Source organism: Equus przewalskii, chromosome X (assembly GCF_037783145.1).
Source record: "Equus przewalskii isolate Varuska chromosome X, EquPr2, whole genome shotgun sequence".
NCBI lineage: Eukaryota > Metazoa > Chordata > Mammalia > Perissodactyla > Equidae > Equus > Equus przewalskii.
Genome location: NC_091863.1, coordinates 121175001 through 121244738, shown reverse-complemented (window position 1 = coordinate 121244738; position 69738 = coordinate 121175001). Strand labels below are relative to the sequence as shown.

The 69738-nt window shown below is 50.8% G+C and overlaps 3 protein-coding genes across 8 annotated transcripts; all 3 read right to left on the bottom strand.

Moving 5' to 3' along the window:
• Nucleotides 1-17279: 17279 nt before the first annotated feature.
• Nucleotides 17280-24874, bottom strand: CNGA2 (cyclic nucleotide gated channel subunit alpha 2). Its single transcript, XM_070606653.1, has 7 exons — nt 24686-24874; nt 24042-24177; nt 23733-23825; nt 22919-23089; nt 21761-21868; nt 19907-20013; nt 17280-19558 (listed from the first exon to the last, which is right to left on the bottom strand). The coding sequence occupies exons 1-7, from the start codon at nt 24705-24707 to the stop codon at nt 18153-18155; spliced, it is 2043 nt and encodes a 680-aa protein (XP_070462754.1). The 5' UTR covers nt 24708-24874; the 3' UTR covers nt 17280-18152.
• A 13845-nt stretch (nt 24875-38719) lies between these two features.
• FATE1 (fetal and adult testis expressed 1) lies at nt 38720-46159 on the bottom strand. Its single transcript, XM_008544126.2, has 5 exons — nt 45927-46159; nt 44775-44902; nt 40429-40535; nt 39936-40014; nt 38720-39156 (listed from the first exon to the last, which is right to left on the bottom strand). Exons 1-5 carry the CDS (start codon nt 46030-46032, stop codon nt 39025-39027), a joined length of 552 nt encoding a protein of 183 aa, XP_008542348.1. The 5' UTR covers nt 46033-46159; the 3' UTR covers nt 38720-39024.
• Nucleotides 46160-57363: 11204 nt separating this feature from the next.
• Nucleotides 57364-68360, bottom strand: PRRG3 (proline rich and Gla domain 3). 6 transcript variants are annotated; one of them, XM_070606656.1, is made up of 4 exons: nt 68098-68360; nt 64626-64663; nt 63298-63482; nt 57364-62917 (listed from the first exon to the last, which is right to left on the bottom strand). In XM_070606656.1, the coding sequence occupies exons 2-4, from the start codon at nt 64630-64632 to the stop codon at nt 62390-62392; spliced, it is 720 nt and encodes a 239-aa protein (XP_070462757.1). In that variant the 5' UTR covers nt 64633-64663; nt 68098-68360; the 3' UTR covers nt 57364-62389. The 6 variants fall into 6 exon arrangements, with proteins under 6 accessions (XP_070462757.1, XP_070462760.1, XP_070462759.1 ...); XM_070606659.1 differs by having other exon boundaries at nt 63298-63458; XM_070606658.1 differs by lacking the exon at nt 68098-68360 and adding an exon at nt 67565-67896 and having other exon boundaries at nt 63298-63458.
• Nucleotides 68361-69738: the final 1378 nt, after the last annotated feature.

Below are 69738 nucleotides of genomic sequence, written 5' to 3'. Positions count from 1 at the left end.
ACAGCTGCAGCACAGAAGTGTGTGATTTTGTATTTTATAAAACTATAGATTGTAACAAAATGGAGACTGAAAAACTAGTCCTTCCATCCCAGGTAGTGTGAGAAGCACTACTCTAAACTGCTGGTTCCCCAGGCTGGGGATAAGTCAGCAGGGTAATGACTGGCATCTGTGTTTTTAACCCACTCCCAAGGTGAATCCCAAGTCAACTTGGGAACCAGTGGACCAGTGGTGTAGAATGATCTACACCCCAAACACAAGCACAACTTCCACCTTCTTATGGCCATGCAACCACCCCTTGTACACCTCCAGGACCAAAGAGGGCCCCCGTTCTGAGGCAATGGTTCTGACCTTGAAAAAGTGCTTACTCAGAAGGAGTTGGCATGCTGAGTGGCAGCTGGACCCCTTTGAGACCCCACTGAGGCAGTGTCTATGGTCATAGGATGCCTGGATTAAGTCTTTCCGCTGATCTACTACTCAGGCTGACTTCATCTTTAGACTCCCAGTCTCTCTTCAAGATGGCTCAGGAACCCCTGCTGGGTGTACCATCTCTGCCTGCAGAGGTCCTGAAACAGATAGACCCAGCCGACTGCTGACTTCCTCAAGGCAGTTACTGGTACCACCACGTCCTTTTCTCCCTCCTCCCATGCTTGCCTGATGGAGTGTAGGAGGTCTTGATTTGTTAAGACCCATTCAACTCCTTCCATATACACCCCTGCAATATCACCCCATCTGGCTGCAGAACTGCTTCTACCATCTCTCAGATCTCCCTCTGCTTTGATGATAGCCTCCCAACTATGCTTGATGACCTCCCTTGAAATGCTTATTAGTCTTCAGCTTTTGCTTCTTCAAAGCAATTCTGGCCATGCTTTCCCTTTAACTTATTCATCCAGGTGAAGAGTAGGCGGGGGCAAGTATTTGTGCTTTGGAGCATGAGTTGTCTACTTTCTTTCAACACTGTGTGTTAGCATAGTGTGGTGACAAGCTAAGGACAGGGACTCAGGAAGCATGGGTTCAAGAACCACCACTACAACTAACTCGCTGTGCATATCTGGGGATCCCTGCCTCTCTGAGACTCAGTGTCCTCATCTGGAAAAGGGGGTTGCCTTCCTCAGGGGCTTCTTGTGGGTCCTGAAATAAAACAAGGGATCTGAAAGAAATGTGCAATGGCTGAAGCACTAGCTCCCATGAAGGAATAGCTCTGCCCAGGACCCAAGAGGAAGAAGGGCTTCCCATTCTGCTGCCAACTCAGTGTCAACGCCATGAGCTTATTTACACGGGAATTTAGAAAAGAAGAAAACATTACAGGAACAAAGGCCTTGAAATAGGTAAGTCAGTTTGTGTAGAAGAAAAGCAAAGAGGAAGACTTATCCCACCGGATATTAAGATATAATACAACGTTATAGCAATTTAAAAATGACAATAGGTATTGGTGCAGGTAAAAAACAGACCCCAAGGTAAATAACAGAGAGCTAATATATATGCTAAAGTTAGAATCACAAATCAATAAGGAAATCAAGGGTTTCTGAGTAACAGTGCTGAGAAAATGGGCTAGATCCCCACCTCACATCATGTATAAAAATTGATTTCTGGTGGATTAAAAATCAAAACAGAAAAGGTAAAAACATAAAGCTATTAGAAGAAAATGTAGAATATCTTTTGGCCCTGGAGGAGGCAAGGATCGGAGCTAAAATAAAACCTTTAAGACATACTGATTGATAGATTCAACTAAACAAAATTAAGGATTCCTGTTCACAAAATGATAACTTTAAAAAAAAGATAAATGACTGAGAAATGAATACATTTGCGATGTCTAAAACCAAACTGACAAGAAAGGATGATTCAACGAGAAGATAGGAATCCAAATTTTAAAAAAAAGCAGAAAGAATTTGAATAGGTAATTTACATAATGGCCAATAAATATGCGAAAAGATGCCCAAGTTCACTAGTAATCAAAGATATTCAAATTGAAACAACAGTAAGACTCACTGGGCTCCTATCAGTTTGGCAAGAATTAGAAAGTTGGAAAATACCAAGTGTCAGAAAGGACTAGGTGAAACTGGAGCCCCCATGCCTTCCTGGTGGCAGTGTAAACTGCTCCACTGTTTGGAGAGCAAGCCAGCAGGACTTAGAAGCATTAAGCATACGTGTACTCTGATTCACTGAGGTCCTATTGGGACATGTTCAAGGAGGCCACTGTGGCACTGCATGGAACTGGGGACAGGCCATTTTTCCATCTCAAGGAGAATGAATAGTCGAAATAGAAAACTAAGCAGCAGTTTGAAGTAACTAGATGTACGTGCAACATGGACTGATCTCAAAGTTATAGGGCTGATTTTTCTAAAAAAGTAAGAAACAGAATAAGATTTATAGCACAATAACATTTATGCAAATTAAGAACACATACACAAAACAACACTATATTTTACAAGAACGCATACATATTCAGAGACTCATCTCAAATGCATTAGTGTGGGTGCCCATGGAGGGGGGAAAGGGTGAGGGGATCTGGGATAAAAGGGAAAAAACATACGATGAGAGAGGGGCCTTGCACATTCTGTAGGTGATTCTGGTAGCCAGCCTCGAAATGAGCAGTGGATTTAATTCAACTCCTTGCACCAGAAATCCACAAATAAGTTTTAATGATAAGTTTTTTAAAGGGAGAAGAAGGAAGAAGGGAACGGGGAGTGGCCGCTTAATGGGTATGAGGTTTCCTTCTGGGGTGATAAAAATGTTCTGGAACTAGATGGGGACAATGGTGTACAACATTGTGAATGTACTAAATGCTATTGAATTGTACACTTTAAAATGGTTAAAATGGTGAATTTTATGTTTTGTGAATTTTATGTCAACGAACAAAAAGAAAAAAAAAAGGAGAAGAAGAAGGAAAGAGGAGCTGGCTGGCTATTCAAGGCTCCTCACAATGCAGCCTGCTACCCTCACCTCTCCTCATGGCAAGCACAGCTCCTGTCCACCGGCCACTGAGGCAGGTTCCCCACTGTAGCACAAGGTACCTCTTGGGCCTGGGCATGACCCTGAGCAAAAATGGCATTGACGGCTGTGCCCAGGGCTGGCATCTGCCCACGCCTCCCTGGGTAGCTAGTCCTGGTCCTGTTGACTGCACAGCCCATTGTGATGAACCAGTGGGCTGATGTATGGGAAAGAACTCAGCACCAGACCAAGCACCATGCTGATGTGAAGGATTACTGCAGATATATACGACCAAGCCAAATTGCTCACAAGGCAATTTTCTCTCCCTTATTCCTTCCTGACATGGCAGCCAATTTCCATTTCAGTGACTTGGGACTTTGAGAAGGCAGTATCACAATCCTTCCCCTCTTTCTCAGGGCTTGCCAAAAATTTAGTCATCCCTCCTGATGTTAAATTAAAACAAAAACTGAGAGGTACATGGTCAGTGGGGTGGGCAGGGGCAGGAGTTCAGAGCCCATCACTCAGACACAGGATGGCTCCTCAAACAAAAGTTGCTTGGCTCTAGTGCCCCAGGCCTAGAGCGTGCGTGTGCAGGTTTGAGTCCATGCACTCACCTCGCCACATGCCGGGGGGGGGGGGGCTTCATCCTCACCCTGTATGAAGATGTCCTCAGAGGGGCCAGCTCTAGCAAGAGTGAGACACTTCTAGGCTGCAGGGCAAGCTGGTAGGAGGCATCAGGACGTTTCCTTTCTTTAGAGGAGCTGCTGGCCACTCTTTCTTTGCTTGGAGGGCCCTGCAGTTACCTCATTGGTGCCACTGGGTCTCAGGATGCCTAGGAAGGCAGCCCTCCCCAAGTTCTTGGTGTTCAAGTCCACACCTTTGGTCAGGGAAGGTCAAGGCTGGAGCTGGTAATGCTAACATTCCAACAAGTGTGCCTTTTGTTCCTTTGCGAGCTGAGTTGCCACACACAGCCAACACGTACCTCCTTGTCTGATGGAGCCCTTGACATAGACTCTTCTTGCAGCAGGGAGACTGCTCACCTCTCCCCTTCTCTCTGTCCATGTTGCCGGCAAGCAGAGAAGCAGCATCAAAGCGAAGATGTGAATGTGTGTCTCCCCTGCTTTCAAACGTTGCAAATAGACAATCAGACAATCTAACAATGTGCAAATGCCTCTGCGTATCTTTCAAGGGTCTCTGTGATCAGGCCCTTGCCTGCCTTTCCTCCTTTATCTACTGTCTTCTCCCACACCCAGCCCTTCAGCCCTACAAAGCACTTCCTCATTCTTCCTACACACTAGGACTTTGTCCTATCTTAGATCTTGTACATATTGTTTTCCTTACTAGAAATGTCCTGTCCTGCTTCTCTGCCTAGAAAACTCCTACTCATCCTTCAGTACATTTCCTAATTCTCCCAAACAAGGTTAGTCACTGCTTGCCCTGGACTTTATAGCAAATATTCATTGAGCCCCTGCTGGATGCTAAGCACGGTACTAGGTCTTGCGGGTACAAAAGGGATCAAGACAAATGTGGTCTTATACTCATGGAGTTGGCAGTCTAGTCAGTGGAAAGAGAGAGACATTGAACAAAGAAAGACGTAAAGGAGGACAATATGAGTGAGCCATGGCGGCCAGAAAATTAAGATGGGATGACATGACAGAGAGTGACTGCATGGCCACTTTAGACTGGGTGGCCAAATATGGTGACATTTAAGTTGAGGACTGAATTTCCAGAAAGAGTCAGTAATGTAGAGACTGGAAGACAGAGGATGGAGGCAGTAGGAACAGCAAGTAATTATCCAAACATTATGAGCCTCTGCCACCATTGAAACAATGACTAAACACACGCCGCCTTGGGGGAGGCACTCTAATTCCCAGCTTCTAGCAGGAATGGAAGGAAAATAGCCGGCCAAAGGCAAGCAACTCCTTTGAGCAGTTTTAACGTTTGCCCTGATTGGATTCACCTTTCCACTGGACAAGTTGCTGCTACTGGGCAAGAGCTGAGTGTGCCCGAGCCCTGGACCGACTCCATCAGGAAAAGTCCCTGATACAGTGGGCCAAGGAGGTGCAGGGCCAACAGACCCATGTGCAAGCCCTGGCTCCTCCACTGACTCACTGTGCATCTGTGGCGGATCATTTAAACTTCTTGCACCTTGGTTATTATATGCGAAAAATGGGGAAACCCAGCCTCTCAAGTTATTGAGAAGCTTAAAAGAAACCACATATGCACAGTCCCTGGAGCAAACTGGGCCTTGAACCCAGTTCTTGGACTGCCTAAATGTAGGGCCCTAGTTGGCCCTCAGTGTCTCCTATACAAGAGGCTTAAGATGGTGTTTGTAGAGCCACCCCTACTCCCACTCCCTTGGCTACTCTGCGAGTCCCTAGAACACTGTTGCCACTGTCCTCTGGCAGGACTTGGTGCAACGATAGAAACGCACCCCATGGGCGATCTGTGTGCAGCGTCTCCAGGAGCTCCCCCGGGCCCAGTGGGCTGTCTTTGTGAAGGACAGAATCTTCATCTGCCTGGGGATGTGACTGTGGGGGATTGATGGTTTTTTCTCCTCTGACGCAGAGCTCATGATCGGGTTGTGCTGGTGTCCCTACCACCTTCAGGAATTGCCCCCCTTTATGATAAGCAGTCTCATTGGTTTCCCAAGGAGGCTTCCCCTGCTGCCCCACAGCCAGAAGGAAGCAGAGGGACAGGCAGCAAATTGGTCTGAGGCAGAGAACAAAGCAAGCTGAAAATGAAGAGCCAGGACCTGGGCCTTGGGCCTGAGAGACACAGCAGGGGCGATTGACAGCTGAGGGTGCATGCGATGGGCAGGGATGGCCAGGCCCTATAGGAAGAGGCTGGGATGGAGGGTCATCCAGCCAAGAGAGGTTCCAAGAGGGAGAGAAAAGGTCATCCTACATGAGATCTGCCTGGGGCTCAGCCAATGACCTTACTTCCTTATAGATGGCTCATCACTGGCCGTGCCCATCAGAAGCAACTCCCACTGATGGAGCACTGACTCGGAGCCACTAAAGCCTAGGAGCCTTCACACATCCCCCTTCATCATTTTCCAGGCAGGCATCACCAGCCTCATTGGCGTGTTAGCTCAGAGCTGGGACTCTACCCCAGCATGCCTGGCTCCCAGGGCTTGCTTTTTTCCCTGCATCTCACAATCTCCTAAGTCCTTGTTGCCTGACGCAGGGCTTAGGACAGTTAAGGGAGTGGAGCTAAAGCTGGGGGACAGGGTCCAGGCCCTCGGGGCCAGTGAAAAGCCTATCAAGGCAAAATCTTCACCAGCTCCAGAGGCTGCTCTCAGGATTCTGCTACTTGGGATGCTGCTGGAGGCGTTGGAGGGGAAAGGGCAGGCTAGGGGTCTGAGAAATGGGCAGAGAAAAGACTGAGAAAGAAAGGGAGAGAGGAAGGGCTGGAGAAGCAGCTTGAGGGGGAGAAGAAAGATGAAGAGAGTTGGATGGAGTAGGGAAGAGCTATGAGAAAGGAAAGAGGGACGTGAGAGGCAGAGAGAGAGACCAACATGCAGAAGCAGGGCCAAAGGCCAGCTGGAGAAGACAGAGTTACGGAGAAGTCAGAGAGAGGAGAATGGGAACAGAGGGCAGAGTGATAAGGAAAGAATGACCAAAGGACAGCAGAAGATAAAAATGATGCTGATGAAAAGGAAGGGGTGGGGGAAGGAAATGGAGAAAAGAATGAGGAGAGGAAAAATGATGGGAGAGAGAAAAGTAAGGAGAGGGGAAGCCTTGTAGGGGAGACAACTGGGGGAGGGAAAAGGGAAGTCAAAGGAGGAAGGAGGGGGAAGGCAAAAGAAGGAGCAGAAGAAAGGGCAGGAGGAGGGAAGACAGGTGAGGGAACTATTGAAGGAGAAGGAGGAGAGGAGGGACGAGCGGGGAGGAGACGGGAGGGAGAGAAACGGGAGGAAAAAGAGACAAAACTAAACCAAACAGGGAAGAGGGAGCGCGAGAAGAGAGAACAGTGAAGAAAGACCCAGAGGAAGGAAAGCAAAAAGGGTTCAAGGTACGAGAGGACCACTGTAGATGGCACCTGTGACCTGGGTGTGAGGGATGGCCAGCCAAGCCGAGGAAGACCCACTTCAAAGGGGACATGACAATGGCCTGCTGGCCAGGCTCCCAGGAGATGCTGGGCATTCCCCAGACAGAGTTAAGCCAGCACACTCGTATGACCTGCCATGATTCTTTCCACTCCGGGCTGGACCAGCCCCTCCAGGCAAGCCCTGCTACCCCGTGGGGCTGAGCAATAAGCTCTGGGCGTGAGGTGCTGGGTGTTGGGTGCTGGCCTGGCTTGAGAGGCAGCTAAGCATTTCCAGCTGTCAACACTCTGTGGCCATGAGTCACCAGGATAGCGGCCGAGAAGTGTCCCTCCCTTTCTTCCCTCCCCCCCGCCCTCCTCCCTTCCTTCCTCCCTCCTTCCCTTTTCCCCTTCCTCCTTTGCTCACTTCCTTCCTTCCCTCTCTCTCTCCTTCCTTCCTTCTTTCTTTCTCCACTTAAAGCTGGCCACAGGCTTACCTCTCCTCCAAGGCCCTCAATGCCCCAGTAAGGTGGGTGAAGGTCTGGCCCCGGCCCCAGGTCCAGATTGAAGCCCCACAGTGGAAGACAGGTAGAACCCAGGAGTGTGTGTACAGCAATATCTCACAGCTGGCCCCTCGCTGTGGCCTCCACGCCTTTGTGTAGCAGGGGAAAGGATGCCTCTAGCTCAAAGTTGTGGCTTTGCAGGGCCACTAGTCCAAACTACTAGGTCTCCCCAGTGACACAGATCTAGTTATGGTCCCTGGATGTGAAAAATAGGCTCTTAAAATAACCAGCAAATATGAACTAATGGATAGGATTTTTGTGCCATTCAAAAATGATTCAATACACAGCAAGATTTGAAAATAGACAAAAATCAAGTTCCAGCCAGCTACAACTCAGAATCCTTAAATGTCACCAATCAGTGCTTACTCCATCTGGCTGTGATGTTATTCCTGCACTTAGATAAACAAACCACCAGAAACCTAGGTTTTGGGCCCACAGTGGCTCAGTTGGGGACTGCTGTCAGCTTGGGGCTCAGGAGCAGCTTCGGGGTCGCATGCCCATGGCAGCCAGGCTTTGAACAGCCCACTCCACGGGATCTTTCTGCGGAGAGGGTCTGAAGCTGTCCCGTAGCAGGCACAGTTAGCTCTAGCACGTTCGGACACAGTCACTGACTGCCTTGCCTACTTTGTCCTTGGGCCAAGGAAAACTGCTTTCTGGTCCACATGGTCAGAACAGAAAAGGAAGAGCAAGATCGTGCCTGCAAAATGAACCACACCCCCAGGACTCTTTCCAGGTGGATTTCTTCTTTCCCAGACTCTGTTCCCCCACCTACTCCATGGCCCGCATCTGCACAGAACTGGTTGATTTCCTGAAACCACTGCTGTGCTATGGACACATTGAACATAAGCTTTTTTCCTAAACAGCTGTACTTTTATTTCATAGGTATAGAAGGAAACACAGACAAATCTAAACACATTAAAAAATAGAGAAATACACTGGTTTCCTCATTCTTTCAACATATATTTAATGGCATCTACCCTGGGCCAAGCATTGAACAGGGACAAGGAAATCAAGCCACAAGATGGCGGCTTGATCAAGTGGGGCTGGGAGGACCTCTGGAGACCCCCAAATCAGGATGGCTTTGGGAAAGCCCAGTTTCAACTTGAAACCTGGGAAACTGGTCCCAGCCCTTGCAAGAGGGACCAAGGAGGGGAAGATAAAAGGGCCGTGGCTTCTGGGGCTGGCATGAAGAGGCAATGCTCCTGGGCCACTGTGGTGCACCCCAAATTGTTCTATTGTTTTGAGGGAGGCCTCCAATCCAGCCTTTCCTTCTAAGCACATCGCGTATCCAAGCGCTCAGTGATGAAATCGGTCTGCAGAGGCAACTCACAGGCAGCCAGTCAGTGCAGTCACAGAGCTCTGTCTGCATTCCCAATTTGCCCGCTCAGGCTGTCACCTCGCTAATGTTACTTACCAAGCCTGATGCCCCCAAATGCCTGTCCCCAGCCCCTGCTAGAGCCCTCCAGCCATTGTCTTTATAGGCCTGTCACATCTTGTCACCGCCTCCTTGAATTCAACAGGTTTAGGCAGCCTGTCTACAGACTTCCTGCTCATTCTTGTGGCCCCAGGAGCCAGGAAGGTGGCCTAGTGGCCCCAGCCCCACTCCCTCTCAGAGCAGGTCCCAGAGGGGAATGTCCCACAGCTACATCCCTCCTGCCTTTCCTTGGTCAAGAAAGAGAAGGAGTTGCCAATGATGGCTCTCCAGCGTGGCACTGTGCTGCTGGCAGATGTGGTCAGGATTCCATGCAGTGAGAGGAGGGAGCAAGGGGCGAGGCTATGTGGAAGAGATAAGGGTGGGAAGACCTGGAGCAGGGGCCCAGAGAGCTTCCCCCTGCCATGCCCTGTGCCTGCGGCTGCACTTTTCACTGCGCACAAACCCTTTCTCGCCCGGGAGTCTTGGGGTGTTCCTGCTCCCTGGAGTCCAGGGCCCTTAAAAGGGCTCCCGCGACCTAAAAGCACTTTCTGGGAGGTGGGAAAGGGCTTGGAAAGCGCCTTGGTGTGCTGTACTCGTGGCGCGACAGCACCCCCACCCTGTTCTGCGGCCAAAGGTGGAACAGCAACTGGGTAGTGGTCTTGAGCCTGAGACAGCCTAGGCACAGGATGCTGCTCATCCCCATCCTCAGCTCCCTGCCCACCCCATCTCAGTTGGCCTCCAAGACCTGGGTCCCAAAGTCGGCATCCTCCTTCAGCACTGGACAGACCAGCTGTACCCTGGTGAGGCTGGAGCAGTTCCCACCTCCCCAAAGCCAGAGTGCCCCAAAATGTCAGAAGGGAAGAGTGTCCAGAGATCTTATCCATTATACAGATTGGAAGACAGGCTGAAAATTCAGGTCACACACTTGTTTGTGGACAACGCTAGGAATTTCTGATTATTATCATCTCACCACTGTTCCTATTCAACACTAGTCCTGAAGCCCCTCTAGGCACCCACCTTACCCTCTTAGACTGGCAAAGAAAGTTGGGCTATGCCCCAGGGACTCAGACCCTCAAGAACCAGAGGATCAATCTACAGATCTCAGGTATATCCACTGATTCCACCACTCCGGGAAGAAGTTGGAAGGACTTGGATGCGGTATAAGCCCAGGTTATGAAATCAAGTTGGCATTTAAATGACCTAACAACAAATTGCCGGATTTAATTAGCTTGCTCAATCAGATAAAGGAGAAACAAGAAAACCCATCTAATTAAACACATTGATCCATAAAAACTGGCAACTCTGAAAGTCTGCCTGGAAGTCAGAGGTTCGGCAAACTTGAGTGACTCAAGGATATGAATACAGATAAGACAAACCCATTCTCCTCCCATCCCCAGGTGGGCTGCAAAGGGCCCTGAGAAGCTCTTTCTTCAAAACAAGTGGTAAACTAGCCCCAAAGGGAAAGAAATGACAAGTTCAGCCAGTGAGGCCAAGTTAATTCCAGGGTCTGTGGAGCCCAAGAGAGTATTGGGTTCATGCTCCACTCCAGGCACAAACTGGAGCCCTTGGCCTCGCTGTTCAACATCTTTGCTCAATTGGCTCCCTGGACCTGGTACTTCACCCTGCTTCCCTAGACAGCTCCTCTGCATCCTTCAAGAACCTGGGCAAATGGGTTCTCAGGGACAAATCTGTCCATGAAGGGCAAAACAGAAGTTTTCTCAGACTGCCTTAGAGCACTGCCCAGTTTGAGTCACATAAGTACAACTAGGTGGAAAGCACTGGAAGAGAGCAAGGCCTCATCAAGCCTGGAGGAGCCAAGGAAGGATGCTTTGATTGGATGTAAAGATAATGCCTTCTTCCCCAACTCCCCCACTGTGCTAGGCCCCAGGTTTCCAAGGGTAGAAATTTCCAAGTCCCCAGCAAATATGGGTGGAACAGAAGCCAGCTTACATTCCTAGGTTGCCAGGCCAGTGCCCTATCAGGCCTTCCACAGGTATGGCCCTGGTACCAGCTACAACACTGAGCCCTTGTGGATCCGTACTTAGCAAAACTTTCAGCCAGAAATGCATCTTCATCACCCTCCTGATTGGGACTACCTGTAGCTGTCTTGGTGTTGGCCTTTAAATCAGGGCTGGATTGTCCTTCCAGGGAGACGTCTGCCTTGGAGAGTAACAAAATCACTTAGTATTTGGCAACTCAACTCATGCCAGGGGGAAGCTGACCTACAACTGAACCCACAGCCGGTACAGCAAGCCACTCCTCCCAGTAGGACCAGATGGCACCCCATGCCTGCATACCTCGGCTCCTAGTTATGTTTGTGGAGCTCTGCCTTCAGCAAGGCCCTCTAGGGACCAAGTCCCCACCCATGCTCCCAGCACCAAGTATCCTCAGCTGTGGAGGGGGCAATAAGAATCCTACACAGACCTCTCCCCAAGGAGCAAGGAAAATAAAAGATACAAATACAGATGAGCAGTGGGGACAGGGATGATACAACTACTTGTAAGGGATCAAAGAAAGCTTCAAGGAGGAGGTGGCATCAGGGCTGGCTTTGAAGGATGAGAAGGATGTTGCAGGCAGAGATTTGGGGGAAGAAGTACGTGTAAACTGAGTTCCCTATGGGACGGCTCCAGGTGGGTTATTAAATGCCAAGGAGTCTTGTGTGGCCACAGCACTACCAGGGCACATGAGGATGGGCAGAGAGAGAGAGGAGGCTGAGGATGTGAGATCTAATCCATTAGAAGAGAAAGAAGGGATCCAGTCCCGAAAAGAGTTCCTGGCATTTGGGTATTTGGCAGCCCCAGTGGTTGCTATAGGTGCCAGCCATCCAATGGGGAACCAGCAATGATGTTTACCTTAGGGTGTTGACAGTCACATGGCAAGCAAGATGACTAGAGAGAGGGATAGATACCACAAAGAAAGTCAAACAGTGTGATAAGACTGAGCGTGACAGAGGAGATGGAGGCTACTTTTGATGTGGATCTCTATGAGGGCCCCTTTAGAGCTCCGAAGCCAGGGAGCCAACCACAGCCACGACAAGGTTCAGAGGAAAAAGGGTCAAGGCAAAAGGACAGCCAGTACAAGATCACCAAGACAGGAAGAACCTTGGTGGGCATGTGTGAGGAATTAAAAGGAGACGGGAGGGCCTGGGGTGGAGAGAAGCAGGAGGAAAGTAAGAATGAGCGAGGTCAGAGACATGGGCAGGGGCCATCAGAGACGGTACCTGGAGGCCACGGTCATGAGTTTGGATTTTATTAAAAGAGTAATGGGGGCCTGATCCATGGCCTATTGGTTAAGTTTGCCACACTCCCCTTCAGCAGCCCAGGTTCAGTTCCTGGGCATGGAACCACATCACTCATTGGTGACCATGCTGTGGCAGCATCCCACATACAAAATAGGAAAAGATTGGCACAGATGTTAGCTCAGGGAGAATCTTCCTCAAGCAAAAAGAGGAAGATTGGCAACAGATGTTAGCTCAGGGAGAATCTTTGTCAGCAAATAAAAAAAGCAAAAACAAAAGAGTAATGGGAAACCACTGGGAGGTTTTAAGCAGAGGACTGAAGTGACAGGATTTTCATTTTTTAAAAACTCTGGTGGCTGGGTGGAGAAGATTGCAAGGAGGCAAAGTGGAAGCAAGGACACCAGTCTGGAGTTGACTGCAGCCATCCAGAAGAGAGATAGTGGTGGCCTGGACCAGAGTGGGACCAGTGGAGGTGGGAGAATTGTGTGGATTTTGATTTAACTTTGAAAGTTTTGTCGTTGTTACTGCCGTGTAGTGGATTCTGACTCCTAGTGCCGCTGTGGACAGCAGAACAGAGCCCTGCCTTGTCTTTTTGCGCCATCCTCTCATCTTCCAGCGCTATATCAGGCATTGCTCTGCTGCTATTCATAGGATTTTCATGGCCAACTTTTTTGGAAGTGGGTGGCCAGGTCCTTCTTCCTGGTCTGTCTTAGTCTGGAAGCTCTGCTGAAACCTGTCTGCCATGGGTGACCCCATTGGTTTTTGAAATACTGATGGCATAGCTTTCAGCATCACAGTGACACGCAGCTGCCACAGTGTGACAAGCAACAGACAGGTACTGTGGTTGTCCGACTGGAAACAGACCCAGGCTGTGGCAGTGAGAGCTCCAGATCTTAACCACTAGACCACCAGGGCTGGCTTTGAAAGTTAAGCAAGAGTATTTCCTGGCTGATTGGATATGGTGGATGAAGGAAAGAGAGGAGTCCAGGATGACTTCAAGGGTTTTGGCCTAAGCAACTAGAAGGGTGGACGTACCACTCCTGACATGGGGGGGATGGGAGAGAGGTGGTTTGGTAGAAAAGCAATCAAGAGGTGAATTATGACGGTCTTAATTTTGAAATGCCATGGTGGTGTCACATAGGCATTTGGATATTCACCATCATCTGTGTGCTACCTTTATGTGCCATTGGAACAATTATTTACATAACCTTTTTCTTTAAGTCAACTTTAAATCGGCTCACTTTCTTCCTTAGCTCCATGCTAAGCAGTAATATGCATGACACCGAGGACTTTGTGGACTATTGGTATTTTTTTCTCTGAAAACACATTGAAATAAATAGTGACAACCATAGTTCCCAGGTGCTCTTGCAGTTCAGCCCTGACGTTTCCTCCATACCCAATCTCCAGCAGAGTCTGGGCACCTAGCACACACAGATTTAATCTGGGCCGTTGCATTGGACACCCAGCAACCTCTGAGGGCATTCAGAGGGATCACGGTGGGACATTCAGGGAGAGAGACCTGACCCTACAACTTAACAAGGCCCTGAGGGCAGGCACCTAACTGCTTCAGTGGGCCCTGTTCAGCCCTCTGATTGGTGGGGGGTTCACAGAGCAGAACCCACCACCCTTTCCTTGGGTCCATGCGCCCTCTGGTGGCCGGGTTCCCTGTCTCTGTGCACTGGGGGCCTCTGAGCTCCTGTTTCCAGACTGCACAGAAGAGGAGGACCCTCTGCTTTGGCCTCCCCTTGGGGGAGGGGCAAGAGGTCAAGTTAGCTTTAGGCTCCAGACTGAGGGACAGTTAGGTGCTGCTGAAGCTGGGACTCAGGCTGGGCCGACGTAGGGATGGCAGTCTGCAAGCCAGGCAGGGGCCACCAAGGGTCAGATAGAAAGGGAGGGAGAGTGGTAGGTGGGAGCAAGGGCTTTTGTTTTCTATAGGAGATCATCAATGCAGAGAAAAGCAAGTTGATGCCCATATACAAGGAGGGCAATTTACCTTAGGTGGATATTTTCAGAGGAAAATGAAAAACATTCAAATTTAAACATTTTAAAATTAAGAGCAGAGAACAGTAGACAGTACTGAATAAATACAACACATAATGGAAATGTACTTCAGTTCTTATGTTACAGCCGGTTATGAGAGAAGCGGGGGCGGCGGCCAGTGACAGACAGGAGAGAGTCACGCTCTTGCAGACAGAGCAACCGAGGACAGGGCTGGGTGGTAGTGGGGGGAGCGGGGGCAGAGATAGATGTCTGCCTGAGCGAATGTCCAGGTGCTAACACAGGCGTCCATACTGCATCCACACAGGCACACGCATGCACACACACACACACACACACACACACTCACATCCTCACACGCCTCAAGCTGCGTGGATATTCCTTCTGTCACTCCTTCATCCTTTCCTTAATGAACAAACTGTATTTAGATGAGAAGAGATCAATTGCTAAACAGACACTTGAGGTCCAGTGTGCAAGAGAGTCTCACATAGAAAGTTACAATGGGGCTCAAGAGAAGGGGCTGTGAATCAAGTCTCGGAGGAAGAAAAGGCAGAGAAGAGTGATCCAGGCAGAAGGAACTACATGAGAAAAGTCCTAGAAGCCTAAAAGAACACCGACATTTGAAGCACTGCTAAAAGTCATGGGTGGTTGGACTCAAGGATGTCTGGGGAAAGGGAAGCTGTGGAGTGGGTGGGAGCTGAGCCCTTAAATCTATGTCTCAAACTGGTGGGGTCCCCAAGTGATCCAGATGAGTTATTTCCTTTTCCCTGGGAAAAACCAGATCCAAAATTTGATGTCCACTCAGTCGACATGGGTTGGAAATCGGGCACCCGTTGGAGCTGGACTGAGGTTGAAGCAGGCTCCAGGGAGAAATGCTGCAAATTTCTTACTGAAACCAAGGCAACATTTTTCAATGCCGTCATCCCCCTGCCTCTGGGCCCAGTGCCATCATAGGGCTGCAAAACTAACATCTATTTTAGGTTCCAGCACATGATGAAAACTGAGCTCCTTAGTGTAGCCTTAGCAATGAGTGTCTGGGCAAGCAGCTGGCTGACTCTCCAAGGACTCCACCTTCTCGTGGCTCAGCCTTTCTGGAAGTGAAGCCGCTTAGAGTCTTTTCTTCCAGCCAAACACCCAAAAGGAGAGCATACACAGAGTGCTGTCCCATTATGAACGCTGCCACCCTACCGCTGCCACTCGCCGAGACCAGGGCCTGGGTATGGGTAACGTTACAGATTCCAAGTGAGTTTGCCCCTGGTTAGGATTTACTACTGTAAGCTAGGGAAGAGGCCAAGAAATTACATTAAATTTAATAGAAGTCTGACTAGAAAAGTGAATTCTAGTAAAAATCAATGGTGACACCAAAACCCAGGCAACGAAAGTAAAAATAGACAAATTGGACTACATCAAAATTAAAAACTTTCTGTGTATCAAAGGACACAATCAACAGAGTGAAAAGGCAACCTATGGAAGGGGGGAGAATTGCAAATCGTATATCTGATATGTGTTAATATCCAGAGTATACAAAGAACTCCTATAGCTCAACAACAAAAAAGCAAACAGTCCAATTGAAAAATGAGCAAAGGACTAAACAGACATTTCTCCAAAGAAGATAAATGGCCAAGAAGCATATGAAGACATGCTCAACATCACTTAATCATCAGGGAAATGAATATCAAAACTACAATGAGATAACATCTCACATTCGTTAGGAGGGCTACTGCAAAAAAAAAAAAAAAAAAACCACAGCTCAAAACAGAAAACAACAAGTGTTGGCAAGGATGTGGAGAAATTGGAATCCTTATGCACTGTTAGTGGAAAGGTAAAATGGTGCAGCCACTATGAAAAACAGTATGGCGGTTCCTCAAAAAATTAAAAATAGAATTACTATATGATGCAGCAATTCCACTTCTGGTATATACTCAAAAGAAGTGAACGCAGGAACTTGAACAGATATTTGTACGCTCTTGTGCATAGCAGCATTATTCATAAAAGCCAAATGATGGAAACAAACCAAGTATCCATTGATGGATAAATGGCTAACCAAAATGTGGTCTATCCATAAACGTAATATTATTCAGCCTTAAAAAGGAAGGAAATTCTGACACATGCTACAACATGGATGAACTTTGAGAACACTGTACTAAGTGAAATGAGCCAGTCACAAAAGGATAAATACTGTATGAGGTCCCTAGCATGGTCAGATTCATAGAGACAGAAAGTAGGACGGTGGTTGCCAGGGGCTGGGGCCGGAAGGGGAAATGAGGAGTTGTTTAATGGGGACAGAGCTTCAGTTTGGGAAGAAGAAAAAGTTCTGTAGATTTGTTTCACAACAATATGAATATACTTAACACTGCCAAACTGTACACTCAAAAATAGTTAAGATAGTAAATCTTATGTGTGTGGTACCACAATTAATAGATAGGGAGATAGAGAGAGAGAGGAGGAGAGAGAGAGAACTGGTATACACAAAGGCATCCGAGTCTGCACCTAGATCTTCTTGCTCACTAATCAGCACTTGTCCTTTGGGTTCCTGATCATCCAATGGTGCCTACTCAAATATCTGCTCCTCCAGGAGATTTTCCCCAACTCCCCAGACGCAGCCAGTGTTTCTGTCAAGACATAGCTGCTGGCAAATGGAAGCACAGGAGTTTTGGTGTGTTTGCTCACTGCCCCAGTGAATAAACATTCTCTGAATGTCTCCTCAGTGCCAAGCACGCCACTGAGGCTGCAGACAGAGCAGTGAGTGGACCATCTTGACTCTGCCCTCAAACAGCCCACAATCTGGAGGAGAAACCAGATTCATCAAAACCGACCACACAGTGTGATGAGTCAGAACAAGAAGACTTGGGAGCACTGTGGGAGCCTAGAGGGGGGGTTATTGACTGCCTAGTATGGGAGTGGGTGCAGTCAAGGAGGCCTTCTCGGAGAAGGTGGCACCTGAGCTGAGTCCTGAAGGATCAATATGGCTTACTCAGGTAGCGAAACACAGCAGAGGGTATTGCAGGTAGAGTGAGTCCTGGATAAGGGGAAAAGGGAAGTATGTGGAAAAGAGGGGTTGAGGGAGGAAGGGAATGAATGTGAACAGGAGAGTTGAGCAATAACCAGAAGGAGTTCAAAGAAATTTATTAACTTGTAAGTGTCTCTACTGCAAATATCAACTTGAAGAGTCTCCCACCCACCACCAACCTCAAAGCCTCTTCAGAAATGCTCTGCTTAGAGGGGTGATGGTCAGAGCTCCCAGCCATCACCTTCTCCAGGTGGCAACGTCTGCTGACCAACTACCACTTACCTTGCTCTTCTGCGCCCTGGAATAGACCAGAAGCCAGAAGCATCATCATCTCCCTGGTCCAGAGAAGACTGCAGAAAGACAGATGAAGCAACAGAGCAGGCCTCGGAGTGCCTGACAGAGGGAGGTAGCCCTAAGTGACACTCTTCTACCTTCCCCCTCCACATCCTTTGCCTGCCTTGGGAGACAGACACTGGGAACCTGTGCTAAATGTCTACAGCCAATGCTTGAACCACATACACGAGCAGGGAAGTGGGACATTCGGAACACATGCTAGATAAGCAAGGGCCAGGACGAAGTAAGTGCAAAGAAGCCCAGAGAGAGGGGAATGTTGCAGCAGAGTGTACATTGTCCTGCAGAAGGGCTTCTTCAGAGTATGTCATTGGCTAGGCTCCCAGGCCCACGACAGACTCCTGAAGACAGGTCAGCTGTTCCACTCTTCCTTCCTCAGACTTGGACAAGCTGAAACTCCTGGAAGCTGAGCCAACACAGTCTGCACTGTGCACAAGCTTGGCTATTAGCTGGACTTGGAGGAGGGCTTCTGGATGCTTGAGCCAAAAGTCTGGGGACAGAGAGGCTTTGGGGGGACTTCAAGGGGACATAAGTGTAATGTGTATAAATGTGGAGACCTACACAGCTCTTCTAACTCCTAGGGTCAAGGCCAAGCCTGGAGAGGCAGTTGGGCCCAAGCCTTTATGGCTTCTCGGCAGCAGCTGGCTCAGGGCTGTTTATTCCATCTGACAGATAATCGTCCTCGTTGTTCTGCTTCACCTTGATTTCCAGAACCGTGATGCGCTGCTTGAGCTTCTGCTGGGCCCCTGTGTACTCAGCCAGCAGGCGGCCAAAGCGAGTGTACAAGGTCTCCATGTTGGTCTCCAGCTGTTCTAGCTTCTCCTGCACGTCCACCTCCATGCTGGCTGCCACCTCATTCTCATCCAGCAGTCCCTCCTTCATCAAGATCTCCCGGCCCCTCTCCTCCAAGACCTTCTTGGCATCAGGGTACTCAGTCACAGCTTCCATAAGATCATCCTTAGACAAGCAAAAGAGATCTGAGTAACCAAGACTGCGGATATTGGCTGTGCGTCGATTGCCCATTTTGCTGCCCTTAATGTTAAGGATACTGATCTCTCCAAAGCAACTCCCAGCTGACAGCAGGGCATACTGAGTGACACCATCATCAGCCACCACTGCCAACTTGCCCTCCTTGATTATGTACATCTCCTTGCCAATATCTCCCTTGCGGCAAATGTAATCCCCAGGGCTGAAGACCTGAGGACGGAGCTTCAACACTAGCTCCACCAGCAGGCCAGCCTCACAATCCTGGAAGATGCGCACTTTCTTGAGTGTGGACAAGTGGACATTAATGGCTATCTCAGCTCTCAGCTTGGCTGGCAGGTTCTTGAGAACTTCCCGCTCATCCACACTCTTTTTATTGGTCCACAGGTAGTCAAACCACCTAATGACCTTGGCTTCCATCTCCTTGCTGACCTTGCGGAACTGCATGTAATGTTTGACAGCATCGATCTTGGCCTGGAATTCAGCCCGGGTGGCATTCATGTTGGAGATCATGGAGCCCACATTTCCAACGATGGTGGCAAAGATGAGGACACCGATCAGGAAGTCAAAGATGACAAATAAGTACTCCTCATCCTTTACAGGGGGTGGTGTCTCCCCAATGGTGGTGAGGGTCAGTGTAGACCAGTAAAGGCAGTAGATGTATTCCCTAGCCAGGTAGCCATACTCAGGGTCAGTAATGTTGGGATAAACCCAGGTGTCGACCCCAAAGCCAATGGACTTGGAGATGGCGTAGTAGATGCAGGCATTCCAGTGGATGATGACCAAGATGTAGAGAACTAGGTTGCTGATGCGGAAGATATTGGGATAGCTGGTGCGGGTCTCAGTGCGGTCAAAGAATTCAAACATGCGGGCAAAGTGTAGCAGCCGATTGAAGCGCAGCTCAGGGCTGTGGATGCCCACAGCAAAATAGATCAGGTCCGTGGGGATGATAGAAGCCACATCCAGCTTGAACTGCAGGGTGTGGATGTAGCTGTCCCGCAACTTCTTGGTATCTTTGACCAGCAGCCCCTGCTCCAGAAAACCTAGTAGAGATGCAAGCCAGCATATCATCTCTGCCCCCAGGCCTGTCCCTCCCGGTAAGCTAATACTCAGCAAGGGACAAACTGCTCACTCAACTGTTCTTCCCAAGGAGGGGTGTAGGAAACTCATGTAGCTAGTCTGACTGGAAGGACCCTAAGAGATCATCCCCAGGTCTCAACCTCACTAAGCATATGGGGACCACGAGGTTCAAAGAGGAGCAGGCAACAAACTGAACCCAAGCCAGGCTGTTGAGTCTAACACAGTGTTGAGAAGGCTTCCTGAAAATTTGAACTCAGGCCTTTGGACATATGAGTCACGCTCCTGCCTGTGTATCCCAGTTACTCACTTACCGGTACGCAATCGGATAAAGAGGTCTGCAATGTAGACCACATCTGAGAAGTAGTCCAGCACCAGCCACACTAGGTAGTAGCCTTTCTGTAGGTCACTGAAGCAGGCTCTGCAAGAAGACAGGGCTGGGCTTCACCTTCAAAGTCAGCCAAGGCCCCCTGGAGACCCCAAACTGAATGCCCACTTTGTGTGGTGCCTGGGATGGCTACCAGGGGCACTGATGAGTCACAGTCAGCCTGGTGCCAGGGAGACGCTTATTGACAAGCAACTTCACTGCAGCTCTTATTATTACATAGAAATCACTGCATAGACATCGCCACTGACCAATTGTCTGTCTCATTTGCCGTACTGTGAGCTCCAACAAGACAGAGACCAACTCTTAATCATTACTGCATGTCCCATGTCCTAGTCCAGAGCATCAGGATTTGAGTGCTCAACAGGTGTGAGTTGAATGAAAAATGACTCTTTGGAAGAACGAACTACAATACACAGCTGAATAGCCTCCATGCTCATCTCTTCAACATGTGCCTATTGAGAATCTAACACGGAGCACTGGCCAATACAAGTGAAAGAGAGGGCAGAGCTGGGCCAAGGCTAGAGGCAGCGAGAATGGAGAGAGGTTGGAGGCTGCAGGACAGCTTTAGGAGGAATTGACAAAACTTGGTGACTGAATGAGTAGCGGCCTAGGGAGATGGCAGAGTAGGGGACAGAAGCCAGGAATGACGACCTAGTGAGTGTACTAATCAAAGAGAGGAGCAGTTAATACTGACTACTTGGTCACGTTTAGGATGAAACCCCAGCTCCCTCTCCTGGCACACAAAGCCTGCATAACTGGCCTGTCTACGTTCCTGCTGCTTCACTCATAGGCCTCCAGCCACAACAGGCCATCCTGAGACAGGGTCTTTGCGCGTCTTGTTCCTTCTTCCTGGAATGTTCCCTCCACCAACCTCAGGCATCTAAATAGCTGATTTCCTCTCGCTGCTCAGGTCTCAGGTAAGGTATCCCTCCTCAGAGAGATCTACCTTGACTGCTCTTTCTCTCGTAGTTCCCTGCCTCCAGGCCCTGGAATCATCTTGGACATTTGTTTTGTTCAGGTTTACTGTCAAGCACTGAGCACAGAGCTTAGCACCCAATAGATGGTTAGTCAAATCCTTCCTGAATGAATGACTGAGATGGGGAATGGGACAGGGTGGGAAATGCTGTCAGGGAAAGCTACACGTAGAAGGTGGCTTTGGAACTGAGACTGCAAGAAGAATCTCCATAGGTTGAAAATAGGGAAAGAGAATTTTCTCTTGAGGAAACAGTGTGTTACGATCCGCGAGTAGTGAATCCTGGGGTCAGGGTGTATCCAGAAGTTGGAGCTAGAGAGAAGGCCAGGTACAGAGGGCCTTGAAGGCTGCACTGAGGACTTGAATGGGGGGGCCGTTGAAGGACTTGTGAGGAGGGAGCGACATAATCAAATCCCACCTTCTACCAACCATGCTAGTTACAAGTGTGGAGGATGCATTGGAGGGGACAAGAGTGCCTGCAAGGAATAGGTGCAGGGCTGTTGTAGTTCCAGGGAAAGAAAAGGGTGGCCTCATCTAGGACAGGATTGGTGTAGATTGAGAAGTAAGAACAGATTACAGACACCAGGAAAACCACAGACATGAAGCTTTGGCAGCATGATAAATTGGGGTGGGGTAGTTGGGGGTTAATAGGGCAGAGGGAGGTGTCATTGGCCAGCAGAAAATACAGAAAAAAGTCTAGATTGGCACGAGGTCTGTGTCCACAGCTGGCACTGTTGTGCTCTCGATCCCAGGGCCTGTGGAGTGGGCTGCTTTGGCATCCCCTCCCGGACCCCCTCCCCCACTCACCTGGCCACAAGCAGGCACCAGTTGTAGAGGACAGGCATGGCAATGACAAATAGCCAGCGGTAGTACCAGTCCCCAGCTGGGTCCAAGACAAATAGCTCAAATTTCTTCCTGAGGAGAAAGATAGAGACCAGGCTCAGGGACCAGGTCCGCAGTGTGGCAGCACCCCAGCTCCCAGAGGCCAAGGGTCCCTGAAAAAACAATGCCTAAGGGGATGTGTGGATTGGCTTAGGGTCCCATTTTCAGGGAGCTGCAACCTGGTACTGGGCATCTGAATAGAGCTCAGATGGGTAAGAGACCCCTCTTCCTATCTTGACCCCACATAGGCCGATTAGCTCCCATCCCCTCTGGAGGCTTCTTGCCCAGAGGGCATGGCAAAGGACAGTGCTTTCACTGGGAGGGGCCTCAGGGCCTGGGGAGAGATTTCCACAGGTTGGTAATGAGGGTTCAGGGCCTGTTCCCATATCCGTCCCAGGAAGAGAGAGGCACTCTAAACAAGCGAGCGCAGTGTGCTTCCTGCCCACCCTACTTTCCCTGTTTGGTCCCTAGCCTCCAGCCCCCGAATCACTTTCCCAGATGCTATGTCCTGCCTTGGCAAGAGCTCTTTTCCTCTACTGGCCAGAGGTGGGGAATGTCAGCTTGGCCAGACATCCGCAGTTGCCTATTCATTCTTCGAAGAATGGACCCTCCAGCTCTGCCTTCTCTGCTCTTACTTCCTCTTGCTCAGTTGTCCCCGGGCCTTCCCCACCAGCCAGCCTCCAGCACGGCCTCTTCGAAGACCCAGCTCTGTGCCAACATGGATGCTGGCATGGGCCTACCCTCAACAGCACTCCCTAACTGCACTCTCTTCTGCATTTATTGCCTGCTGGACCTGGGCCTGGGGCTGGCACATCAGCAAGAGGACATCTCATAAAGGCAGCTAAGGTGAGAAAAACCACCAGGGGGTCCCATGGTAAGTGAGCCACTAGCTGTTGGAAAGGCTGAGGGTGGGCATGATGGAAACGTTCTAGAGTTAAAACCATAGCAGTTCTCCCCTGCCCACCCTTTTCCCTGCTTCATGTAGATCTTGGTCTGCCCCTGGGTGTGGCCTAAGAAACCCCACTGAGCCCCCCGATTGCATGCTTGGGAGCCCTTGGAGCCCCACAGGCTGGATAGCTATACTTGGTGCCCTTGCCCCCGCCGTCCTTGTTGCCTTTGCCATCCCCTTGCTGTGTTGTCACGGTCTGGAGCTCAGGCCCACGGAAACGCTCAAGGAACGAGTCAGGTCTGGGTTCCTCCTCGCGGAAATTCTTGTTGGCCCACTCTCTGATGACTCCCACCAGGTGGGCGATCCTAGAGGTGAGAAAGGGAGCATGAGCCAGAGAAGAGAACTGCGCCTGAGAGCTCACTGTCTGAGGAGGGAGATGGGAGACAGAGAGGGAATCCTGGAAGCAGGCCAGGCCAAGATGTCCCCCCTGCTAAGAGCTGGGATAGGGACCAGTGCTGAGGCAGCGGGTTGGGGCTCAGGCGTGCCTCTAAACACAGCCTGAGGGGAAGGGGTTGCGCTGGGAAGACTTCCTGTAGGAGGTGCCATCTCAGTTGATTGTGAAGAACAAACAGGAGGTCTCCAAGGCAAGGTGGAGGTTGTGCTAAGGGAGGACAGGCCAGGAGAAAAGTTAGCCCAGGCTTCCTGATTTTCCAATGGAGCCTACAACTCTGGACTGGAGACCTCAGGGCCCTCTGCCTAGGTACCTCTGCTGGGAAGGACCCCTCCCCCCAATGCTGAGACAGACAAGTCAGAAGGGAAGCCTCCACAGGCCCTCTGACCTTGCTCACAGGAGCCTCCTTAAGAGGAAAGAGTTGGACAGCACTGACAGTGCTTCCCAGGGGACTTGGTGGAAAGGCCCAGTGAGACCAGGAGGAGGAGAGCCATGGTAGCCACTCTGACAGGCCCCATGAGTGGGAGGGGTAGTAGCAGGGTAGTAGTGGAACCCACCTGCGGAAGCCACCTCTCCCCCGCTGGGGGGCATCCATCTCGGCCAGCCTCTGCAGTTCTGAGGAAGTGTCATCATCAGCTGCAGACTGTGGCCTGCAGAGGGAGGGGCAGAGTTGACTAAGGATTCTCTGGGCATACTTTTTCTCTTATCAGCACTCTCACCTCCTGGGAGAGGCCTGGAAATCCCACGGTCCCTTTAGAGGGTGTCCTTGAGCCGAAGATTATTTGCTCTGTGACAATGAGGCAGAGCTGGGAGGAAGTAGCAACCTCCAGGCCATTTCTGAAATGACCCAGCCTCAGCAGATTCACCTATTGCTGGTCCTGCGGTCATCTTTGCCATTGGCCTTGATGGTAGGAGGTGCATGATGGTTGTGGTTATTGGCTGGGGAGCTCTTCACACCATTGGATTTTTCTGTCATCCTCCATGTACGACCAGGATCCTCACCTGCCAGGGAGAAGACCAAGAGGAAGGTCACAGAGGACCCTGGCACCCATATAAGGCAGGAGAGCTGCAGGTGAGCAGTGAGAACAGAACCAGGGCCCACCTGGCAAACTCCAGCACCCCTGGCTACTGCTATGGCAGTGCAGGGCAGGGGGACCCAACATTGTCTAAGTGCCAGGCTCCAAGCACCAAGAAAATGATGGTGCTGTCCCCACCTGATAAGAAATTTAAAAGGCAAACAGTGCTAAATTGCAAGATGTGTTTCTTTTTCTTTTACCCCAGTGAAGTTTTTGACATATGAACTACCAAAGCTAAAACAAAACAAAACAAACAAAAAACTGTTTAAGCCATCTTCTGGTGCCCTTGCTTTGCAGATGTTTGGCACATGTTTAGGCTGTTGAGCTCCGACAAACCAGCCACCGTCCTCAAACTCCTGCCCCGTGGGAGGAGATGTATCTCCTTGGCAGAAAGCAGCTGCCGCCCACATCCCCAGCTCTCTGATTCTCCTTACCTGAGACCACCTCAGAGCTCATGCTCTGCAGATGGGAGTCTCATGTCTCATTGACTTCTTCAAACATGGGCACTACCTCTGGGGTTCCTTCCTTTCAGCTCCAATCACATTATCTTCAGCACACCCCAAATAATGTCACTTAAGCTGAGGAACAAAGAGTAGCCTCGTGGATGGGCTAGGGAGTGAGGAGGAGAGAAGGGAGAGCTCCCACGGGCTCCACAGGCACTGGTCCAAGTCAGGACTCTCCTCTAGGCTATGGGGAGCCTTGGAAGGGCTGAACAGGAGCATGACAAAGACAGCATTATATTCTAGAAAGATCCCTCTGGCTGCTAGGTCGGCACTGGATTAGAGGGGGAGCAAGAGTGGCAGCATGGTGGTAGGGAGAAAGCTGGAGAAGACAGTGCCTATGGAGCCCAAGTCAAGTGTGCACAGTGGAGAACCGTTTAGGAGGGAGGATGGACAGGACCTGGAGATGGATGGGTGTGGGGAGTGAGGGAAAGCATGTGGAGTGGATCGCACAAGAAGAGGATACAGAGTGAGGGTTCAAGGCAGAGCCCTGGAGAACTGCAACATTTGAAAGTTGAGTAGGGGAAGAGGTGTCCACAAAGTAGACTGAGAAGGAGCAGCCTGAGGGAAAAATCCAGAAGAGAGACAGGAGATTGTGTTCCACAGTGTCTCTTGCAATGGGGTCAGGGAGGCTGGGGCAATTCTTCCTTGCTGAGGCTGGTTAGAACACTCTACAAGATTTGGTCAGAAATGGTCAGCACACCCTCCACATTTCCTGTGGCACCCCTCCCTCCAGCTTGTTCCAGCTTCTTAAGCTGTCACCATGGCGATGGCAGGCACGTCAAGCTCTGTGGTGAGTGGTAATAACAAGCAGCCTCAGAGCTGCTCGTTTGGCGCTCTCTGTGGGACTACAGTGCCAGGATGCTAATGAGGGCACCTGAGGGAGAGGAACCAGCATCCTCGAGTCTCTGCTTAGACCCTAGAGGCAGCAGACCATGGAGATAGAAAGTTCTAGGCAAAGCAAACAAAGTTGGGGCCACTCGCACTGATCAGTTTCAGCGCTGGCCTCCTGGAAGCCTGGAAATTAGGAGGGACTGTAACACAGCCCAGAGTGAGCCTCAGTAGAGCAGTGTTCAGTGAATGAATCACAGGGATAGAGGAGGGGCAGTAAAGACTATCCATTGCAGGGATGGAGGGGACGCTGGTGCGGGGTGGCTGGACCCAGAGTGGAGATGGGCTGTGCTTAAAGGAATAGGGTGGAGGAGCCAAGGCCAGCCCACAGAGGCTGCAAACACCAGGCAGAGGACTTGGAACAGCCTGTCACTGATAGAGAGCCAGTGCAGGCCCTGCCTGCCACCCTTTGGACCCCTCCTCTCCTTACTGATCATCCCCAATAGCACGCAAGAGGGACAGCTCTGGGAGCACATGACAACATTTATGCCTTCTCTAAGGTTCCGGCACCAAGACGGATTCCTCTCCCATGATCCTTGCTCTTTCTCTGCCAAGAATAGGCCCCTCCCTCAGTCTGGCTGCCCAGCGGTGGGGTAGCTGCTCTGCAACACACACTCACCTTCATTAGAACCACCTCCTCAGGTCACTTGCCATGGAACAAGGGCAGGCAGCTATCTCCTGCCCTGGCAGGTAGCTAGGTCAGTGACCCTCATCTGCACACTCTCTCTGAGAAACTTCATCTAGTCCCAAGGCTTCAGTTGCCATCATGTCCAAAATCAAGACCCCAACCCAGGTGTCTTTCCCAAGCTTCCCACCCATATCTCCAGCTGCCTGCTGGTCATCTTCTCCTTTGAGGCACCTCAAACTCAACATAGCTAAAACCGAACTTGACACTTTTACCTACAAATCAGCTCCTCCAATTTACCCACTTCATAGAGGGGCCTCGCTCTACCCAGTTACCCAAGCCAGAAACCTGGATGTCAACCATAAGTCCTTGTTTCCTTTAATCATCACATCCAAGCAGCCTCTGTCCTCAGTCAACTGTCCCCCAAAAGTGTCAAAGATGTTTCCATCCACTGCACTCTATCCCCAAGGCCCTGGCCTGGTCACGAGCCTTCACTGTCACTCTCCAGGCCTGCTGTAGCAGACTCAACTGGCCCAGCACTTATTGGAGTCTGGACTGGAGGGGAAACATGGACATCATCAGGATTTGGTGGGAGTTAAAGCTCTCAGAGGGAAAGAGCACCCCCCATAGCATGAGAGCAGAGAAGGAGGCTGAGGGGAGAGTTCTGGGGAGCTGCAAAGGTGACAGATGGCCCAAGGAGCTAACCAAGTAGAGGAGATTGAAGAGGACAGGCCGCAGGGAAGGGAGAGTCTCAGGAAGGGAGGAGTCTGCAGGGCTGATGTCCTGCCCCCATATCAGTAAGATCAGGGCTGCCTGTAGAGCCTGAGCCTTCTTCCCTCTGAGATGAGAGCTGGAGGGGCCTTGCACCAAAAAAATAGGGGCTTCGCTGGCTAGCTTATCAAGAGCAGCCTTAGGGAGTGATGGCAAAAGAGGGCATGTTTTGCAAGGTTTTGGAGTGAGTAGTAGGAGGCAAGGAACAAGAGATAGAGAATGTAGCTAACTCTTTCTAGAAGCTGGACTGAGAAAGAAAGGAAAGAGATAGAATGGGAACTGGAGAATGTGGGATTGCAAAAGATTCTCTGTGGTGCTATTGTTACTTTACAGAAAGGAGATAATAAAACAAGTGTAAAGGTTTTGAGGAAGGATTCAACAGATAATAAAAGTATCTGTGCTTGTGACCAACTCCAGTTAAGACTGGAGGTCATGAAAGATGGATATAATGGGTGGGTCTATGTACCAGAGGAGGTGAGGGAAGAATTATCAAGAACATGGTGGGAGAGTGGTTTTGATGAAAGGGCCAGGAAGAGAAAAGGTGCTAGACATTTTAGATGGGTGTAAGGGAACAGTGAGAGACTCTTGAAGGGGCTCACTCAGGCAAAACTCCAGCATTCTCAGTGAAATGAGAGAGGGTTTCATCTTCAGAGGCGTCAGGCAGCAGTAGATGCAGAAGTTGGAGGAGATCAGACAGTTTGCAGTAGCTGCTTCAGGGAAGCCCAAGGGAAACCAAACAAGTGTGAGGGAAGGACCAGGCTGGGTGAGGAAGACAGCAGACGATGTTGTTGGCAAGGAGCAGAGAGATGAGCAGGGGTCCTAGATGGAGAGTGGGATCCTTAAGGAGGGAGACTTTCAAACCAAGAGTAAGGTGCAATGATTCAGTAAAAATCCCAACATCGATCATGGTGTATTTTGGGGCCTCTTTTCTCCTCATTCACAAATTCAACAACCAGCCCAAGACTTTTATAGAAAAACCAGCCTGGTCCAAGTAGTCTCTTCGATCTAGTCGAAAGCATTCTGAGGATAATTCCTTTAGAGATGCTAAGACCAGGGACAGAAGGGACAAGTTAGCCATACAGCCAAGACTAGAAGCCAGGGCTACTAACTTCCAGGAGCTGCCCAGTGCTCTTTTATTCACGCATCTATTCATGCATATTCCCAAGGCACTTGTGCACCAGGTCTGTGCTAAGTGCTGAGGTTAGAGAGATGAGTCTGGCAGAGTCTCTGACCTCAGTGTCGCTCCCAGAATAAAAGAGAAGACAGCAAGAAACACAATTTATCCCCAGAGTTACTTCTCTGTCCATATCTATTGTTTCTCACCAGCATTTGACACAGCTTATCCACTCTCTCCTTCTTGAAATAATGAGTTCCACTCTTCTGATTCTCCACCTGCCTCAATGGTCACTTCCTCTTAGTGTCCTCTGAAGAAGCCTCCTCCTATTTTCTAATTCTAAAGTTTGGAGAGTCCTGAACTCAGTCCTTGGATATATTCCTTCTCTTTTCTCTCTTCCTCATTTCCTCATCCAATCTTGTGGCTTTAAACACATCTGTATGCTGATGACTTGCAAATTTATAACATCACCCTATCCTCTCCCCTGAACTCCAGTTTGCCTCCTTGATGTTACCACTTGGATGTTGAATAGGCATCTCAGGCTGAATATATCCAAAACTGAGCTCTTGATCTTGCCCCCCAAACCTTATCCTCCCATGCTTGTCTGCATCTCAATAAAGGCAATGTCATTCTCTCAGTTATTCAAGTCAAAAACCTCAAAGTCTACCTTGACTCTTCTCTTTCTTTCATACCCCCACACTCTACATATACAAGTCATGTGGACTCTACCTTCAAAACATAACCTGTATCCATCCAATCACTTCTCACTATCTCCACCATTAACACCTTAGTGTAAGCTACTATCTTTTCTCAGTGCCTGTCACATGGTAGATGCTCAATAAGTAAGTTATGAATGAATAGTCAATAAACGGTACCTGCACTTTTTTCAGTCCATTACTCCCTCTCTTTCTACTTCCACTACTCAGCTTGGGCCCGCACTATATAAATTAGTTGATTTTAAATGAATATGTGACATTTCTGCTTCTGGACAAGACGGAGTAACAGGGACTGGATATACCTTCCAGAATGAAACAACTGAACTTCAACAAACTGTATGAAATAATAATTTTCAAGACATTAGACATTAGGCAACACTTGGCAGTGATCCCAAGAGAGACAGGAAACAAATGAGATGATCCTTAAAATTGCTTCAGATTACTCTCTTGTAAGAGTTTCCAGGCCATGGCACAAAGAGGGGAAACCCAGGTGGAACCTGAAAGATTCCCTGGGTTCAGAAGACAGAGAAGAGAATCCAAGAAGACCAAGGCAGCTAGAGTTTGCAGAACAGAGTACTGGAGAAGAGAGAGGTTCCCAGAGAGAGAACTCTGGAGATCTGCAGAGAGTCCCTCTCAAGTACCCAGCTGAGCATTTATCAGCATACACCTATGAGGAAGCTATCCATGCCTGGGGAAAAAACCATCCCTAAAAATTAAAGGTTACAGCTCCCAACTCTAACACAGGGCTTGGAATGTTGCTTGATGCCACCAACTAGACTGGAAAATCTAATGATTTATGGGGTACGGTGTACTGTACCCAGAAGGGCCTTGCCACTGTAGCGGGGAATAATTAGTTCTTAACTTGAACAATGTTCCGGTCCTACTGAAAAAATCTGAAAAGCAAGACTCAAAAGGATCAAATTCTTCCCAAGTAACTTAACTTCAACCTAGAACAAGCCTCAAAAATATTTTTACATATAAAAAAAGTATCCAACATTCAACAAGGTAAAACTCACAATGTGTGACATCCACTCAAAAATTACCAGGCATACAAATGATTTCTTCACAATGAAGAGGAAACAATCTATCAATTAAAATTAACCCAGAACTGGGGCTGGCCCTGTGGCCAAGTGGTTAAGTTCTCGCGCTCCACTGCAGGCGGCCCAGTGTTTCCTTGGTTCGAATCCTGGGTGCGGACATGGCACTGCTCATCAAACCACTCTGAGGCAGCGTCCCACATGCCACAACTAGAAGGACCCACAACTAGAAGATACAACTATGTACTGGGGGGCTTTGGGGAGAAAAAGGAAAAATAAAATCTTAAAAAAAAACCTACTTTAAAAAAAAAATTAACCCAGAACTGACACAAATGTAAAATAACCAGACAAAGAGATTAAAACAGTTAATATAAATGTATTCCATAGTTCAAAAAGTTAAGTAAGGGTATGGAATATATGAAAATACTTGAATCAAATTTCTAAAGATAAAAACGACAAATTGTGAGATCAAAAGTACATTAGATGGGGGGGAGGGGGCTGGCCCAGTGACACAGCAGTTGGGTTCGCATGTTCCACTTTGGAAGCCCAGGGTTCACCGGTTTGGATCCCGGGTGTGGAGCTAGCACTGCTTATCAAGCCATGCTGTGACAGGCATCCCACATATAAAGTGGAGGAAGATGGGCATGGATGTTAGCTCAGGGCCAGTCTTCCTCAGCAAAAAGAGGAGGATTGGCAGTAGTTAGCTCAGGGCTAATCTTCCTCAAAACAATTTTAAAAAATTAAAAATGATTAAAAAAAAAGTACTTTAGATGAAATTAACAGCAGATAAGATATTTCAGAAGAAGAGATTAGTGAACTTGAAGACAACACAATAAAACTATCCAAAATGAAGCACAGAGGAAAAAAGAATCAGAAAAAGAAAGAGCAAGCTGTGGGACAACTTCAAGTGGCTTAATATGGGTGTAGTTGAAGTTCCTAAAGGAGGTGGGAAAGAAAATATATTTGAAGAAATAACAGCCAAAATTTTTCTAAATTTGATAAAAGCTACAAACCCACAGATATAAGAAGCTCAATGACACTCAAACACAAGAAACATGAAGAAAACTACACCAAGGCATATTATGATAAAATTGCCCAAATCCATTCATAACAGGAAAATCTTAAAATTGGTCAGAGAAATGATGCATTATGTACAGCCACAAAAGTAAGGATGGCATCGAATGTCCAGTAAGAGATAAGGATGACAGCAAGCTCTCTCTGCTGAGATTTAGGCTTTCCTTTCACCTTCCAACTGGACCTTATTCTCTGGCTACCCTTGGACAGGCACAGCTCACCTTGTCCCAAATCCCGCTGAATTCATCACCACCATCTGCCCTTAGACAGACATGTGTGACTGACTGAGACTTCAAGCCTTTAGCTTCTGGTCTTCGGGGTGGTTTGGCACTCAAACTTTCCCTGCATAGCATGCCCAGGCTAATTCTCCCTGCTCATGGCTTGCTGCCAAGCCCCCAAAGTCCTGGGGTCAAGCCTGAGTCCAGACAATACTACCCTTCTTGCCAGACCCCCTGCACTAGAGTGTGTACCACCTGAGGGCAGGCATCAGTGTCTGCATGGTTATGCACTGCATCCTCACACAGCACTGAGGTTGACTCCTGGAAAGCACTCCATACATATTGGTGGAAGGAAGGGAAGGAAGGAGGAAGGGAAGAAGACATAAAGGCTAGACCTTGGTGCAGTTCTAGGGAATCTCAGAAGATAGAGCTCAGAGGAGGGAACTGTTAGTAGGGTAGACTAGCTCTAGTGGGCCTTCCCAGGGGGCTCATGAAACCCTCCAGGAGACCAAGTATCCTGGATGCTTTTATAGTCCAGGCCATCCTGGCCTCAGATTCAAGTTAACACCAGCCAAAGTTTTTCCACTGTGATTAGGAAGGAAGCTCATCCATGACTGACAGCCTAGAGAGGCAGGCTCCAAGTCTCAGCCAGAAACTAGTGCCTCAGATAATTAATTCTGACCACTGCAGTGGAAAAAGTCCCAGGCGGCAGGCAGACAACCGTGCCAAGGGGAGGGTTCCTGCACATCATCGGTGGGCCGGGCAGTAGGGCAGGCAGGAAGGAAAGCAAGGAGACGGGCAGGCAAGTAGGCAGATAGCAACAAGGAGAGACAAGAGGAAGCTAGGACATGGGGAATGCAAGGCAGCTTCTCATTCATTGAGAGCTACGATGAGCTAAGCACTTGAGCTAAGTTAACTCATTTAATCCTCACAACAACCTGACAAGGTTGATACTATTATTATCCCCATTGCACAGATTCACACCTAAGCAATCTGGCTCCAGAAGCACACTCAGCCACAGGGCCAGCCTGGAAGGTGAACAGAGCCAGAGACTGGGCATGAGCACTGAGAGGAGTGTGAGGGCAGACTGCACCAGGCTCAGCAGGCTCTTGGGGCTGACTTTTGAGTGTGGAGCTGAAGCTACAGTGACCCCTCGTATCCCAGGCCTGGGGGACAGTTGGAGGGGGCCTAGCTATGGCGGGATCTGAAGGTAGACAGCCCCAAGCTGGAGATGGAGAGAGTCCCTGGCACTCACTATGTAGGCAGTGGGCCCTTGATGCTGCCAACTTTGGCTGTAATCAGCCACCCTGAGGTCAGGCTCCAGCCTAGCACTTTCATGAAACAGATGCTTGAGAACTATTTGTTAAACGAATGAAATCTCCGGTGGGACACAAAGGAGGCAGGGCTCTGTCCAAGAGGCCTGGCAGACCAGCATGGTTGGTCACTACTTTGGCAAAGGGCTGGAGCCTCTAACGTGGACACCATTACATCAGCAATTTGCCATGGTTGGGCTACTTTTGCCAAGAGAGGTTTCATTTATTTACCGAAAGATAGGGGTGGGGCAGTATATTTGACATCAACCACATTCAGTCCATACCCCAGGGGAGTCTCCTCTTAGGACAAGCTAGACCCTAGAGATAGTAGTTCATCCCTCAACTCCTGCTGTCCTCACTGAGAAGCCCCTCTTGTACTTCACATCCCCAGGTTCCCATGGGCCATCTCTGTCTCCTGGGGGCAGTCACTGGACCCCTGGACTCATCATGTCCCAAATTGACATTACCTTCTAACCCCAGCCCCAGCTCCTATCTCCCCAATGCCTTATCTTGAGAAAGGCACATTTCTCCCAACATGAGCTCAATCTAGAAACTTAGGAGTCATCCTTGATACCCCTGACTCCATTCCCAAATCCTCTTGGTCCTACTGCTAAAATTTCTCTCCAGTACCTTCTTCTCTGTCCATCCTGACGGCTACTGCCCTGGGCCTGGCCTTAATCCTTGTGGTGGTCTTCTGACTCACTGCTTCTCTGCCTTTAGATCCCCAGCCCTGACTCTTCTCTGCCTTCCACATCACCAGCGTGAGTTCGGTAAGTCCATACCTGGGTCTGTCTGTCACTCTTGCTTCTAAAACCTGTGGACAGATGCCTTCACCCTAGAAATAAACTTTATTAAGGCAGGGACTTTGTTTTGTTTAGTCATTAATCCCCAGAGGCTAGCCCAGAGACAAACACACATACTTGGGAAATGAACGAATGAATGAAGTCCCCGAACTTGCTCTGCACTTTCCCAAATCCACACCTTATTTCCTGTTCACTTTTTCCCACTCTATTTGTATCGTAGACTTACCATGCCCTAACAATGATTTACTTGCTGTCCCCCCATGAGATGGTCACATTCCTGTGAGCAGGGAGCCTTATTCCCCGCTGGCCCCCAGGACTAAGGATGCTGTCAGGTACTTAGGCATTCAAACCCTTTCTGGATCTCACCAGAGCCACCTTTGCAGCCTCATCTTCTGCAGGGCCATCTCATGTGGGAGCCTGGAGGAGTGTAGCCAGGGCTGCTCCTGGCAGTTCTGAGGCTACCACGGTACCTGAGGACCAACTGGGTACACATCCTATCAGCCACAGTCGGGGCTCAACACGAAGCACATGTGCCCTGTCCAAGCACTCAATGACCCCCTCTCTAGAGAAGGCAGCTGCCACCCTGGAGGCCTCCATTTGGCAAGTGTGACTAAGGGCTTTGCCTATGCTCTGCCAACAGCAGGGCCCAGACACTGGCAGGAGGTCTGGAGACTAGGCCTCCCTAACACTAGCTTCCTCCTATGGGTGTAGTCTGACATGGATGAAGCTGACATTTGCTGGTCTAGGCTCAAGTTGAGATGGAGGGCAAGCTCAGCGGCAGGGCCAAAATGGGGAGCCTGTCCCTGCCCCAGGCCTGCTGCCTGGTTCCGGAATCTTGCCTCAGCCAGAAGCTCCAAAGGCTTCACTGCAGATGTATTTGCCCAAATGGCAGAGGGGCTGGCTCCCAAAGTCTGCGCGGCCCGCAGCAGGCACTCTCCCTCAAGGATCTCCTGAGGAGGCCAGGGTGAAGTTTGAAGGGCTGAAAGACTAGGCTGAAATCCCAGCAAGGTTTCTGGGAGAAGTTCCACACAACCCCCTGCACCTGCCTCTGTTACTCCTCATATGCAGAGAGCCGTGGAGCTCCAAGGGGCACACTTCCCGTGCACTGAGGCCAGGATGCCCAGAAATGCTCTGGGCCAGGCAGGTAGTGGAGGCAGGCGCAGGTGATGAGGCCCACAGGCTCCTCCCTCTCTCTTATTGAACCCTTTCTGGCCAGGCAGTCCCTCAGGCTCTTTGCCCCTCTGCTCCAAAACCTACTCCTGCCACCCTCCCTGCCGCCCTCCTAGGAAAGAACAAAGGCTCTGTTGCCTTGGGGTAAGTCCGGTGTGGCACTCAGTGCCTCCACACTCCTAGACCCCCAGGATTTCATTCAGCTGCTTTGACAAGGGATAAAGGTTTCCCACACAGCCACTTTCCCTCAGCTCCCTGGGTAGACCATGTCAAGCCCGGCTCTAGGACTTGCACACCCTCATGGGCTCCAGCCCCAGCCCCAGCCCCAGCCCCATGGAGGCCACTAGCCCATGGCCACAGGAAGGTGTCAGGCCTTGGTCAGTGGCTGCCTCAGCCAAATGTCAGCCCCTTTCCTCACCTATCAAGCGGCTTCAGAGGCAGGGTGTCCCCTGGCCACAGTCAGCATCCGTTGATCCGTCCACGAAGCCACCAAACTGAGATGAGACTTTGGGGGGCTCATCAGCACCCAAAGCCAGCAGAGACTTCCTGGTGATCCTGTCTCCAGGACAGTGGGGTCCCTGAATCCCCACAGAGCTGGCAGCCTCCCAATCAGAGAGCTGCCCCACCTTGCCTGACACCAGCATGGGAGGCTGGCAGTGGCCCAGAGGAGCTCATGCTCACAGCTGAGGCAAGCTTGAGCTCCTGGCCCAGCGCAGGACCTGCCCACTAAAGAAGCTGTCCTGCCTGCCAGTTAGATACCTGACCCTCTCACTGTGGGCCCTGCACACCCCACGCTGTCAGCAGGTGAGGGCTGGATACTGGGCTGCCTGGCTGTGGAAGCTGCTTGTCCGCCCAGACCCAGGAGCCAGCCCCTCCCAAGCTCCCTGAGGAGAACCTCCCTTACACGGAGCATGCATCGCTCAGGGCTTGGTGTCTGGGGACTCAAAGCTGCCAGCTCACCACCCAATGCACCTGCCTCCCAGCCTTGGTGACAGTCCTGGCCAGTCTACCTGGCCAGAGGGCAAGCCAGGGAGAAACTCGGGGAAAAGAAGAGGTACCTGGGGTGGGGCAGGGTTAGGAGAGAATTCATTCCTGCTCCTCCAGGATTCCCTGGGTGTGGCCTCCAAGAGGGGCTGGGGCTAACAAAGAGAAAGGGGTAGGAGTCCTTGGGTGGTGAGTCATTGGCTCCTTTTCAAGAGGCCAGGCTTCAGGCTGCTTTGAGGTACAACAGAGCCCCCTCTGTGCACCCTCACATCTCCCTCCCCACATGCCCACCTTCTTTGGTCTGCCTCCCCACAGCTTCTGGGAAGCCAACCTGAGACAGAAGAACTGGAGTATTGAGTTTCAGCTTCTGCCAGGGCGGATGGGAGTTTGGGTCAGCCCTTCGAGGCAGGCATGACCAGAGGCTTACAGCTTTCCTCACTTACACACCAGGCTTGGGGGACTAGCCCCTCTCTTGGGGGCTGCAGGGGGCAGCTTATATGAGACCCTGCGCACAAAGCCTGGAGCACATACAGGTATTCATATCTGCACGTGACAGTGACAGTTTACAAGGATGCACACCAGGCCAACCATGGGAGTTAGTTCTGTGGAGGGGCTTGACACTGGGGGACAAGGGGCTTTGTTAGCTACATCTATAGTGTTTGCCTTTTGGGGGAGGATATTATCAAGTGAGACTCATGTAATTAAATATTTTTTTAAATGCAATGTGCTGACACATAGTACATGCGTCAGAGAAAGTAATGGTCAGAGTTGGCTTACTTTTATGCAGAAGGTTTTTCCACAGAAGGCATGCCCTAAAGGCCAGGCTTGTGCGCCAAAGGCGAGGCCAGCCCTCCCTTCAGGAGGCAATCAGGCCAGAATTTCTTTCTGGGCCGAGGACATCCTACCAGCCCTTTACTTCTACTGGGTGCCAGGGATGCAGAAGACAATGGAAGCTAGGCCTTGCCCTCAAGCAGCTCCTGATCCAGCCAGGGGACTGGCTGTGTACCCCTCTAATACCAAGTCTGGGCAGCCCATGGGAAGTTTCACAGAGGAGCAATAAACAACAAGCTTCAGAAGAGCCCTCTCCCCAGCCCCCAAGTGAAAATGAGTCCCTCCCCTCCTCCACTTGTCCATGGGGAAATTCAGAGCTTGTTGGGAGACGGATTTGGCTCAGGCTGGAGTGCTTGGGCAAGGCCGGGGCAGCTTGGTGGGGAAAAAGGATCAAGGGGGCAGATGCTCCAGACATTATGGTCAGAGGGCCAGGCAGGAGGTGTCAGCCCCCACAGTAGAGCCCTTCATGGAAGCATGCAGAGGGGCCCACTGCCCGTTTCTCAGGCTGCTGTGGAGGCCAGCACAGGGCAGCTCTGGCTCCAGTTCCCCTCTAGAGGCCTATCTGGAGATGGAGCAGGCAGGCAGGGCTGGGAATAACCAAGCAGTCACAAGGCAGGGCAGGGTAGAGGGGCAGCCAGGGCCGAGGCAAGGACTCCACCTTAGTTCACCTCACCCAGGAGGCGTTTCTCCAGGGGCCACCACGCTGTTTGTTTGCATCTCAGCTAAATTGCTCCCAAGGGTGAACCTTTGTTTCACAACATATTTTCAACCAGACTTTTTCTGCAAAGATGTCCATGTCTGCTAACACACACACACACCCATGTCCCAAAGGAAAGGCCTTGCTCTGCCCCTCAGCAGCCTTCTCTTCTTCTGAGCATTCCTGCATGGCCCGGCTGAAGCAGAAGAAAGGGGCAGCTTTAGGAGGGCCACTCGAGGGTTGGCCTCCTGGCCTCCTTAGCTCTGGGCCACTCTGCTCTGCACGCCATCAAATGTAGGGGGACTTTAGGCTGGTGACAGGAAGCCACATGTCCTGCCCCTCTCTGAACTTGAATGGGTGGGCTGCTTCCCTCAAGAATTCCTTGCTCCTTGGGCCCTGGTCTGTCCTGATGCTGCAGGGAGTGAAGGAACGCCTGCAAGGAGGTTCCCCCAGCCTGTCTTCTAGCCCTCGGGTGACTCTTGGGGCTTCAGGGCTCATTTGGAGGGGCAGGGAGGCTTTAGGTTTTCCCAGACCTCTTGCCTCTCCCAGCCAGAAGCACTGGTGTCTGGGTGCTGCTCTCTCCCCATTCTGCAGAAGGCCTGCCTGTGGTACCCCATTATCCTCTCTGCCTGGGACCAGAGAGGGAATCTCTCAACTGTTTCTTCACCAGGTACCCTTGTCTCTGTTCTCAGGAGGGCCCAGCCGCCAGGAGCCACGTGCATGGTGTCCCACAGGGCTGACAGGAGGCCTGCATCTGGCTCACGGAAGTATTGCAGGCCCCAGAGTCAGAAGTGCAGGAACCCCCTCATTGTACAGGGGCCACTGAGGACCACAGAGGGGCTGGGCAGGGGCAGGGTAGGCTCTAGGACTCAAGGCTCTCTCTCTCCCTCTCTTTCTGCCTCCCTGTCCTCTCACTTCCTCTCTCCTCTCTCCCTCTTTCTCTCTCTCCCTCACACACACACACACACACACACACAGAGTCATGTTTATTTTATATCTAGTGACTAAGACACACTTTCACCTTTATAGACAAAAAAGCCTTGATAGATTTGAGGGATTGAGGAAATTCCTGTTGGCCACTAAAGCTAATGAGAATGTTCTGGGCCCCTGCCCCCCAAAAGATGAGTATTTAGCTCTTCCGAAGGCCTCCTGCAGTCCAGCACATGCGCCCTGTGGTCAGACCCCAAGCAGTGAGCCTCTCGCCCACTCAGGCCGAGTCCTACTGCCCTACCCACCAATCTTCCCTGGCTGAGGTGAGCTTCACAGGGCAGTGGACACAAGGGAGAGCATTTCAAAGCCCCCTGTGTGGCCTTCCATCCAGCCTCCCAAGCTGAGTTGAGGTCTTGTCCCCAGCCAGCCTGCAGGAGGCAGTCTGAGCCCTAGACTTGGACTCAGAAGAACCCATCCTAGACCAAGGCCTGTCCCCGTCTTGCTGGACAAAGCCAGGGCCATGTCCCCCCTCTCTGGGACTCAATTTCCTCCTGGGCAAATGGAAAGTTTTCTGGTCCCTTTCAGGACATTTCCTCTGGTTGAGTCCTTGCAATGCCTGACCTGGAGAAGCTGCTGCAGAACCGCTTCCCCTGCCTGGGCCTGGGTCTGAGAGGGAGGGGGCCCAGGGGCTCCCGAGGCAGAGGCATCAGTCGAGTCCCAGCAACAGGGCATTAGTCCCAGCAGAGGGGCTGTCGCCACCTGAGTCCTGAATGCAATAAACTCAGCCACCAGGGTTTGCAGCCATCGCTGAACTTTTATTGAGCATGTTCTCTGTGCAGAGCCCTGTGCACAATGTGGAAGAAAACAAGGAAGACACAGCCAAGCCCCCGCCACAGAGGATGGAACAGACCTTCAGAACACCGCACTTCCTTCACCTCCCAGCAGCTAGGACCTCCTCCAGGCAGGGGTCTAACCAGAGCTGGCAAATGGCCTTGACACTGCTAGGAGCTGCTGGGAGATGGAAGGAGGATGGGCAAGGGCAGCTCAGGGAGAGAAGGGAAGAAGGGGTAGGAGGAGAGGGCTCGGCGGCACAGCAGCATCAGTGGCGCATACACAGCCACAGGTTGGCAATGCAGGCCGACACTATCATGGTGAAGAACAGAGCTTCCCTGTGGCGCCAGGTGGCACCCTGGTCCTCCAGGGCACACAGACGCTCAGTGGTCACACGCAGCTGCAGAGAGACCAAGAGAGCAGGCTGATGAGCAAGGCTCTTCTGGGAAGGCCCAGAGCACACCAGTGGGAAACGATATGAAGTTAGAACAGGGAGAGCTTTTGCTGCCCTTTGAGGGGCAAAAGTGCCTCTGGGGGAGAAGCAGGCAGAGCAGCTGAGACCAGGGCCTTGGGGTGGGCTCGCAGGACCGAGGGCCAGGCTGCCTGTGTTCGCAGACCCAGCCGCCCTGCCCCTCCTTGGGGTTCATCCAGTTGTCTGGAAGAAGCCAGCCCATCCCAGCTGGGCCAGGGGGAGCTGGGGAAGGGCATTCCAATCCTGGGGCAGGCTGGCACGAGGGTGGCAGCACCAGAGTGAGGGACCCAGGATGGGGTGACACTCAGGGGCTGGAGAGGGCCACCAGGGCAGATGCCCTTCCATGCCTGCGCCCATGCCCGTGCCTGCCGCGGTCTCTGCCTGAAAAGACCTGGGCTTGGCCTTAACCAAACCTCTCTCTCAGACCTCTTAATGGCTCTCTCCCCGCATAGTCATATTCCCTCTTTCTCCTCCCTTTCTCTCCCTTGTTGCCTTCCCACATCTCAGGGAGAGAGGCAGGTTTGAGACTCACCATCAAGATGGGACACTGGAGCCATAAGGACTGGGAGGCAGGAGAGGGGAGGGTAAGACAACCCTGGAAGGGCTGCGCACCTCAGCGGGCCTCATCGTGGTGGAGACTCACCCGCCCCAAGACACTGATTCTGCCTCCACCCTCCAAGTGAGGCCCTGGCATAGCAGACGCTCACCTGTCTTCGCATGATTTCCATCTCCAGTCCATTTAGCTCTTCCAGGCCAATCTCTGTGATCATATCCGCCTCTGGGTTGCTGGGCAATAATAAAAGACAGAGGGTCGGAGCTGTTGGTGGTCCCAGGCCGGGCCTGGCAGGGAGCACAAGAAGGCCATGAGAGCAAGGGGGTAAGGTCGGGGGCTTCTCTGGGTAGTGACTCTCTCAGCCTTGAATCCTTCCCTTCTCTGCTAAGCAGGTCCTGAGGCCTGAGGGCTGGGAGCCAGCCCAACCCAGTCCAGCCTCAAAGTCCACTCAGGGGCCCTGAATGGGCAAGGGGCCAGGAGGATCTGGGGCTGTGTTGAGGAGGCAACAGGGCACCAACACTTCAAGCGTGGTCAGCTGATCACAACTCCTTCCTGGCCAGTCGGCTTGCCAGCTCCTCTGGCCCACCCTGGTTCCTTCCCAAAGAGCTCCAGCTTTCTTCCAGCAGGCTCCCTGAGGTCTTTCTTACCGCTCATAATGGAACCTCATGCCTTGGAAGCCACGAGGATACTCCTGAGGATGGGCATCACTGTGGCCTGGTTCTCTCAACATTCTGGGCATTGGCAGTTGGTGCCCCTAAGGAAAGGAACGGTCAGTCAAAATAGCCTGCTCAGCCCCAGCTGAGCAGCTGCCCCACACTCTACCCAGCACCAACGGTGCACCCTCTCAGGAGTCATGTGGTGCCTGATCCTCCGGAATCAGGGGCTGGCAGCTTCAGACCACAACAAGAGCCTGGGAACCCCAAAAGTTGGCCGCTTGCCACCACCCCACCCACACCATGCTCCTCGGTAGCCTTAGGCCATCCAGGCTGTGGCCAAAGAGCAGTGACAGGGGTCCCTGGCTTCTGCCAGCACTGTCACATGGAGACATCGGCTCAGTCTGAGCAACCACTGGAGAAGAATGGAAAACCTCAATTCTACAGCCAAGGAAATTGAGGCCTGGTGAGGTGGCTATACTTCCCAAGGACACATGGTAAGTGCCAGAGCTCAGAACAGAACCCTGGCTACTAGAAAACCATAGCCTCCTTCTCTGGGTGAGCCCAGCCATCCCTGCGGCTTTTCTTTTTACCCATCTGCCAATGACTCCCTGGAGTGGATGTCTCTGGCCTGGAACTCTGGAGCCAGGGGCATCTTGTGCCTTGCAGATCCAGTGTGGGCTAGATTAGCAGAATGTGCCAGACCCACCTGGGTTCAAATCTCAGCTCTAGATTTCCAGTGCAGATGAAATATTTTACAAGCTGCTTGTTTAACACACACTTACCAAGTATCTGGTAAGTAAGCCCTTACCAGTATCAAATCATTAAATTTTCTTCATGATCCTTCAAAACAGGTATTACTATCACTCCATTTTGAAAGATGTGAAAACTGAGACACAGAGAGGTCAAGTAACTTGCCCAAGTCCCACAACTTGTAAGTAGCAGAACAATAATGTGAACCCAGGACATTGTGCTCTTAACCATTACACTATCATGCCTCTGTTATTTGACACTGCTTCCCCTCAAGACTCCATTAAGACCACAGTGAAGACAATAAAGTGGCGTAAACCCACAAGAAAGAAAATAACAGGAGAGGCAACAGAGAATGAAAGAGCTCAGCAAGATTGTGGAATTCAGAAAGTGCCGCTAACGAAGCCCAGAGAAGCAGGCCTCACATGGTGGCAAAGCAGACGGGGAGCAGCTGAGGAGGGAGCCCCTCACGCAGCAGCACCCAGAGAGGACTCAGACCTGGAGGCTGCAGGGACACGGGGGGTTCTCAAGGACCAGGGTGGAACACAGGAGCATCAACTGAAGGTCTGTACAGGGAACAGTCAGCCATCCCTCTCACCCCACCTGGCTGGCAGCCAGGCGCTTACCCCAAGCCCAGACCTGGACTAAATGAATGGGAAAGTGGGGGTGCTAGTGCCGCAAAGTAGAACCTTCTTCATTGAGGCATTTAAGGATGCCCCTACATAACAGCCAGTTCCTCCTCCGCCCACCCTCCTAGGGTGCCATCTGACAGGCCTCACCACAACTCAGAGTTCTGGGTTGGCTCTTCTATTTGCCTCATTCTTTTTGTCGTTGTTGTTGTTAAAGATTGGCACCTGCGCTAACATCTGTTGCCAATCTTTTCTTCTTCTTCTCCCCAAAGCCCCCTGGTACATAGTTGTATATTCCAGTTGTGAGTACCTCTGGTTGTGGCATGTGGGACACCACCTCAGCATAGCTAGATGAGTGGTGCCTTGTCCACACCCAGGATCTGAACTGGTGAAACGCTGGGCCGCCAAAGAGGAGCGCGTGAACTTAACCACTTGGCCACGGGGCCCGGGGCCGGCACCTGTTTGCCTCATTCTTAAAAAGAAATAGACAACCAAGGCTCATTTGTCACCTGAGAAAGATCTGCAGCCCTCCTCTGTTCTTAAGATCATTGAAGTGCAAGGTAGAACAATTTCTGTATAAAGGATTTTCATAGGAACTTTGCCACCATGCTCCATTCGTTGTGATAACGCAAAATTGACCTTCCTCCAGAGTGCACACAGATACAGGTGTGACTTTTTTGTGTGTGAACAGTGCTTCACAATCATACTCTTATTTTCCTCTTCTTCTTCTTCTTCTTAAGACACCTCAAAAATAGCATTAAAAGGACAGTGGGTGTCAAGATGACCCCAAGACTACAAAAGGAAATCCGATCAAGAGTTTCTCCCGGGGCAATTTGCACGGCATCCCCCGAGTTCTGTAGATTGAGATCAGAAGGACAAAACGTTTCTTGAGAGATTTGAAGGCAAAATAAGGATGAGTGGCTGGTAGCTGGGATTTGTTTGTTTGTTTCTGATAACATTGTTTTTAGCACATCAATATGATAAGAATTAATTTAACACCATCTGCAAGTGGATGATAACACTGTGATTGCACACCATAAGACAGGCCTAACTGTTCAAAACAGCTGTCTTATTACTTTCTTGTTTTTAATTTTAGAGACCCTCTATTTAGAATTATATACATTGTAAAACATAAGACTGTTATATAAGTTTGATGGAGATCAGGAAAATCTAAAACTGCAGCAAATCCCAGCTGCCCTCAGTCAATTATTTCAAAAAGTGTTTTCATGTACTTTTTAAGGCACACTACTCCTTTTTACCCAAATCAGCAGAACAATATTATTATTTTTTTTGTTCTTTCATGTTGTGGTTCTCTCAGAGGCAATAACAGTTCCATTAACTCTTTTACTCAAAAATAAATAATGAGTAAACAAATAGAATTGACAATTTTCTTAATTCTACATGCCTAAATTTAATTTCTAAATTTAATACAACGACTCTATTTTCTAAAAGTGTACTCCCCTGGTCTTAACAGGTAACTTTAATCCAGAGATTATACCAGCGCTACTGTCCTCCCCCTCAGTCTCAGGGGCACGGGTGGCTTGCTGGAGCTTGACTTGCTAAAGCAACTTGATTTGGCTCAGCCTTTGGACACAGGAAGCCAATTCAATATTTCTGGCTTATTTTAACTCCCAGGATGTCTTGACCTAGGAGCTCTTTTTCTCTTTGTTCGTTGGGGCTGGAATCATTTCGGCATTTACGGTAACCCATTTCCTAGGACATCAGCTCTCTCTCCTCCCCAACCATGTTGCCTTTCTCCAGTAACGTCTGCAACAGTGTAATAACCGTTTTTCTGAAACTTGCCCTCACTCAATGAACGCAGCTAACAGAATCAGCTACAGAACTACCGAACTCAAGTGATTCCCTAGAACAGTCAGGTCTCCCTCCTCTCGAAAATGGCTGCCTTTTCCCAGTATTCTTTGCAACATTATGGCCACCATTTTTTCTAGAGCATTTCTTCACGCATGGTGAATGAAGCTTAAAGTGTTGGCTACAGAACAATGCGACTCAGGCGATTTCCTGGAACATCAAGTCTCCCTCCCTCCCCAGCCTGGTTGCCTTTTCCCAGTAACCTTTGCAACAGTACGCCAACCATTTTTCTAAAGCTTTCCCTCACCCACAGTGAAAGTAGCTTAAAGGATTGCCTACAGAACATGAGACTCACATGATTTCCTCCAACAGTCAGGTCTCTCTCCTCTCCAACCTGTTTGCCTTTTGCTGGTAACTTTCGCAGCAGTATAGCAACCGTGTTTCTAAAACTTTCCCTCACCCCCAGTGAATGGAGTTTAAAGGGTTGCCTACAGAATGACAGGACTCGGGCGAATCCCTACAACAGTCAGGTCTCCCTCCTCTCCAAAATGGCTGCCTTGTCCCAGTATCATTTGCAACAGTATAGCTGCCATTTTTTTCTAGAACATTATCTAACTCACGTTGAATGTAGCTTAAAGGATTGGCTACAAAATGGCTAGATTCGATTGATTGGATTTCCTAACAGCCTGGGAGCACAGGAACCTCACTTGCCTTGCCCTTGTGCCAGCCCTGAGACACATATATTTTTATATATATTTATATATATTTCTATGTAGAAATATCTGTTTACATATAGAAATATATATAAAATATAGACATATAGAGAAATATATATGCATTTTTTTAAATAAAGAAAAATGTCATTTTACACACACTGGACTTTTGCAGAGTAAAGTATGTATGTACTCCCCAAGTAATATGTCCTTCAGGCGTTCTGGACTCCCAAGGTTGAATCCCCAGCCTACCAAAGGATGGCCCTGACTTCTCAGTGGACCTCCCTGCCCTCATTTGCCTACCTGGTACACAGAAGCTTCCCCCTCCCCACAAGTCAACATCTGGCCCTGCTCGACCTATCATCATCAGGGTGGAGCTCCTACAGCCATAGTCCCAACCCCAACCCAGCCACCACATGCCAAGGACCCCATACAGTACCACTTTCTTGGGCCGGGTGGCAGTCATATTCCAAATCGATTGGCTTGCAGCAGAGCCAGCAGTCTTTAGATCCAACTTCTGTTGCCGCTGAGAGGTACCCAGGGACCGGGAGCCACGCCCCATTATTTCTAGGGAGAAGAACAGAGGCCCCAGGAACACCCATAGAGGCAAGACCAAGGCTTCCCTGGCACAGGACACACCAGAAAGGATAGGGTCCCCAAACTTCTTAGGAATCACTCAACACCCACTCACTGCTGTCCATTGGTCAACTCCAGGCCTCAGTTTGTTCACCTATTAAGAAGTTTAGCAAGTGTTTACTGAGGACCAAGCTCTGGGCTAGGTTACTGAAGAAAGAGCAATGACTGAGAGACAGCATTGCAGCAATCAAGGAGCTGATTGTGCATGTATAAGAGGAGTGAGGGGGAAAAATAGAAACTAATTCATCAGTGTAGATTCAGACCAAGAGATACATGCTTCGAAATGATGAAAACAGGGCAACATGACAGAAGGAAGGGGCTACGTCTAGAAAAGTCAGAAACAACATTGAGGCAGAGAGATGAAAGACAAAAACAGCCCAGCCATGGAAAATCTAGGGAAAGAGCATCCAAGGCAGAAGGAACAGCAAGCACAAAGGTTTCAAGAAAGAACCAGTGTTGGGGTGTCACAAGGACAAGCATAACCAGTATGGAGTGGGACACCATGCCACAGCATGAAATATGTTGAGTGACCTTGATTGGATCCTGTAGATCATGGTGAGGAGTTTAGATTTTTCCCTAAACAGCAGAAGAAGGCATTGGAGAGTTAGGAGAGAGAATTAATCCCATTGATCTTATAAATTAAGCCCTCTGAATGTTTTGCAATAGACATAGTGGCAGCTTAGATGAGGGGGAGACCAAGGGACTGCACATGTTGATCCCTCAGAGGTGCAAAATGCTCACATTGTCAATCCCTATCCCCCTAGCTCCCCTGTCACTCAAGCCACAAATACATGCACATGCATACCAAGGCACAGACACGCACACTTACCCACACATACATGCAAATACATACATACATATACACAAGTGTCTGCCCAGCCACACACGCACCATCTCCGACACACATGCACAAGTGTAGACACCCACGGGAAGGGACACTTCAGGAGAACCTCACCTGCTATGACCACATGCTCTTGGCTTTGCCCATGGCTTCCAGGAATCAGCTCTTCAGCTATGGACATTTCCATCTCCTCCTTGATGCTACAGGGGCCTCCTGCCATTGCAAACGGTTGTTCACTTGTAAGCTATGGCCAAGGATGCGCAGGGAGAAGGGCACAGAGAAGGTACTTGGGTACTTGGAAAATCAGCTCTTTGAGGGGTAGGAGCTCACGGAAGATATATCTGGACGTGGGGGTGGAGCCAGACTCCCTTTTTGGGCTCAGGCCTTGGACCCAGCACCTTCTGTTCCTGCTGTATCTTGTTGGCTGGGTTTGAGGCCTTCCCCCCTGCTACTCTGTAAGCAACTTAGGAGAAGAGATAAGGCTCAGAAATTTTGCCTGTGAGAACTTCCCTAGCTCTCAGGGCACCTGATTTGACCCCATCGCGGGGCACGTGGCGTCCATCCTCCATCATTTCTAGAGAGACACAGGGACTGGCACAGGACCCCAGAGTCAGTCAGTGGCCAAAGCAGGGTTAGATATGAAGCCTGTCATGGCTTCTTCAAGCCCAGCTCTAGCTAGTAATCCCAGCCACAGCACCCTTCAGAAGGCCTCTTCTGCAGAGCACACCCTGCCTCCCCAAGCCAGGAGCTCTCAGGAAGGGGAGATGGGCTTCTGATGCCTTGGGTGAGTCTGGGCAGGAACCGTGAGAACCAAAGGAGAGAAGGGCAGGAAAGAAAGGACCTGCATGCAGCCACTGGAGCCCCCAGCATCCCCAGGCCCTGTACCCCCTGGTCTAAGTCCAAATTCTTCCTCAGCTGCCCTACTGATTAGGCCGCTGTGAGGGTCAGGTTTATGCGTTCACTTTGCAAGCCTATAGTCCCCAGTAATTCCATCAAATTCTAGTCTAGGTATTGCTGCGAAGGTATTTCGTAGCTGTGGTTAACAACTAAAATCCGTTGACTTTAAGTAAGGGACATTATTAACCCTTGACAACATGGGTGTGACTCATCCAATCAGTTGGAAAGCCTCCAGAGCAAAGACCGGGGTTTCCCAGAGAAGAAGAAATTCTGATCAAGACTGCAGCATCAACTCCTGCCTAAGATTCCAGCCTGCTGGCCTGCACTGCAAATTTTGGCCTTGCTAACCCCACAATGGCATTAGCCAATTCCTTAAAATAAATCTCCACATACATACACACATGCATACGCATATACATACATACATCCTATTGGTTCGATTTCTCTGGAGAACACTGACTGATACAACCACCAAAGGTGACCCCTCAGCTCTTGAGAATAGCCCGAGAGCCCCTGGGGGAAGAGGAGGATACTTGTAAAAGGAACCAAGCAGAGCTCGGACCAGGTGAGGGGAGGAGGAAGAAGGGGGGAGTGAAAGAGGAAGAGAGGAAGGAAAGAGTGATGGAGAGGAAAGAGAGGGGCAGGGACTTGCTTAGAGAGGGCAGCGTGGTCTAGGCCACCTGTCCCCCAACCTGGCCCCATCTGTCCAGCACTAGGGCCAAGCTCTCCAGAGCAGAGCTGACACAGGCCCCGCCCGCATTCCTGAGGGCCCCAAAGAAGCCCTTCCCAGCTCCAGTGGAGCAGCTGCAATGAAATCCGAGCCTTCTGGAGGGCCACCTTAGCAGAAGAGAAGTGAGAAGTGTGCTCTGTGGGACTCAGGAGCCTGGGAAGCAGGAGCCATGGGTTTCTGCCAGGCCAAGGTTGCCAGATCGAGCAAATAAAAACACAGTTTGCCAATTGAATATGAATTTCAAATAAACAAGAAATAGTATTTTAGTGTAAGTATGCTCTGTGCAACATTTGGGACGTACTTACACTAAAACATTATTCATGGTTTATCTGACATTCACATTTAACTGGGTATCCTATATTTTGTCTGGCAACCCTGTACCCTGCCCATCCTTGCCATGATCTCAAGATTTGACCTTGAGCAAGACTTTCCTTTCTTTGGCCCTCAGTCTCTCAACTAGACAATAGAGCTAACAATCCCCTCCCTAAAAAGAGGCTGAATTGTGAGAGCACTCAAGGCAGCAGAGCTGGTGGGACCTTCCATTACTGACCTCAGATCAGATTCCCCACTGACTGCCAACTGGCCCTGACCAGTTGGGGCTTCCTGGGGCTGGGACACTGGGCCCAGGTGCAGGCAGAGGCACTGCCCTCTGGTGGCAAAGGAAACCACCACCTAAAGCCAAGCAAAGAGCGAGAAAGACTTCTTTCCCAATCCCTGGGCCCCCAATGCCACCCAGAAACCCAGGCATTTCACCACCTTAACATGCCTGCTTCTCTCGGATTGGACACCAAGGATGGCTGGGCGGTGGGAGACAGAATTTGCTGTGTGACTTTGAACTTTTCCTTCCAACATTATAATTTCCTTCTGAAATTGCCTCAAACTCTCACCCCAAACTCCCCAAAAGGGGCCCACTGTCTGGCGTAACAACATCGGGGACCCAGAGGGCTGGAGAACCCCGGGACAAGCTTTACAGGGGCCCAGGCCAAGTGTAAGTGGTGGGCTGCAGAGACCTAGACCCCAGTGGAAGGCTCCCGGAGAAGAGGACCGAGAACCTGAAGTGCTTTCTACCAGGGAGCTTAGACAGATGCTTCTGGGAAGGGGAAGCAGGGGGCCAGAGAACATCTGGCTTAGATGTGTTTGTCTATGTCTATGTTTGCAGTGTTTTACACAAGTGAGATCATACATTTGAGGCACACGCTGTTCTGCAACTTACTTTTTTAAGTAAACAGTGTGCCTTGGGGATCTCCTATGTCAGAACAAATCCACCTCATGTCTTTTAATCAGCACGGTGTTTTGCTGCACAGCTGCACCCTTGTTTATCAACCTGCTCATGGACGTTTTGTGTCTAGAGCTTTTCACTTTTATAAACAGTGTAGCAATAAGCATTCCTGGACACACCTCTTTGCACACATGTGTAAATGTTTTTGTAGAACAGGTGCCTAAAAGTTGAATTGTGGGGTTCTAGGGTATGTGTGTTGATGATTTTGACCAATATTGATTGATATTGTCAATGTCTGCTGCAAAGAGGCTGCGCCAAGTGGGGCCTTACCAAAGGGAAGAAAGTGCTGGTTTCTTCACAGCCTTATCAATGGGAGATATTATGAAACTTTCTAAAAGGCATCATTATGCTGGGTGAAAAATGATATCTCTCTCATTGTTGCTTTAATTTATATTGCTTTAACTATGAATAAATTTGAGAAAGTTTTCATAGGTTTATTGATCTTCTGTATTTCTTTCCTGTGAACTGTCTGCTGGAGGGCGTGGATCTTTATTAAAAGAAGAGCTGTTTTATCAACAGAAAGAGACGGGAAGAAAGCCCTCCCTCCTTCCAGCTAAGCATCTCCAAAGAAAACATATCATCTTTTTCCCTAAAGGTGATTGTGAGCACTGTGCCTCCACTGGGGACCAAACAAACCTAGCTAATTGCATCCAGGTTTGAGCTGAAATCTAGAGGGCATCCAGCCTCCCACAGAGCAGGTGTCCAACTTTGGCTGTTGCCTGCCTGTCTGACTGTCTGCCCTTGGCTTGTGTCTGTCTGTCTCTCTGCCTGCCCAACCACCTGCCTCCAGACGCCTTCGAACCACTGGCCTCTTCCAGCTGTTCAGCCAGCCGTGGACTCTACTCAAATTCCTGACCAGCTTGGGGGCTGACAGCCCTGTCTGCGACCTGCTCCCACCTCCCTTGTGAGCAGCAGTGGGAGGTGACAGGACCCAGTCCCAGGGTCAGTACACCTGGGAGTGACTCCTAGCTCTGACACTGGGGCATCTTAGGCAAGTTGCTTCCCCTGCTCTGAGCCTCAGTTTCTCATCTTCACGTGGAAGATTGAGCTAAAACCCAGTTTCAAACTGGGTTTCATTGTTTCAGGGAGGTGCAATGGGGCTACCTGGGCTTCAGGGCGGACTCCAGCTTCTCTTCACCCACAGCAGTTCTGCCTTTCTCACTTTCTTATATTGGGGTTCTATGGAAGAGGCCATCCAAAGCCAGTGGTGCGGTGGTCTGCTGCCTCCCAGCTCTGCTCACAGCCCAGTCTCAGGCAGCTACTGTCCCAAGCCCAAGTGAGCAAGCCTGATTTTGGCTGCAAACCCAGATCTTCTGGGCATCAGGGAGCTTCCTCTCCACCTGCTAATGAAACTTATGAACCTGTAAACAATTCTCCTTCCTGCTCCTGGAAGCAGCTGGTACTGAGGTCATCCCTGGAGCCCCAGGGCCCTCCTCAACTAGAGGGGAAGGGGAAGGCAGCCCAGCAGAGACTTGCAGCTGTCCCTCCATTCCTTAAAGAAACAGGAAGGACAGAGGCACAAACTGTAGGGATGATAGATGGCCAGGGGAGGAAGGACTGCCTTGTGAGCAGAGAGAAAAATAAGGGACAGGGCCAGCCTTCTGGACCCACCCCCCATGGGGATAGGGCCACCAGCAAGAAGTTACAGGAAGCACCTGGATTTCCAAATGTGAGCTCCTCTCATTCAGTATGACTGTCTTGAATCAAGACCGACTCGGTGCCAGGTGCTGGGGATGGGGACAAGGCCCCTGTCCTCACAAGGCTCATGCTCTAGAGGACAGATAGAAACAGTATACAGGCAGGAAGTCCATGGGTCTATGGGGACAGTAGCAGGGGGTTGTTTTTGTGGTGATCCTGCCCTTAATCCTGCCACACTCTGCCGCCCTGGGAATATGGTGGGTGCTCTATAGAGCTTTGTCAGCCTAAGAGGGAGTTATGCCCAGTGCCTGCAGCCTCTAACTCCACCCCTCTTGGACAGTTCGCTACCTCCTGAGGTGGCTCAGATTGGTAGAAAAGTCTTCCCTGCATTCGGTGGAAATGCTGGTCATGCTGCCTGAACTCTGGTCCTGTCTGAGGGAAGCAGCTCCGGCAGATGTGGGCTATAGATGCTGACACGGAGCCACAACCTTGGCTGACAAGCCTGAAGTCAGGCCCGTGGCTGCTGAGATGCTATGCTGTGCCTTTTGGTCCCTTCAGATCAGCCCCTAAAGGTTCTCCCTGCAGGGAGGAGGGCTGCTTGAACAACTCAAGCGGAGCTGCAAGAAGTTTAGAGAAATTGTTGCCGGCTGATTGCCCCTACCCCCAGGGGTAACTCAGGACTGCCCTGCAGGTGAAGCAAAGAGCAGCACCAAAGAGTGAAGAGGGAGCAGCTCGCCTCCTGCCTCCTAGTGTAGCCAGCTGCTGTCCCTGCTGCTCCTTCTTCCTTCTCCTTGTCTCTCTACTGGCCCAAGATTCCCTTCCCTCAACAGCTGGCAGCAGATTTGGAAACCCAGAGGGGTTTAGTCACCTATCTGTCAGTCAACTTGGCCCCATGTACAGGGAACCCTTGGAGCAGATGGGGAAGGACCACGTTCCTGATCCCCAGGGAAGAGTTTGGATCTGGTGACCTCACAGAGCCCTCAGCCTCACCTGCAGGGTGACTCCTTAGATAGAAATGCAACTGCTTTCAATTGTTTCCATGTCCGATGACTGAAACGTGATGTGTACGAAAAATTCAGGAGAATAGGGGCCAGAGGAAAATGGCCAACAATAATGAAGAGATGGAGAAAGTGGTGCAAAGTCTCAGATGCTGATCAGCTCAAAAGCACAAGCAGCAGCTGCCCCTCCGAGCTGGAGAAAGACATGGAGGAGAGGTGGAACCCAAGGCGAGAAACACAGGGCTGAGAAACTGTATGTCTTTTCAGACAAGCCCTCCCATCTATGAAGCAGATACTTTTCCCAATAGCCCCCATTTTCCAGATGGCTAAACTGGGGCCCAGAGAGGGCAGGGATTGGACCCAGTTCACTTAGCGATTCAGTGGCAGGGCTTAGATGCAAGCCAATGTTTTTAGACTGGCACTCCAGGGTCCTTGCTACAACAGAAGGAGGTCCCAGGGAGGAATTGGCTCAAGAGAGTTTCCGCAAACATCCTCTAGTCCTGATCCCACTCCAACCTGCACTTCACTCTTGGAAGAGAGAGTCAACAGGCAGATTATAACACAAACAATGGGCACCAGGGAGGATGGGGTGAATGAAAGAGCCCAGGCTCTGCAGTCCGACTGCGCCCCCACCAACCTTGGGGTTGGAGTCCTAGCTGCTCAGTTAGTAGTTGTGGGACCCTAGGCAATGTGCCTCAGCGATCCTGCCTAGAAAAGCTGGGTACAGGGTCATGTGTGGAATGTGAAGCACTCAGCTCTTAGCAGAGTCAGTGCTTGAAGCCCAAGCTGAGAGGATTTTCATACTATCCGCAGGGCCTTCCAGCTTGCTTGTTACAAAAAATGAGCTGTCTGCACTGCTAGCGAGGCTGGGGGCCCCCTGTGCTTGGGCTACAGCTCCAGCTCTGTCAGTGACCTGTCTCTGCATTCTCCTGGGCCTTCAGCTTCTCTCCCTTGCCAGGATGATTTTCTTCAGCATGGAAACATTGTTCCATCTTTCCTAGCACGGGAATATTGGTTCCATGAGGGCAGAGACCTTGTCAACTTCACTCACATCTGTCTTGTCTCCCCAGCACTTAGCACATGGCCTGACTCATGGGAGGAGCTCATTGTATAGCTGTTGAATTAAAATGATCTGAATGTTTAAAAAAAACCCTGCCCTCCTTTGGTGTCTTGTCTCACTCATGCTACTGTCCTTTCTCAACTCCTTGAACGTGTCACTGCCACCACGCACAGTTTCCAGTCTTTTACCTCCCAGACGTTCCTCTCCTCATTCGAGTCTGGCTTCCTTGTTCACCACTCAGCTGAAACCACCCCAGGCCAAGGTCGTCAACAACCTCCTGGCAGCTGATCCAATGAATCCACTTGACTTCTTGGAAGCATTTCACATCAATATCCTTTCTCTCCTTCTAGAAACACTCTCCTCCCTTGGTTTCCAGGACTCTCCATGCCCATGATTTTCTCCTTGCCTCTCTGGCCTGTCTCCTGGCCTATTGGGTACACACCCAAGACATCACTTATCATCTTTACAGAAACTCTAGAAACTCTCATATCTCCTACTCCAGCCTAGTCCTTCCTCCTTAGTTCTCCTCAGACACACTCCACACCAGACACTCAGTATGCTCCCCCAACCTCCTCTTCCTCCACTGTGACCCTTCCGGTGAATGGTCTCACCATCTACCCCACTGTCTGAGCCCTCAAACCTAAGAGTCATCTGAGACTCCTCCTCACCCCCTGCCAACCCAGTCAGTCACTATGCATGTTTCTGCCCCATCTGTGATGGTTAATTTTATGTCAAATTGGCGGGACCATGGAGTGTCCAGATAGTTAGTCAAACATTTCTGGATGTATCTGTGAGGGTGTTTCTGGATGAGATTAGCATTTAAATTGGTGTACTGAGTAAAACAGATGGCCCTCCCCAATGTGAGTGGGCATCATCCGATCCATTGAGGGCCCAAAGGGAATAAAAAGGCAGGAGAAGGCAGAAGAAGGGGATATTTGTGCTCTCTCTCTCTTTCTCTCTCTCTCTCTGCCTGACTACTTCAGCTGAGGCATTGGTCTTCTCTTGCCTTTCAAGTGGAACTTAGACCATTGACTGTCTGGTTCTCAGGCCTTCGGACTCAGACTAGAGCTACACCACTGGGTTTCCAAGTTGCAGAGGGCAGATTGTGGGACTTTTCACCCTCCATAATTGCAATTGCATGAGCTGATTCTTTATAATAAATCAATCTCTCTGTATACGTATATGTATATGTATATCTATATCTTATCTGCATCTACTCTATATCCTGTATTGGTTCCATCTCTGGAGAACCCTAATACAACCTCCTAAATATATAATTCAGTACTTGAGCAAAAATCTTCTCAGTAATCTACTTCTCTGTCTCCTCTGTCACCAACCTAGCCAATCCCCTCTCCATCTCTTGCCTGGATGACTGCAATAGCCTCTTTCCTTATCTCTCTGATCCCGCCGTAACCCCCTTCAGCTCATTCTCCACATAACAGGCAGAAAGATTGTTTTAAATGTAACAGGCCTGATCACGTGCTCTTGCTCCTTAAAGCACTCCACAGTGGCTTCCCATTGTCACTAGAGCAAAGACTACAGCTCTGAGTGTGGCCTGTGGCCCTGTGTGGGCTGCCTCCCCCTACCTTTCCAATCTCATCTTGCATGAGTCTTTCCCCTTATGCTACCTTGGCTTTTTCTGTTTCCTTAAAAACATGATGGCTTTGCCAGACTCTAGGCATCTTCACATGCTATCCTTCAACCTGGTTTAATTGTCTTCCATGCTCTTTGTCTGACTGATTTCTACCCATCCTTCAAGCTTTAGATTGGACCTGATTTCCTCAGGAAGGCTTTCTCTGGCAGCCCCCACCCTCAGCTCCCTGGACTTATCTGAACATAAATTTCAACATACTCCATTGCTATGGTCTGTCTAATATCTTCTCCACCAAGCTAGGCCCAGAGCTCCAGGCAGGTAAGACTTGGCATGCTGCTGCACTCCCTTCTGCAGCCCCCTGGCCTGGCTTGAAGCAGACACATCCAGCTTGTAGAACACTGCCAGCACCCAGCCCTATATGCCCTGTCAGCCCCAGGACTCAGGGGTGCTAGGACCAACCAGACCACCCATTGTGCTCGTGTGATTCAGCACAACCAGCCTGTAGGAAATGTGACCAGTCTCTATTTTTATATTGCATAAAGCCTGATGAAACTGAATCTGCTATGCCGTTTGAGCTCTTTGGAGAAATTGCTGAAAGTCACTGTTATCGGAGCTGCCAGTCTTGGGATTCCTGAAGACAACATGTTTTGTCTATTAAAAAAATCTGAGGGAGTGCAAACATCTTGTCTGTTCTTCAGGCTTTGGGTTCTCACATCGCTCTCCACAGAGGGACCCTGGGAAAACCTTCCAAAGCCCACTTCTCATCTCCCAACCCACCTGCCTCGTGAGGACCTTTGGCAGCTGTCCCAGGTCCATGCATTTGTTGCAGGGAAGAACTACTCCAGGGCCTGGTTTGGGACTGACAGGTGCCCCTGTCTTTTCCAGCATCTCAGAGAAGTCAGCGTCCCGAAGCTTTTCTGAAGTGTGTAGGATGTGCTCACAGTTGGGGTAAGGAGCAACGAGGACTCCCCCTGCCATGAATGGAGTGTTATGGCTGAATTGTGTCCCCCTCAAAATCCATGTGTTGAAGTCCTGACCTCCAGTCCCTCAGAATATGATTGTTTTGGGACCTAGGGTCTTTAAAGAGGTAATTAAGGTTAAATGAGGTTAGTAGAGTGGGCCCTAATCTAACACAACTGGTGTCCTTATACAAAGATGAGATTGGGACACACAGAAACACAGAGGGAAGATCATGTAAAGACTCAGGGAGGGGCTGGCCCGGTGGCGCAGTGATTAAGTTCGCACGTTCCACTTCTCGGCGGCCCGGGGTTCGCCGTTTCAGATCCTGCGTGCGGACACGGCACCAGTTGGCAAAAAGCCATGTTGTGGTAGGCATCCCATATATAAAATAGAGGAAGATGGGTGTGGATGTTAGCTCAGGGTCAGTCTTCCTCAGCAAAAAGAGGAGGATTGGCAGTAGTTAGCTCAGGGCTAATCTTCCTCAAAAAAAAAAAAATTTCAAAAAAAGACTCAGGGAGAAGACGGCCATCTACAAGCCTAGGAGAGAGGCCTCAGAAGGAACGAACCCTGCTGACACCTTAATCTCAGACGTCCATCCTCTGGAACTGGGAGACGATACATTTCTGTCATTTAAGCCATCCAGTCTGTGGGACTTTGTTAGAGCAGCCCAAGTAAACTAATACACGGATCTTGGATTCTGATTGGACAGTATAATTAGTCAACACATTTTATTTAATTAAACACTGACTGTGAAACAAACATTGTGCCAAGTTCTAGGGAAGAAGTGGTGAGAGAAATGCTATACACGGTCCACGCCCTTGTGGAATTAACAGTTGGGCAGGACGTACGGGGATGCTGGAAGGATGGACAGTAGACAGAAAAACAAAAGCAAAGTGACCTCCAAAGGAGACTAGCAGTGCCATATTAGTGCCTGGGGTGGGGCAGTCAGGGTAGACCTGTGTTCATATGATGAGGCCATCACTCCCTCCCCGTGAGCCCTCGGCCTTGCTTCCTCGGCCATCACAGGTTTGTTGGGAAGATTGTCTCAGTTAACGCATGTGCAGGGCCTGGCAGACACTAACAAGTGTTCAGTAAATTCTGGCTATGAACATTTCCAAGCACAACTTATGGATCCTCCCCACTGTCCTTCTGTCCCTTCACTCCATGCAGTCTTAGGCCAGTTGCTGTATGGGCGTGGCAGTGGTGCACGATGTGCAGGATGGGGGGCTGGGGAAAGGGTGAGAAGAGGGGTCCTGAAGCACCTCTGCCCCTCACCTGATTCTGTTCCAGCAGGGACTGGGGAGAAACCGGGGTCGGACTCTCTCTTCTCACCATCACCCTTTTACGTCCCTCATCCTCAAGTAATCCAAGTGCTTTGGCTCTGGTACCTGTGGTCTTATGGTACAACCGGCAGATAAGAAAGGGAGGCCCAGTCTCTTGGGTAGTACCCCAAGGGAGACTTTGGAAGCCTGGGGCCTCCCTCACGTATTAGCTTCCTTGCATGGGCTACCATGGGAGCCTGAGTCACTACCTAGAGCACTTTTTTCCAGCAAAAAGAACCTAAAGTTCAAAATCCATGTTCAGAACATGACCCCATCTGTGTGCTGGAGTTGGCTTGAAGAGCTTTATTTGACTTCCCAACATCCCTAGAATGTTGGCATCACTCAACAAGCCAGCCCGGGATAAGAATGGAGCCCAAGGCCTCTGACTGCCATTCCTGGCACTTAGCCTCCACATTCAATCCTCAAAGGAGACCCGAAATTTCTTTGCCATTGTCTCATCACTGCCGTGGCTTTTCCTATTAAACAGTGGATTATTCTCATTACTGGGGATTGGTGCAACTTGCGCCAGTGACTTCCCATGGCCATATCCCACTCCACACCAACAGCTGCAAGTGTTTGGGGCTAAGACCACACTTCCTCCAAGGAGAGGCTAGGGCATCATTGCCCTCTGAACAGTCTCTGGCTCTTGCCATCCTCAGAATTCAGGAACCTGAGCCAGGACAAAGCCCGAGTATTATGTCCCACCTACACAGGGCACAGGAAAAATTCCCCCTCCTACCCCTCCCCCGGCTCTGAAACCAAGCAGGGCATCCTTCTGGCAAGCGACACCTCTGTTGGTAACCAGAGATCAGGTGACAGGGAAGTTGTCAGTGTGATTTGTGACAGATCTCACTAATCTCGTCCCAGGGGGATGAGTCAGGAGATTATCTTACACACATGGGAACAAACTTTAAGACCCAGGACATCTCTGCTTCCTGCTTCTAAACTGGTTTGGGCTGTTTCCTCATCTACAGTCTGACTTTTGGAAAAACAAGTTTAGCCCATACCCATCCATGCCCCATGGAGGTTTGGGAGCCAGCAGGGATCCAAGATGGAAGAGGATGGGCCGCAAGTAAATGTCATTTGCTCTTTATTATTATTCATTATCTTCTTGTACAGAAAGAGACAAAATTTAACAGCTAAATCAACAATTACAGAGAGAGAGAGAAACCAGAAGCAAGTTTGTTTGTTGCCCCCAGGCTCCAGTGAAATCCTGACATATCACTGAATGTACAGATTTCCCAGCTGACGTGGGTCAACACATGAATACAAGCACAGTTTAAAGTGGTACCAAAATTAATCCATTTCACAGTAATCATGTCTATAAGCTCAGCTGCACATATCAGGGCTTCCACTGTCACAAATTCACGATCACAGAGTGAAATAGCAGGTGTGTTCAGGCCTGGGAAAGTGGCATCCATAAGGGGAGACAGATTGGGAGGCAAAAGCAGCTGTAGGATTTGTCCCAATCTTGAATTTCTGTGTTAATGCTCAGGCTGGGGGCGGGAGAAGGGCAGGCGCTGTTCACCAGTCAGATATCTCGGGACAGTGGAACAACTGTTGAGGCGTTGAGCCCGAGGGGTGTGCTGTTTGGATCTCTTTGTCAGAAAAATTCTTGCTAGAGAGAGACTCACCGCCCACAGCCTGCCAAAGGAAAAGCTGGGGCGAATGATGGGAGTGGCCGGTCTGTTAGTGAAACATCTGCTTTACAGAATATTTAGCAAGATACACAGTTATATTACTTTAAATTGCAGTCTAGTTCACAAACTATGTTATTCACAGGGTAAACAAAAGAGTAGAATGAAAAGCTGCAATACTCAACATCCCCACAATGGAGAGAGAACAAGAGAGCAACCTGTACAGAAAGAGCCTCACATGTGAGAGCTGCTGAACCCAAAGCCGAAGGCACAGGGAAGGGATCCTAAATATCTTGAGCCTCATATTTGAAAAAGGTACTCACTTTAAACTAGATCCCTCTTACACACATGACCCTGCAAATTGACTAAAGGGAAGAATATTTCCAACATTTCTATGGAGCAAGAATCACAGATACCATGAATTATCTTAAGTCGTGATTTTCTCTAAGTTCTGAATTAGTGGGCTTCAAATTAATGGGCTTTTATCATAGTTGCAGGCAGTCTGATTACAGTACTTTTAAATTAGCTAATTATACTGATTAGCATGAGTAGAGTTCAGTGGGGAGGATGTGCTTGTTTCTGAATTGACGCAATCCTGAAATGGAGCTTCATTATTCATCAAGCTGAAAAGCAGCCGAGACCAGCAGCTTTGCTGCCCAGCTCTCCATCTCAGCCTTGAACGTGAGGGCACATACATGAGACACAGCACACACGCATACTCCTAGAAAGACAGAGCGGAGGTGAGTAAGAGAGTCTCTCCTGATGATCTCTCTCTCTCGGACAAAAGAACAATCTAAAGGCAGTGTTGATTTTTTAATCCTTCTTGTGGGATGCCATTTGGTTGTCAAAAGATCAACCCTCAGCCAGAGAGGAACCATCTGGCTCCAACTCCTTAACAAAAAGACACTTTCCTGTCCTGAATTCCTCATATTCGGGCTACCAAAAAGACAACATCCAACATATTGGGCAGATTCCTGTTTTCCAAAGCACCCTAAGGAATTCACACTAATGGCAGTGGGATTCGCAGGTAGAAGAGGAGGCCCCTGGCCTCCAGGTCAGACTGCTCAGTGTTGTGTTTCCATTGGCCAGGGCGCCACGCAGCTGTGCTGCTGCTGCACACGCCGGGCACGTGTGCGCTCCACTCTTTCTCTTGTGCTTTCGTTTAGAAAACCCCAAGCGATGGGGAGCGGCAGGGGAGGGACAGGATTGTGATTCTTGTTTTAAAAAGTCTTCAAAAGTTTTTTTTGAAAACAAGTGACAGTCATATTTCAAGGAACTTTTTAAAGCCTTTTCTTTTTTTTTTTAATGAAAAATATCTAAATAACCAGCCCCGCCATTCCCAAAGTCAATAGTCAGACATCTTTCCACCAAAAAAATATATAAATAAATAAAAGGGCCCAGGAGTGCTCAGATTTCCATCAGCTGCTGACACCCACAGAACAGGAGCGGAGGCTGGGGACACCACACCCACAGGGCATGTGAGTGGAGGGTCCCACAGGGAGGAGCCCACCGGATGGAGCGGCTTCATCTTCTTCCAAAGCCTTTCGTGAATGGGGGCAGAAGGTGGTGACTTTGGGGGACTTTGACAGCTAATCTAGGCTTTCCTTGCTCAGGGCCCTGTCATCAGGCTCCCCAGCCCCAGGAGATGACATCCCTCCCTTCAGACGGGAACTCTCCTGGTACAAATATAGCCACACACGAGCTATTGTTTCAGATAAGCATGTGAGAAAAGGCAACGTGCACACATGTACATACATACACACGCACACACATACACACAAGTCCAACAACAAAACTGTGGCTACTGCAGAGTTAGCATTGTATCAAATGAATGTCCATAAAAGACAGAATTTGAAAAGATATGTACAGGGCATTTGTGAAAGCCAAATTGCACCGCGAGGAGTTACGACCACTGTGTACTATACAGTCTTTTTTCTACAATATACTGCAAAAAACATCCCAGAGACCACAACGGCAACCCCACCTGGAAGCATCTGAACCGGAGAGTGCAGCACCTGAAGGACATGTGCTGCCCTCCACCGGGCCAGGCTCCTGCTTCTCGCTCTCTCCCATCTCCACCCAGCCGCAAACTACCCAGCAGCTTGGCAGGGAAGGGTTCAACAGGTGCCAAAGGCAGCAGACATTCCTTGGCATACTCCCTTTGGCTCTGGTCAGTGGGGCCCATGCTATCCAATCAGTGGGAAGGAGACACATAGGGGTAAGTGTCTTCCCCCATGCTCCCAAGTCACACGCAGGCACCTGCCTGAGGAAATGTTGGGAGAGCAGGGGCTGGTCCTAGAGCTGCAGGCTGGCCCAGGTCCTCCAACATGGCCAAATAGGATTGACTCCAGCCTCCATCATGGAAAAAGCAGGGGCCTTTTGGGCTGAAAATGTCTTTGCGAGGAAGGGCAGGAGTGCAGTGCTAGAGGCCCAGAGGGAGGAAAAGAGAAAGGAAGGAAAGGTGGAATGCCACCTGGTCAGCACCTCTGGCATCAGGGAGCTCTTGGGGGAGGGGTAAGGAGACAGAAAGTGTCAACTGGCAGGAGATTGACTCCCCAGGTTGAGACTCAACATCAGAGTCATATGAAGGCCTCCACTAAGACTGTTCCCCTATAACTTACACATTTCTAGAAGAATCTTCCTAAGGGCAAACTGCACTGGCTCCCTGGTGCTTGAAGCACTGCACAGGCATTAGCTCAGTCAGCCTCCAACGGGCCTGTGAGGTAGGGGGAAGGATGGAAAACCCTAGCCACAGGGTTGAGTTGTCCAAGCTGGTGGCCTCACTGGGATAAGAACACAAGCCTCCTGACTTGAAGCCTGTGCACAGGACTGGAGGGGCCTCCAGAAGTCATCTGTGGCCTGAAGGCAGGGCTGCGTTCGAAGAAGGAGGCCCGAGGCCCGCCCTGGAGAGCTGTTTAGACAGAAAGAAGCTTGTCTTCTCACTGGGTTTTAACCTGCTGTGGTTGCTAATAGACCCTGGCTGTGCACTCTTTTGGGCCCCACAAAAATTTGCTACATTTTTTAAAGCACCACAGAGGAAAAATGGTTTGGCGCTGAGGCCAGGAGGATGGAGATGAAGGGGTGGGGGGAGGTGGTGTCCACAGCGTCTTTTGCTTGGTCCTTGACAGTCACGGGGCAGGTCACCTCTGCCCCACTGCTGTCCGAAGCCTTGCTGAAATGGGGAGGTGGACACAGAAAGGGGTTACTAAAAATGGCCCAGCACCTGGCAACGACAGAGCAAAGACCAGATGGGCTTTGACCCAGGTCACGGACTTCCCTATCTCCCCCGCAAGGAAATTTCTAAAAAGGGACACTTCAGGATCTTCTCTCCAGGTAGGGCACCATCACTAAAGAGCAATCAGCCATCTGAAACTCAGTGCACCTACTCGTAAAAAGAGACGTATCCTAAAAGTTCAAAGCCATAGAGCACGGTGCTGAGGAGGCCAAGTTTGTGGGTTTAATCGTCCTGTGGGCCAGTCGATGTCACAAAGAGAAAACTCCAGCTCTCTGCCCCAGCCTGTACCCCAACCATTCAGAGGCCACAGGTTCCACAGGCAGGGTCAAGAGCGTCGGTTTTCCCAGGGCTATGATTGGGTTCATGCCAGTGGGTAGCGGTTTTAGCACAGCCAGTACACGTGTCTGGAGAGCCAAGGTCTGGGGGAGGCCAAGCACACTAGACCCAGAGCTACTGTCCAGGATGGCAAAGTTCACATGGGTCCCCTGCTCAATCTGGGGGAGGTAGCTCTGCCAGCCAGGCCCCTGCCTCCCATCTTTCACACACCCTGTCCTCCTTCCAGGCTTCTCCAGACATTCCTTTTAACCTGGTCAGGAAAGTGGGGGTGGGGTTGGGAGAGAGGGGTGTCACAGATCTGTGCGGCTGATTTCCCTCAGCCTCTTATGAATGGCCCAGGTTATATTGTTGTGTTTTATTGTGTTCATTATTTATTTGTTATTACTTTTCATTTTTTCAGTTCTTGTCTTTGTCCTCAAAATGTAAGCAAGGACAGAAAGCACGGACTGTCAAGGAAATAGGGTACTGAAGGGCTGGCTTCTCTCGCTCACCTCTGGCCCAGGATTCCAGACACAGGCAGGTCTCCAGCCAGCTGCGTAGCCCCGGGGCCCAAGCCTATGGACATTCTGGCCACAATCAACTCAATAGGGTGATTCCTTTGGCATCAGAGAAGCCAGTCCCTGACAGAAGGACAGGATGGCAAGGGTGCAGGGGCTTCTGGAGGAGCTGGGCTCTCTGGCCTGTGGCTCTCCCCAGGGGCTTTGACGCATGCGTGTTTCCTACCCCCTCCACCTATCTCTGACAACTGACTTCCTACAAATCCACGGTTAGGAAATTATTTGGCAACAAGGAGGCTAAGGCTGTTTTGTGGTGGCACAGTCTTTAAAAAGTTAAAAAGAAAATAGGAGACCCCTAAAAGAGGCTTTCACATTGGACAGGACACAAGTCCCACTACTTGTCTGAGCCAGGGTTGGCGGCCACTATCTCCTCATACTTCGGGGGTGGGTCGCTGTAAGAGACACTCGCCTCCTCACTGCTGCTCTCCTGGGGTGCAGTCACCTCCTCATAGGATGGGGGAGGGGTGGCACTGGACAGTCTGGAGAGGGCGAGCTCAGGGAGGTAGAGGGTGCTCTCGAGGCGGACTGTAGTTCTGCCCCCCCGACTGGGCCCTAGTGCCACCTGCGGGTTGCTCCCTGCCTCCCGGTGCCCAGAGGACTCCCCTTGGCTATGCACAGTGCCCCGGTACACCATGACCCGGGGCAGACTGTGCCCAGCGCGACTGGCTAGGTACCGGTTTTGAGCATACGAGGGGTGATGACGAGTGGCTTTCTGCAGCTGGCACCTCCAGATGATGAACAAGGCGATGACAATCAGCAACGCCACCCCTAGAAGGGGCACCACCACGTACATGGCATCCGAGCTTTGTGCGGGGTCTCGGACTGAGTAGACTGCATTTGGGTACCCCTTCCAGAACTCCATCTACAAAAGAATAAGAAAAGCCACTTATACTTACACACAAGAGTCATGCCCCAGGTGGACCTCAGAGCCCTTCAGCAAGTCAGGTATTATGTTCAGCGGGACCTGCAGCTGCTCCCCACCCTGCTCCAGCTGACCGGTCTATTAGAGAGCTATTAGAGAGGCTATGGAATGCACCAAGGACAATGGGCATGGCTCCCAAGTGAGGAGGCCCCCAGAGGCAGGCAGATGGGACTCTGTTCTTGTATGGCCCCACTGGCCCTGCCTTGGATGGGGCTGGCTTTTTCCTTCATTGCTTCTGATTCGTCTGAGATGCCAAGGCCTGCTCTGGTTATCCCTGAGACTAACTCTGCTCCCAGCCCCAGCCCCAGAGCAGTACATGCCGTTTTCTCTTTGTCCTCAAACACCTCCTTGACCTCCTCGTAGCTGCAGATCTCCTCCATGCACTCCCGCTCGATGGTACCCTGGCGCAGCTCCTCCAGGAACTCATTGGCACGAGGGAACCGCTTCAGGACCGAATGGGCGTTCTTGGCCTCCAGAAACACTGAGGAGAGAGCTGCACTGAGGCCTGGAATGGGGAGAGGCCCAGGGGCTCCTTCAGACCAGACTCAGCCCAGGCACAGAAGCACAATGATGGAAGGAAGTAAGACACAGCCAGCAGGCAAGACACCATCCCAGACATGGCTGGCCCTTTGTAAAAGAGATAGAAGGGCTGACTTTCTGTGACACCATGATGCATCTCCTAGAATCCCATGGACCCAACAAGACTCAGGCCTCTGGTGCTATGGAGGAATGTGGGATCCGACTGAGAGGGAAGTGTATGCTGCATAGGACCAAGGGGCACGAAGGATTTGGGGCATTGTAGTCATCAGTGAAAAAGTTCCCAGTATCTTCCACCTCACCTCAAAGAGTGAAAATCAGAGCCCTTATCATGAGAATTCATACCCCTTTGAAGCTGATGCTGGTGAAAAATACCAAATAGCCCCACAAGACTCTACCAGGGTGGGGTCCCTCCAGCTGAATGGCCACCTGTGCCATCAGCTTGCCTAGCATCAATAGCCTTGCCTGAGATAGTCTAGTACAAATGCAGGCTGGGGTAGATCAAGGGACTGGATGCACATGAACCTGAGAGTGCCTCTGGGAGGGCGGGTAGCAGGGTCTAGGTGGAGGATCTAAGCCTTTGTAGACTGGGTGCAGATGCCTCCTGCAAAAACGTCTTTGAGTGGCAGCTACATCCACCTATTGCAAAGGAAGAAACCCAGCTACGGTTAGGCTGACTAGCATGGCATGAGCTATGCACCCCCATAAACGTGAGCTGAGACTTTAGACGATGAGAGAAGAGGTAACACCTGCTCCTGGTATTCCCCTGGAGGCAGGACTTCCTAATTCTCACGTCAGCCAGCCCCTCTTGGTGCCCAGGCAGGTAGGGCTTTGCCAGCAGGCAGGCAGGCAGGCAGGCAAGCACCCTTCCCCAGGCCCCACGGCCTGTCAGATTAGTTTCTCCACAGCGACCTGGGTAGGTGCACATCTACAAGTGAGCACATGTTCCAGAAGGGAGTCAAAGAGTTGAGAGGGGAAAGCTGCAACCCAGACGAGCAGACAAGGGCCACCAGGACACCCCAGGGAAGGACCTGAAAGGTGCACACGCACCTTTCCCATGAGCCCCTAGGCACGGCCTTCCACCACTCGGCCTGGGCCCGGAAAAACTCACCTGCCATGGTGCTACCTCAGATCCAGCGTCTCACTTGCCTGGCAAAGAAGAAAAGCAGAGTCACGGTAAAATCACACCCCCAAACCCACAGCGCACCCTCTTGGCCCTGGGATGTGACTCCCATGCCCACTGGCCTGGTCAAAGTTCAAAGCGGCCCCTTAGGAGGCAGAGGCCCCTCTGTGCAGCCTCTCACAGTACTGCTTCCTGTCCTTCCCCGAGCTCTCCTCCAGAGCCCCCGAGGCCCAGCAGAGCCCAGAGCACATCTTCCAGCTATTTCCTCCAAGAACACATTCTGAGAGTCTAGAAGACCTAAGGGTTGACTTTTTTCTTTAAAAAAGAAAAACTCCTAAAGACCGAGGCTCCTCCTTCCTTGCTTCCCTCAACAAATCTTTGCACTTTTGAGTCAGAAAGGACTTCAGAGAGACAAGGACTTAGATGAGGTCAAGCAAACCAGCAGTGACAGAGACAGGACCCGGTTTTGGAACTAATTTTGCTCATGAGGCAAATCCCAGATACCTCTAATGACAAGCACGTTCCTTGAAAACAGGCAGTTAAGACGGCACCAACAACCATCTCCAAAGTCATGGCCCAAACCCAGATGACCTGCTGTGTTCGTCTTCACCAGACAGGGTGGCAAGGATCTCCCGAAACCAGTCATCTCTCCTCTCTTTGCATTGAAGAAAACTGCAGCCGAGTACCAAGACATTGATTGACAGGATGAAAACTGAGATACTAACTAGACGCAAGCGTTGCCTCAAATGTGAGTTACCATCTGAAAGCCTCCTGCTCAGGAATTATCCAGCCAGTATGTAAACCACAGCCACAGCACACTGCCATCCCCAACACCCACTCTCACTCCTGCACAGATTCCAGAGCACTGGCCAAGCTGTCCACATCTGGGAGCAATCACTCCGCAGCTCCCCTCCCAGGCAGAAGCTCTGGATTTATGACTGACTGGATGCAAGACATGTGAATGGTGGCGCTCATTATGCTCCCCTTTTAGCCTAGGCTGCCAGGAAGTTCAGCGTTAACATTGACCATCAAGCACAGGCGCCCTGGAAGCCCAGCTGTTAAGCACATATGCTTGTCCCCTGCGACGTGGTATACACTTTTCTATTTACGTTTTCAGAGTCTTATGTCTATTTAAAATATATCTTCTAATCCTTTGGGCAAACAGGTAGAATATAAATCACAAATAAAATTAAAACTAAAGGAAAAACAGAAAATCTAAAATCTATCTATGGAAACACCATATTGAGGGGGCTTTCCTCTTTCAAACTCCACAAGAATCCCATCCAATACTATCAACGTGTGACTTTGTCAACAGATGGGCCTGCCAGTGTGAGAAAAGTTGACCCTCAATATTGATGAGAATAAAGATGGAATATAATCTCATAACCCTGCTTCCATTACGGATCTCTGAGGTTCCCCTAGAGCCAATGCCAGTCATGTGGCAAGGGTGTGGGTGTGGCATGCCTAACAGCAAGGTTTTTGATTGAAGAAAAATGGAGCGGTTGTGTCAGGGTTTGAAAAGAATGAGTAAACGCTTTACTAATAACTGAAGAGAGAAAAATATATGTTTCATTGCTTATCAAAGAGAACTGCAGTGTTTTTTAAAAATTTTTATGTGGAAAAATTACGTAACAGCTTACATATAGCCACCTCTTGTCCCAAACACACCCGACTTTGGTGTGTGCACACCCACACATATCACAGCCCGGAATGTGTGCTATCCTGACACCTGCAAAAGTCATTAGCTCATTTTAAAGCTTCAAACAAGCCAGGAACTCCCCAAAACAGCTCACAAGACATGGCCCACTCCATTTACAATTCTGTAGCCACCGTCACTGCTGCTGCTGCTGCCACGAGGCCTTCTGCCCCTCCTTCCCCAAAATTTAGCGCCTGCTTCTTCCCCTATAAATACACCATCAATAGGCTGTTACTATGGCAACAGTGAGGAAGCGTGAGGGCTCCACGACAGAGAATGCTGCTGCAGTCACGCATGTATATGTCCCTCCTGCCCCTGGTGGATACTGTAAGGCTGATTGTAGGCCGGAGGAATTTTTAACCCACTCCCCACAGGAACACAGCTGAATCCTGAAGGCCTGGAAAGGAAGGAAGGCAGGGACTGGCCACCACAAAGACCTTCCTTAACCCCACCCCAGGCTGAAGCTTCCGAATCACAGCACTCTGGGACATGCTCCCAGACTCCCTCGCATGGGGACTGGCGGCCATCAGAGCACCTGGTGTCCCAAGACGTGGCCTCCAAACCACTTCTCCAAATCTTAGCCCTTATTTCCCTCACTCAGAACTGATCGCTAGGAAAGCTTCTGTGATCTCCAGATCTCATGACTCATCAACCCACCCAGTGACACGGAACTCCCAAATTACGCTCTAACTCAAACTCTGGGCCCTCCTTGTCCCCTTCCACTCATGCCAGCCCTGAAAGTGCCTGTCCTCGCCCACCGTCGCCCACCACCAGCGCCCTGCCCACCAACTCCTGCTTTTGGCTCAGCAACACTCTTCGCCCGGGTCTGCTCAAGACCCCCAACGCCTTGGCCCGGCCCGGCCTCCAGATCCTCCCCCAACAGTGCCCCGCGCCCAGCTCGGTGGCCCTGAACACCGAACCCTGCCCTCGGGGCTGGGGCGCCCAACCCAAACGGCCTCACCGTTCTCCGGGGCCCAGGAGGCGGACGCCCTGTTTGCGCACGCAGCCCGCCACCTCGCTGCTGCGCCTCTTCCAGCAGGGCCCCTGTCCCCGCCCACCTGCTCCCCGTCGGCCAAGCCCCCCGGCCCAGCCCAGCCGTTTCCTCCCTCCCTCCCTCTCCGCCCCGCTGCCCTCCCGCCGCCCCGGGCGCCCCGTTGCCTGCCCGGCAAGGGCCAAAGTGCTCCTGGAGCTCCCACCCCTCGCATTCGGGCTCCCAGGCCCTGCCCATTACCTCGGTACCCCCCTGCCCCTGCTCTCCTCTGGGGGCTCCGCCGCTGCCCGCCCCCCACACCCAGCAGCGCCAGGTCTGGCCTCGCGCCCCGCGCCTTGCGCGCCACCCTCGAGCGCCACGACCACCGTGCCCCGATCGCCAGGCCGCGATCGTCGCGCCGCACCGCGCACTCGGCCGCCAGGCCCAGGAGAGGAGAAGGGGTGGGGGCGACGGGAGCGGGCCGAGGGGGTAGGGAGGGCGGGCCAGCAAGCTGGGCCGGAGGGGCGGCGGCGCGCACCGAGCACCGCGCGCCCGCGCCCCACTCCGCCAGCGCCGCCCCTGCCCCCGCCCGTGCCGCCGGGGGGCGGGGCCTGGCCGGCGGGCCCGGGACGCGACAAGGACCCTCGGCCGAAGGCGTGGGCCTCGTCGTGCCCCCCGGCGCGGGCCCTCGGAAGCCCAGGCGCTGCAGCGGGCTCAGGTAGCCGCGCCCAAGACCAGCGCGCCAGGCGTCCCCGCGCAGCCCACCCCCCTAACTGTCCCCTAGCCCAGCTCACCTGTCATTCCGGCCGGCCCGCCCCCGAGTGCTAGCCGAGAAAAGTGAGGCGCAGGCCAGCAGCCTGGGCCCTCCTTGCCAGGGCTCCAGCGGGCCCGCAGAAGAAGGGCCGGGTCGAGGCCGCTTTCTGCCAATGACTGGGTGATCTTGGCTCCGTCACTTACTCCCCCCACCCTGCCCCGGGACGGCAGACTTCTCTCCTGTCAAATCTGGGAAATGGGGAGAATCCTGCCTCCCTCGCGGGGCTGCAGCAAAATAAAGGAGGAAATGAGCTTGGAAAACCCTTAAGGCACAGAAAGGGAAGAGGAAGGAATCTCCTGGGGCTGCAAGGGGAGCGTTGGCGTGGGGGCCCTCAAGAGGCTGCACTTTGGGAGGTTCAGCATGACAGGACGAGACGCTGGTAGCAAAGAAATGGCACTAGTCCAGGAAGAACCACACGACGTGGTGGACCGCTAAGAGAGGGCAGGACGTTTCGAGGGAGCTCAGGGTCTGGGTCTGCCAGAGCCTGGGCAGAGGCTCCTGCTGGGGTTTCAGGGCTCTTTTTGTTTTCTGCTCCTCTGGAGCCCAGCCCAGCCCAGCCCTGGAGTTGGCGCCCCCCTCCCCATTTGGTGTTTTTGGGCAGAATGAGCCTGAAAAGGCGTGTTTGGAACTACCCTCTCCCCCATCCCAGGCAGAGAAACCCCAGCCTGTCCTGCCTACTGCGGATGGACGAAGGGACCGGAAAATAGGGGGGCAGGCCTCCTTCACCGGGGATGGAGCCTCTCCCAGTCCAGCTCCCCCTCTTCCTCCCCTTCCCCTGCTCCCAATGGAGCTTTCCCTTCCATCTCTGCCTTCTGTTTTCAGACTCCCCCATGGCTTGCTTGCTCTTCTGTGGCTGCAGGAGCCCTCCTTTCCCATGACAGACCCTCTAAGGTTACCCCCATAAAAGCAGGAAGAGTGCACCCCTTGGCCTGTGAGGTGGGCTTCCACAGAAAAAAATCAAGATAATCTGGAGAGGAGAATAGGGGTCCTCTGGTGCCCAAAGGGCTGTGTATGTTTTAGAGGCGTCCTCAGTTCAGGGGGAGAGAGCCTAGGCCTTGGCTGGGGTTGGAAACAGTTTGGTGCTCTTCAGGAAATTACTTCCCGGATCTCCTACTCCACCACTATGATTGCATTCTGATCATAACCACCATGTTCACAGGCTACTTCACACAGCTTTCAGTGTGAGGCAAGGATCTAGGGCTTCCGCTTTCCTCCTGGCACTCCCACCTAAGCTTCTGGCTCCAGCAACACTAGGCTACTTCTAGTTCCTGCTCGGCCCAGAATGCCTTTCCTCCCACTGTCAGCCTCTGTGTACTTGTATTCATTCTTCTCACATAGTTCAGATGACATCTCTACTCTGGGTCCTGCAGGATTCTCCGCCCCCACCCCTGTTGACTGTTCCATTCTCAGCGATCTGTCTGCAGAGACTATAAACACGGGGGCCTCTGTGGACACCAGGGGTGAGAAGGATTAAGAGCAGCTCCTCTGCAGTGTGCTGCCTGCTTTAGCCCTTTGTAGTACCACAGATCAGCTCCAGGATCTTCAGCAAGTTGACTTAACCTGTCTGCATCTCAGTTTCCTTGTCTGTCAAGCGAGAATGACAATAATATACTGCCTCAAA

Excerpts from the sequence above, each read along its gene's own strand:
- CNGA2 (XM_070606653.1), bottom strand. The coding sequence starts at position 24,707 with ATGAGCTCTGAGGTGGTCTCAG. Across the intron at positions 21,869-22,918 it reads GGCGGGGGCAAGGGCACCAA|GAAGAAATTTGAGCTATTTG; the intron begins GTATAGCTATCC and ends CTTTCTCCTCAG. Across the intron at positions 20,014-21,760 it reads TGGTGCCTGCTTGTGGCCAG|AGCCTGCTTCAGTGACCTAC; the intron begins GTGAGTGGGGGA and ends GTCTTCTTGCAG.
- FATE1 (XM_008544126.2), bottom strand. The coding sequence starts at position 46,032 with ATGGCAGGAGGCCCCTGTAGCATCAAGGAGGAGATGGAAATGTCCATA. Across the intron at positions 40,536-44,774 it reads CCACCCGGCCCAAGAAAGTG|GGGCACCAACTGCCAATGCC; the intron begins GTACTGTATGGG and ends TCCTTTCCTTAG. Across the intron at positions 39,157-39,935 it reads TGGAAATCATGCGAAGACAG|CTGCGTGTGACCACTGAGCG; the intron begins GTGAGCGTCTGC and ends GTCTCTCTGCAG.
- PRRG3 (XM_070606656.1), bottom strand. Across the intron at positions 62,918-63,297 it reads TTGAGGACAAAGAGAAAACG|ATGGAGTTCTGGAAGGGGTA; the intron begins GCATGTACTGCT and ends ATTCTTTTGTAG.